We start from the raw sequence: 63,308 nt of genomic DNA, 5'->3' as shown, positions 1-63,308 counted from the left end.
CACAGTTTAGTTCCAACCCTGCTCCAATACATGAAAGCCCCGGTCACATTGCACTTTCCTCCCCATAGACTTCCATTCATTTGCATGCGAATGCGGCAGACCAGAAACGCAAGCTCATGTGACAAGTTTCACAGTTCGCTGCGTTGGAAAGCTCACACTTGGTGAACTCTGACCTGCGAAATCGCATCACTTGACTGAGTGAGACCAATGAAGGATCAAAACATGACCTCTCTAGAGAGATATTTAAAACATGGAGCAGTCGCTTGCTTTTTTAATGTCTAATCATCTTGTTTAATCCCGCCCCTTTTCACAGCACCGTACGACATAACTTCACATGCTCAAACGTTAGTGTGACGGCAGCTTCAAGCCGCGGTCACACTGGACTTTTCTCCCCATAAGACTTCCATTCATACGCATGTGAATGCGTCAGACCAGAAGCGCACGCTCTTGAGACAAGTTTTGCAGTTCACTGCATTGAAAAGTTCAAGCTTGGTGAACTCTGACCTGCGAAATCACATCACATGATTGCGTGAGACCAATCAAAGATCAAAACAGGACCTCTCTGGACAGGAATTTAAAATATGGACCAATCGCTCGCTTTTTAAATGTCTAATCATCTTGTCAGCACCGTACCACAGAATTTCACATGCTCAAACTCTAGAGTGAGTTTAGCGGCTTTACCTGTTTCAAACAAGCCTAAATGACTCAATTAGTTTGATCAGGCTTGTTTAATTAGAGTTGGAACTAAACTGTAGAGAGCTGCAGATCTCCAGGAACTAAGTTTGACACCCCTGCTTTAAACTAATAATTGACTATTTTGTTTATGGTTAGTGTTTTCAGTCATTTATTATTATTGTTTAACTTTAGGCGAGGCAGTGGCGCAGTAGGTAGTGCTGTCGCCTCACAGCAAGAAGGTCGCTGGTTCGAGCCTCGGCTTGGTCAGTTGGCGTTTCTGTGTGGAGTTTCCATGTTCTCCCTGCCTTCGCGTGGGTTTCCTCCGGGTGCTCCGGTTTCCCCCACAGTCCAAAGACATGCGGTACAGGTGAATTGGGAAGGCTAAATTGTCCATAGTGTATGAGTGTGAGTGAGTGTGTATGGATGTTTCCCAGAGATGGGTTGCGGCTGGAAGGGCATCCGCTGCGTAAAACAGATGCTGGATATGTTGGTGGTTCATTCTGCTGTGGCGACCCCGGATTAATAAAGGGACTAAGCTGAAAAGAAAATGAATGAATGAATGTTTATCTTAATGCATCATTTCTAGACATTACTATTTTTTATTTATTATAGCATCAGTAGCCATATTCTCATATCTGTATTGTTAATTAAAAGGATTTTAAGCTTGATAATCAGAAACAGGAACAAGGAACAAACTTAAACTATTTTACACAACTGGACAGAACTGGAACTCATTCTGTCATTCATGTCACAATGTAAACTCCATTTTTGCTAAATTTTTAAAGTCCTAATTATAGTTATACAATAGCGCACCAACGACTGCACTTTCTGAGAAGGTTAAAAAGGGCACACCTCAGCCCATCAATTCTTACAACTTTTTACAGAGGGGCTGTTGAGAGCGTTCTCACTAATGGCATCTCCCTTTGGTATGAGAATAGTAGTGTATCTGACAAGAACACCATCAAGAGGATCATAAAGTCAGCTGAAGGTCTGTTGGAGTCAAGTTGACATCTATCGAGGAACTTTATCAACGACGTTGTCTGTCTAGGGCAAATAGCATTTTAAGGGATCCAACTCACCCTGGCTATAGCCTGCTCACGCTTATGCCATCAGGCAGGCGTTACAGAAGCCTGAGGAGCAAATCAGTGCGGTTTCGTGATCGTTTTATCCTGTCATTATAAGACTTTTGAATAAGACCAATTCTTAAACACTAGTGATAGCTAGTGTAAAAATAAATCAATAAATAGTTAAACTAGCATAAATTATTATTATAACTATTATAACAAATGGTGAAATAGGTATTTTGATTATATGATACAATTTCACCAGTATAAAGTTAGGAGTCTTTATCATACCAATATCATATTCTTTAAACTTTTATTAAACATCATTGTCTTAAGATTCCCTTCTGAATACAAACTGTACTAATGACAATATGCATTCACGTATGAAAGGATAATAAAGATCTTCTGAGAACTGAATTTTTTTAATTAATTAACAATGGCATATGTCCAAGTATAATGGTTTGCACATATTTTGCACTGCATCAAGTCTTTCTGTTTGGGGCTCACATTTTATTTTTAGCTTTTTAGTTGATTTGGATATATGCCATTGCTACCAATATTATTAATTTTAGACTTTGTTTTGATTTATTTAATTAAAAATTCAGTCCACAGGACATATTTATAATCATTTCATGTGTGTGTGCATATTGGCATTAGTATAGTATGTGTTCAGCCATTTTGCCTGCTCAAAAAATACACATACTAACCTATATATAATTTATATCATATACATATTTTATCTAAATATAAATATATATTTTGTCAAATTTTTGCATGCCTGTGTGTATTTATATGTACATAATAAATATAAACAGTACACACACTTAAATTATGTCAAAACAAACTTTTATTTTGGATGCGATTAATCACAGTGAATTTTTGCCCAAACTAATATATATACTCCACAATAGTGTTCTGGTCACTATGCGATGCTGGTGGAGGAAAACCTTTCGTGACTCGTTCCTCAAAAACACCTGAAAGTGGCTCAATAATATTTAGATCTGGTGACTGTGCAGGCCATGGAAGATGTTCAACTTCACTTTCATATTCATCAAACCACTCTGTCCCCAGTCTTGCTGTGATTATTGGCGAATTATCATCCTGATACATGGCACTACTTTCAGGATACAATGTTTGACCCATTGGCTCACATGTCTCTCCAGAATGGTTGGGTAGACCTTGGCAGTGACATTCCATCTAGCACAAGTAATGGGCCAAGGGAAAGCCATTAAATTGCAGTCCAAAACATCACTGATCCACCCCCATTCTTCATTCCGGGCATCAGCAGTATGGGTGGGATGCTTCTTTGGGGCTTCTCCACACCATAACTCTCCCGGATGTGGGAAAGACAGTGAAGGTGGACTCATTAGAGAACAATACATGTTTCACATTGTCCACGGCCCAAGATTGTCACTGCTGGCACCATTGAAACCAGCGTTAGCATTGGCACTAGTGACCAAAGGTTTGACTTTAGCAGCCGGCCCTGTGGAGCTCCTGACCAACAGTTTTGGTGGAAACAGAAGAGTAGAGCTGCACATTTAATTCTGCAGTGAGTTGGGCAGCTGTGGTTTTATGTTTTAGCACCCGGACATCCTTTCAGATGGCTTTAAATGTTTAAATGTCTTCCTGGTGAATGTTTTTTGAATGAATGATTTTTAGCATAAAATAAAAGTACTTTTGAGACAATGCATTGCAAAAACTATACCCATGACCCATCAAGACTGCTTTTGAGATCTAGTTTTATTTTCTTTCTTGTATTTATTTAGAGTCACTGCCCTATATTCCCTATATTATAACTTCACTTTTGCTGCTGCTGCTTCGCCTAACGCTACTGCTCCTCCAGCTAGTGCTGATCCTGCAGCAGCTGCAGCTTTTTCTGCTGCTCCTCCTCCTGCTGCTTTTACTACTACTGCTACTGCTCCTATTGCTAATCCTCCCACTCCTATCACTGTTAACGCTGTTTTTCCATAGTCTTTAGCTTTCTCTATAAAAGCCAGCCATTCCTTTTTTTTCTGGACCTTCCTGTACATCTCATTAGTGTAGTGCTTTCCTCCATTTCTCTCCACCATCTTCTCAATCATCTCCATCAGTTCAGTGACCTGCGAGCGGTTCTCCTCATCTTTATTGTTGAATGAGTGATATCTCCGACCACACTGAGAAAGAAGAGCCCAGAGATCTTCACTTTCACATATGTATTGATGTAGCGTCCGTCTCTCTAGTGCATCATCATGAGTGAACAGAATGATGGTGTAGCGAGCAGCTTCTTCTCCAAAATCCTCCTGAATCCATTTGACAGCATTTTTCTCTTCTTCTGTGAATTTCACGTCCAGTCGGATGACCAGCAGAAACACGTGAGGACCAGGAACAGACAGCTTTACACACTCTATAAATTCCTTCTTCATTTGTTCTTCTGTCAGCCTTGTATCAAACCGTCCTGGCGTGTCGATGACGGAGATCTTCTTTCCATCGATCTCTGCTTCTCCTCTTTTACAAGTATTAGTAACTGACTCTAGAGAAGCTTTATTTGTAAACAACTGCTGGCCCAGGATGGTGTTTCCAGCTGAACTTTTTCCTGATCCAGTTTTACCCAGCAGAACAATCCTGAGGTCTGCGAAGACGAGAGGAGATTATTAGTTCAAGACTTCACACTTATGTCGAGTTCAGACTGCATGATTTCAGCCCTGATTTTGACTCGTCAACAGGTTTTGAGAAATCGCCAACAACTGCCTGAAATCACAGGCAAATCGTTCATGTAAGTGACAATCACACAGTATGAACTATCAAGGTCGTGATATGAGAGAATCGCCGATGATTCCCCGAAACCGGTGAGATATTTGGCTTGCTAAATATCTGGAGCTGTCGGCGATTCAAATCATGCCGTGTGAAATGTGTTCTCACTGAAAATTACATCAGCGATCACCTACAGCCAATGAGAGAGCAGCATACACTAATACGGGAACCTGCAGGCCAGCGGGAGGGTGGGGGAGAAGTTTAAAGTGCTCATTTTCAGTTTATTTGGACACAATAAAGGTGGAAAAACTAGTGTAAATTTGGCAGGAGCACCGCGTCTGTTTGATGTGTCATCTGAGCAATACCACAATCAGGTCTAAAAGTAAAAAAGTTGAGGAGAGATTGTTAATTCTCTTCAAAAGCCAGGTGAGCAACACAAGTTTCTAAAGCTAAAGCCTTCTTTTTCCATTATGTAGTAACGAAGATCTATTTAAGATCTATCTAAGATACATTACGTTACCTCGCATTGTTTCCATGTCACTTCTCACGTTTGTTTGGTTGTGAGACGTAGTTTGGACAAAGTTGTCTGTGATTCTTCCTATTTTAAAGTCATGCAGTGTGAACTCTCATGTCGTCGATCCATCCAACACAATGGCATAGCACAAAATGCGGGGGGTGGGGTGGTTGGGCTTTGGCTGTGGTGAAGTCGGTCGCGAAATTTATGCTCAGCGTGCTGGGTGGGGAGGTTGATGGGGTTGCGGTGCCTGGCGACGTTCGCGGATATCACGCTAAGTGGGGTGGGGTGACGGTCTGGGTGCCACCCTACTCTGGCCATAGGAAGACCACATACTCAAGACCGGAGGGAAGGGTGATGAGCGATCACATACTCGGCGGGGGGACATCCGTACGCCGCTACTCTCCTACTTTATAAATACATTACAGACAGAACGCTAACCCAGATAGTTATGCAGCGTGATAACATCTGTGACACGACTACATTGAAAATCATGCTGTCTGAAGCATTAGCTGATGCTTGATTATAAAGCTTGTTTGGCATGCTGTCCAGGGAGAGAGCCCTGAGCTCATAAGATCCTCGTGCTCGGGGCTCCCTCTCATTTGCATGGCAAGAGGGGAGTTTGAGCTCAGGTAGATCTCGAGAACTCCCCTGCTGTTTGAAGCTAATGACCAATTAGGGATTGCTATGAAGAGATAACTACTGTATGTCTATGGTGCTGGTTTGGATTAGTCAATTAACTTTTTGGATGGTGGGAGAACACCTGGGGAAACCAACGTGAGCTCGGGGTGAACGTGTAAACTCCACACAGAAACATCAGCTGGCTTGGTAAGGACTAGAACCAGTGATGTTCTTGCTTTGAGGCAACAGTGCTAACCACTGGGCCACCGTGCTGCGCAACTAGGAAAGAGGAGGTGTAGAGGTGGAAGGGGGGGGGGGGGGGGTTTCTTCAAAACAAAGATGGCTGTTATATGGAGCTTAGGGTATTTATAGTGGCTTCGGAATTGTCTGATTGGAGAATCATGAATTGGATAATGCGGGACCGGCCGTGATCAATCACAAGCAAGTGATCCTCTCGAAATTGGTTTATAAATAAACTCCACTTAATCTTAGTGCAAAAAATATAAAAATATTGCAAATCTGAACAACTATTTTTACACTTTTCACAAATTTATGCATATATTAAATTATAATTCCTTATGTTAATTCATGAACAAGACATGCAAATGAATGGATTTATAGATCAATAACCTTTAGAGTCAATATGAGTCAATACTCACCTGGTGGTTGGTCAATACTGTTCCTCCGCATCTTGTCTCGAGTTTAATTTGATCTACGATAACATATGTAGGTAATCAAAGAACAGAAACACTGTTTTTTATGCAGTTGAATTCAAAATATTTGGTAACACTTTATTTTGATGGTCCATTTGAGTATTAGTAGACAGTCTGCTTAATATTTGCTGATCCTGCTCCTTTAACAGACATTTAACTGACTATAAGACACTTTGCAAGTACATGTCAACTTACGCTCACCCTAGTGTTGGGCAGTAGCGTCGCTACAAGTAGTGACGCTACTAGCTTAACTACATTTCTTAGTAGCGTAGCGGTAGCGTCGCTACTTTCTAAATCAAATAGCTTTTCAGTAGCGAAGCTATTTTATAAGTCAAGTAGCGCAGTAGCGTCCGCACAAGCTGCATTTACCAATCACGGATCAATAAGTGACAGCACCGACATTCACAGGGCTGTGAGGCCGGTGTCTAGCCGATGAAAGTAAATCCATGATGGCGAGAATCATCATTTCTTCTTCTTCCTGTTTCACTGTGGTTGACAACAAACTTTTTGGTGCGTTACTGCCACCTCTGGTTGGTGACGTCGCCAACCAAAATAGGCCAACACGAAAAACTTGCTTGATGGAAAGAAGTTATCTCTGAAGCAGGGTTTTTTGTAACCATACCTCGAGAAGTACATGTTAAGATGCAATAACTTCTGCAATAAATTTCTGATGCTGTGCTCAAAAAATACTTTAGTAATTTATAGTACTAGAAAATATTTATTTATAAATATTCATTTATTTATTTATAAAAAATTATAGTACAGAAATAGTACTACTATAAATTACTGCATTATGTAGTATAATTTATTAATGAAGAGTTGTATATATTTACAATATGCATAATGTTTATGTCAAAAATTTCTCTTTACTATAAATTACTATAGTATTTTAAATGTGTAACACCTGCTTTTATTGGATTGTTTTTGGTTTAAGCTGTTATATACTATAATTTGTTTCTGTTTAGAACAGCATGTTATTTACAGTAAATAATTGAACTGAATTATGCCTCATATGTTTCATTGACCGTTTTATTGATCTCTAAGATAGGATTGACTTTGATTTAAGTTGCTTCGATTTAAAAATAAAAATTGCAAAAAATAGCTTAGATGTAGCTAAGCTACTTTTGCCATGTAGCTTTTAGCTTAGCTTGCTACATTTTCCAGGGGGTACCTTTTAGTGTAGTTAAGCTACATTTTAAGTAGAGAAGCTAATAGCTTAGCTCACTACATTTTCAAGTAGCTTGCCCAACACTTGCTAACCCCAACCCCAACCTAACAGTCTACTTATAATCTAAAGAGAATTAGTTGGCATGCAGATGCAATGTAACTTAAATTCAACTAACGGACCATCAAAATCAAGTGTGACCAAATATTTTTCTGATTATATTGTCTATGTTTCTGTTTCACTCTCCTCAAGCCGGCCAGTTTCTTTGTGCTCCATTTTAAACGACCATTTATCTTTTCATTCTTGTTGACTTAAATAATATAATTTATTTTAAAATATGTTGTAACACTTACCGTTTAGCTTAATGTTAAACAATGTTCTTGTTGGTTAAGACAAAACGTCCTGCTTGTAATCTCTGGGGCTGTTTGCACCTAGTCACTTTAAGCGTTTTTTCTGATTATATATAGCTATCCGATTGTGAAACACATTTAAGACGGATATAAATATGATAACCCAAATTTCTCGGAGACGCATTCCAGACGAATCTATACTTGTCTAAATGCACCTGATTGTTGAAACCACGCATGTGAAGCTTACTCCTCCCAAAATGTAAAAAAAATAAAACCCAACAAAGCGAAACAAAAACCATTAGGGTATATGCGGGAGCATGTTAATGCAAAATGCAGCAAGGATGTTTGTTTAGTTTTATTTTTTGTTTCGTTCTATTTTTGACCAGTCATGAATTACTAAATAATAAAATTATAATGTTAGATTAATACCAAATGGAAGCATTAGAGATGCACCATACATCTGTGTGTCTGTGTGAAAGTAGAACAATTACAGAATAATAGGCTATATAGAATTTCAATCATTTACAAAGATTGAATGTTTTGTTTTTTGGGATAGTTGGATAACCACAAAATTACTTTAACCCTTTACAGGTTTGAATGGTGCAAAAAAAACAAAAAAAACAAAAAAACATATATATATATATATATATATATATATATATATATATATATATATATATATATATATATATATATATATATAAATATAAATATATATATCTTACATTTCTGTAGCAAAATTAATTCTTAAATGAAATGTATTGTACACTGAAAAAAATATTGAGCGATGATTCCTTGGGTTTACTCATTTTTTTAAGTTAAGTGGTTGTAAACAATTTATTTGGGCTGAATTTAAATTTAAATTGTTGTTTAAATTGAACACGTATGGATTGTTTGCAACAATTTTTCAGACTTCTTTTTTTGTGTATCTGCTGCTTTAGTATAAAGTATATATAACCTATATAAATTTGTATATAGCACAGGAATTGAAGATTGAAATCAGATCCTTTTAGTGAATACAGGCATGCATGTGACCGAATGCAAATGGAATTGTCACAAATCAGATAGTTTTCCCCTCAGAGAAAATTAATGAAGCGACCATGTGTAAAAAACCCCTATAATCGTCCGATTGATCTTACATGATCATTTTAAAGACAACAGCATAGCTCTAAAGATAATAAAAATAATGCCATTAGGTTGGGTATTTTCATGCACGCTTTGTGTAGTTATAACCTCAGTTCAAAACATAATTTCATTTAAAGTCATATTACTGTACATTAGATGTTATATTACGCAGGGGTTAAAGGGTGCTTTTTTAAGTGTGGAACAATAACATCTTGCCAAGTAGGTTAAAGTAAAAAAACACAATCTTTCTGAATGGAAGGCATTTGATTTTGTGTTAAATAGCGCCCTCATGTGTGCATTACATATTTTGAAGTGCATCACTCTTGTGCCAGCCAGAGCAACAGTGTGAGCGCAGGTTTACCGTTTATAATCCCAAATGGAAAAAATAATATTGTAACAATATTACTATACTTTACTCTCAGAAATAACAGTACGCGAGCTGTCACTGGGGTGGTGTCTTTTCAAAAGGTACACATTTGTACTTAAAAGGTCCATATTGGTACCTCAAAAGTATATATTAGTACGTACAATTTTTAAGAGGAACAGTTTTGTACTTTTAAGGTACTAATATATACCCTTGAGCTATTATTATGGACCTTTTAGGTACAAATTTGTACCTTTTGAAAAAGTACCACCCCAGTGACAGCTCATGTACCTTTATTTCTGAGAGTGTTGAATAAATATGTTGGGGTGTTTCTACATTTGGGGCTAACACAACCACTATAGTAAAACTAGAAATAAACAAATGACCCAACAGAGAACGGGAATGTGTCGTAACAGCAAAATGCATTCTGGGGTAATTAGGCCAAGGGAGCCTGATTCCCATTGATCTCTATTGATTTATTGTGTCAAGTATACACTCATAAGAAATAAACAGTAAGTACTCACACTACAAATATTGAAGAAAATGATATATGGAAACACTTTCTTTGCTTGTTAATACCAGCAGCAACATCTCGCTCTTACTCGTGAAGCTAAGGAAGTAACAGAAACTACAATAGGATATATGCCGAGCTAGTGTTTCTTCTCATACTGATAAACTTCCGGTGAAACGGTTATTGTGAGTTTTTTTTTTCCATTTTATCTGGTTCTTTTTACAGAATCGATGTTGTAATGTAATTAAAATACAATCAGTTAAAAAGATTTTGCCATTCATTTAGTTGCTCAAACGAAAAACGAGATGAAAAGCCGTTTACTTGCAGGTGCCATCAGGATCGGCAGGTTAGAGGAGAAGCTCCATTGAATATACTAGGGTAAAATAAATGCTCATATTATAAAGATATGGTAGAGAAAAATATAATTTAATGCAGTGCTTCTTGTGCAATCTGAGACCCACTTTATATCATAATTTTGCAATGGCATACAGGTCACCGGAAGCGCTTAACCCAGATTACTGGCAACTTAAAAGTCCTTTTAGCATACTTCGGCATATACCCTATTCATGGAAAGGCTGCTAGTACAGGTTCCAAAACAGAAAACCTTTCTGTTGACTGCAATGTTAAACTGGCCAACTTTACAGCAGAAATAAAGGTGTTTACAGCCAGGTACAAAAAAACCCCAAAAAACAAAAACAATATTGGTAATATTACACTTCATGACAACTGTGAGGGGGGTTAAGTTTTTTTATAACTCATCTTTTTCATTTATATTAAGCCTTAAAATTCTGCATAATTGTGGGCGTGGCCACTTGAGTGACAGCTAGGTCTCTGCAGAGAGGAGTTGACCACAATGAAGGGGTTTGAGTCCGGTGAAGAACGGTTCCAGAAAGCATGTAAAAAAACCCCCAAAAAAACAGAATCCAACAAAATAAAATAAATAGGTAAATAACAGTATTAGAATGAGATCAAATCTGAAAATGTGGTAAAAATCAGGTGAGGGCTTTTCTATTTCTGGATTGCTTTTATTTGGGTTTAGGGAAGGAGGAGGGAGGGTAAGTTGATCTGTCAGTCAGTCAGTCGATCGATCAGTCAGTCGACAGCGGCCTCTGGTGGATTTACGTGAGAACAGCAGGCATAAATGGCACTCACGAGAGAAGTTTGAGATCTGAAAAAGCATACACAGCGGCCTCTGGTGGATTCACGAAAACAAAAACTGCAAAAAAAAACAAAAAAAACGTATCTCCTGGTATTTTGCGCTCTCCAGAAATGTATATAGGGGTACGTTTTCAGAATGAGTCTGGGTTGGATTTGCATCTGTTTATATTGTGCACACCTGCGTTTGACCAATAACGTAGCCGACCCCAACTTGCCATGATGTAGATTCCCGAGCTCTATACTATACATTTCCAAACTATACCCCTTCCTCTCGTTTGGCTTTGATTTGATGTGCTTGAGCTCAAACACTCTCACTAGCTGTGAAAAGCTGTGAAAAAACTAAACATTATTGGCTGTTTTTTGTTTTCCAGTTGAAATTACGTCAAACAAGAAATAAAAAAAATATGGACATTTCAAAGCACTTCACTGGACCTTTAAGAAAAAACTCACTTCATTTTGGCTCATTAGTTATAAAAACAAGACAATATTTATTGCTTGTCTAGAAAATGCTTCATGATTTAAAGGGCACATAGTTTACCTCTTTTTTATGATTTAATATTAATATGATGGTTCTTCTGAGTGTGCCAGTTTAGGTTCAGTTTAAAACACAATTCAGATTTTTTTATTATAATGTGTTAAAAAGTGTCATGTTGGGGGCGTGTCCACAGTTGGCTGATTTATGGGTGTGTTGCTTCACATGTAAATTAGTTTCGGCTTCCCACCAACGTAACAAGGGGGCGGGGCCATGAGCTCACCCGCTCTGCGTTTGCAACAGAGTCAGACAGGCAGACAGAGAAAAAGCTGGAGTGAGAGGATCAATATTCAGTCTTACATGTACGACTCTGACACAGACCAAGCAGCAAAATCATTTGTGTCTTTGTACAGTTTTACAGTGCTAGTTTCAAGTGCCGAGCTTGCACACAGAAACTAATAACCACGCACACTGAATTAACTTTGACTGAGGCATCGGATGCGCCGCTCGAAGCCGCGACACGGCACACCAGACACTCTCTGTGGCGCACCAGAAACACGAAGTGTCCCGAATCGTCGCGCCACGCATTTTTGAATTCTAAACATAGGTTTCTGCAGCGGTCCGCGGCGCCCAGCCGTCGACTTGAGTGTACCCTGATAGAAACCGATGTTTAGAATTCTAAAACGCATGCTAGTTAAGATCACAGGGAGCTTCTGGGATCGCAAGAAATGCAAACGGCTGAAGTATAAGGTAGACTCAATGAGAAGTACACATGTTTGCAAACCTACCTAAAGATACAACCAATAATTCCGATTAGAGCGATAATGTGGAGAATATTGATCTTGTGTTGAGCCCAATGAGCCTTGCATCTAAAAATAGAGCTAGCGTGTTCCTTTAGTGATATCGCTTCGACTCACGCTGAAAATGGCGGACGTGAATCAACAAACTGAGGATATGATGACGCGCCTGTCAATCAATATTGGTGGGCGGGGGGACCGCTCTCCTACGTAAAGTTGCGGTCGGTTTGAAAACCGCTCCAATTGGTCCACCGTTTTTTATGTTGTTAAATTGAAAAAAAAGCACTGGGTGTGCTTATATCACCCCAATATGACGGTCTATACACCATACATGCACATATGTCTGTCCAAACAGCTTGAAAAGTAGATTTTTTACCATAGGTGCCCTTTAAGTGTTTTTAGATCTTTGGACTGGAAACAAGACAGAAGATCTAAGTAAAAAAAAGCATTTGTTTTTGCAGAGTTTAGATTTAACAGAACCAGCTTTACTGGCAAATGCGCACGAATATCACATTCAATTAATTTCCCTGCCCTCCAGCTAATGCCTCTCCTCTTCCTCCTCTCTCTGCTACTGTTGAGAGTACTTCTAGTGCTGCCAATGCTGCGCCTCTTCCTCTTTCATCTCCCTCTCTTCCTGCTAATGCTAATGCTAATAATCCCATTACTGTTGTCAATCCTGCTAGTATTCCTGCATTTGCTGCAATTGCTACTCCCAATATTGCTATAGATCCCACTCCTAATACTGTTGTTGCTATTCTCGCGTAGTCCCTAAATTTCTGTCTATCAGCATCCAATTCGATTTTCTCCTGGGCTTCTTCATACATCTCATTGGTGTGGTGCTGTCCTCCATTCTCCTCCAGCATCTTCTCAATCTTCTCCATCAGTTCAGTGACCTGTGAGCGATCATTCATGTCTTTATTGTTGAACGAGTGATATCTACCTCCACACTCATAAAGTAGATCCCAGAGATCACCGCTTTGACTGATGTACCCATATAGTAACTGATCCTCCAGTGCATCATCATGAGTGAACAGAATGATGGTGTAACGAGCAGCTTCTTCTCCAAAGTTCTCCTGAATCCATTTCACCATGTTTTTCTCTTCTTCTGTGAATTTCACGTCCAGTCTGATGACCAGCAGAAACACATGAGGACCAGGAGCAGACATCTCTACACACGTCATTATTTCCTTCTTCATTTCTTCTTCTGTTAGTGTTGAGTCTAAGAGTCCTGGCGTGTCGATGACGGAGATCTTCTTTCCATTAATCTCTGCTTCTCCTTTCTCACAGGTTTTAGTGACTGACACCACTGAAGCCTTATTTGTAAACTTCTTCTGGCCCAGGATGGTGTTTCCGGCTGAACTTTTTCCTGATCCGGTTTTACCCAGCAGAACAACACTCAGATCTGATGAGAGGATTAAGTGATTATTTTAACGTAATGTCAAAAATATGAATATTTCAAATGTATAAAAACAATTGAGAATGCTTACATTTGTCAATAATATATATAGTTGAAGTCCATCCTGTTAATTTCTCTCAAATATTTCCTAAATTATGTTTAACTGATTCAGAAAATTTTCACAGTATTTCCTATAATATTTTTTCTTCTGCAGAAAGTCTTAGTCATTTTTATTTTTTTAAAAGCCATTTTAAAGTAAATATTATTAGCCCCTTATGGCTCATTTCCACTGACTGGTACGGTACGGTACGGTTCTGTTTGGTACGGGTCACCTTTATCAGGCTTGTGTTTCCACTACTAAAGGTACCCTTTTGGTGGGCGTGGTGTATGATAGAAAGTTTCAGACGACGTCATTCTAGCTCGAGGAAATGTCTACAATAAAGCTGTACAGGTCGCTCACATATCATATGAAAAGCACTTCTCACAAAACAGATGCTTCATACACATAAATACTTGTGTAGAAATGTTTATTACTGACTTTTCAATGAACATGAGTTGATTATAACTGCAGATCAATGACAGAGCGAAACAGCCTACTGTAACGTCTGTAATTATATTAAATAACTAAATAAATGAACATATATGAACACATACAGCCCCTTACAGTCTCCGATATGTTACCAACTACAGAAAAACTACATATAGCAGAAATTTCGTCCGTATTTAGGTTAAAAACAACACAAAGTATAGCCTACAGTCAGTGAAAACCTCTTATCTGTGTATGTAATCTTCAGCAGCACATGTAGCCTCTGTTAGACAGTAATTCCGTCATTCCCAGTTCATATTAGCCCCAAAGGTGAAGATAATAAGTTAGTTATACATGGCATTTTGTTCATGTTTGCTGAATAATAATGTGCTCCTTTATTTCCGGCTTCTCCTTTGTTTCTTCGCGCTTCACTCTCGCGTTTGTCAGTGTCTGACAGGATAGAGTTTCAAAAGCACGTCAATAATCAAATACAGGTTATTATCATCAGCTCAAGAAGTTTGTTATTTCAGATGTAGACGAGCGGCGAACGCAAGCAAGAAAGCGAAACCGCTCGCGCCTCAGATTGGCTCATAAAAAACTGCTCTTCTTCTTGGCTTTGTGGCTGTTCGTCAAGACGACGACATGGTTTGTTTGAGCCCAGATCGACCATGGCTCGTTATTATATGTGTTTATAATTCCGCTGTAATCTCTCGCTGTGTTTTTCAAACATGGCGGGTTTTTTGTTTTCTTTCTGGCTTGTTGCGTAAGCGAATGACGTATCTCTGTAAACCAATAGCGTTCAGCTGCACGTGTGGCTCCGCCTTTTGGTACCCTTTCTCATGTTTGGTACCCTTTCGAAAGGGTGCCGAAAAAGTGGTACGGTACGGTTCGGTACGCTTTTTGACAGTGGAAACGGCCATAAAAGCGTACCAAACCGAACCGTACTGTACCGTACCACTCAGTGGAAAGGGGCCATTAATAAATATTTGTTTTGGACTGTCTAAAGAACAAATCACTGTTATAGGTTAGTTTCACGTGACATCATTTATGATGTGCGTAATTCAGATGGAGGGCAGGAAGTAATTCTTCTGCATAGCAAAACGCTGAGAGAAATCAAAATGTGTCTGTTTTACCTTGTTTATAATAGTTTAAATTGGTCAAAATAAGACATGCTGAACAGCTTTTATAGATTTCCAAACATTTTTGCCCAAAAAGGGGAGAAGGTTCAAGAAACTGGCTGAAAAACTACCTGTAATAAACATTCATTCAATATATTCATGTTTGCAAACTTTATTTGTACATGATCATTTGTTTGACAACACTAATCAGAATCAGAATCAGAAAGAGCTTTATTGCCAGGTATGTTCACACATACGAGGAATTTGTTTTGGTGACAGAGCTTCTACAGTGCAACAGGATTACAGAGACAGGACAAAAAACAGATAATAAATATATTTTTAAAAAAATAGAAGTAGTGAATGCAAATATACAGATTGACAAGCGTATGTACATGTTTATTACTATATACAACGTTATATGTGCAGCTGTTATGTGCAAATTGGCATGTATAAAGACAGCATGAACGACTCAATACTCACATGGTTGGTCAAGCCTGCTCCCCTGCATCTTGTCTTAACTTCTACAGGATCAAATCAAAGGACAGAAATAGCAGATTTTCTTTATTTAAATGTCAAAATATTATATTTTAATGCAGATTTCTGTAAATCTGTGCTTCTGTTTCACTCCTGATCGAGGCAAAACAACCAGCGTCTTCCTGTTTCATTAAAGAGAAACACACAACATTTATCTTTTACTTATCATAGACATAAGATAATTAAATATAATGTTGGGTTTGTGGTTTAGAAGACAGAAGTCTTTACATATACTTTACCAAATCAAATAAAAATAGGCTACAAGTTAACACACACTTACCGTTTAGCTTACTGGAACTTACAGAAACACCCAAAACTTCCTGCTTATAATCTAAACTATCTGTTGTCTAACTTGTCTGACTGGATCATCTTAAAGAGAGTAGCATAGCTTTAAAGTCACATGTCACTTGGGTATTTAAAATACATGATAATTCCTCATGTCACTTATTCCCGTGACGCTCCAGGGACAGACGAGTCTTCGCTGAGGCCAGCTTCCAGCCTCCGCCGCTGAGACTGCAGCTCTGCACAAGACATTTGGCCAGCGGAGAAATTAAAATGGTCGTGCCCAACTGAGCCTGGTTTCTCTCAAGGTTTTTTTTCTTCACTTTCGCCAATTGGTGAAGTTTTTTTTCCCTCTCCGCTGTCGCCTCTGGCTTGCATGGTTCGGGATCTGTAGAGCTGCACATCGTTGAATCTGCTGTATATATATATATATATATATATATGTAATTCTGTATGGGTCTATATACTGTATAGGGAATCAACTGAAAACAAAACGTCTGATTTTCATTAAAGTTTTTACTTAGAAAGACACAAACAATGCAGAAGATGGAAGGATCAGAGCAAATACTAACTAAAATACCAATTAAACACAACAAGTAGGAACTAAAACCTAACAAGTATTGAATATAGGAAACTAAATTTATTTAATTCACCACTTTGTAGAAATTATTACAAGCTGTTATCTGATTAAAGACAACACTTATAAACCCATAACCATTTATTGCACCAGATAAATCCATTTATTATGCTGTATGATCAGTGTGCTTAAAACATTTGCCCTTTTACAGTATTTTTTAGTTATTCATGTATTTATTTCATTATTATTATTTAGCTGTTGCTGGATTCATTTTTTAAAGATTCAAAAAGACAGATATCTTTACTAATTTGCAAATCAAAACTACCAAAACATGTAATAAACTTGGAAACTTAACTCACAGTTTTAACCGCTAACAAAAGTTTCATCCAACAAACGCTGACCCAAAAACATCACAAAGACACACAGCACTACATAAGGATGTCTTGCGTAATATGTATTTTAAAAACATCTTTACATTGACATATTGACTTAAAGGTGAATAACTAAGACCAGAGTTTGTGTTCAGCTGTATGTAATTGCATATATGCACAGTTAAAGTCAGAATTATTAGCCCTCCTGAATTATTAGCCTGCCTCGTTTTTTTCCCTGTTTAAAGGTGCAGTATGTAAGTTTGACACCCAGTGGTTAAACTAAGTATTGCATTCCTCAATCAGTACACATTTTCACTCTGCTCCTCCTCTGATGAGTCCACGCAAGTAAAAGTTGGCAGATTAACATGAGTGCTTACAATGTGAGAGTTTGAATGCCATTTTACATGATATTTATTGCCATACTACTGAAAGCAGCAGCAGATAAATCAAATAAAATAAACTGTTTGAAACTGAACTTTAGAACTGAGACTCAGTGCCAACAAATATCAGTTATTTAGTAGGTACATACAATAATGTTAAATTCATTAGATTACAAACCCTACCGTGTTGCTGGAGTGCAGTGAGTGCACTATTCTCTTCTCCTGAATGGCTGTATTTAAATTTCTGTCGTGTTTTTTCTGGTGCAAACATCCAAATTGCTGATCACTGCAAATCTCGTCACATGTTGCGTGTTGTTAGCACACAAGGTTACATTGTAACCTGCCCACCTAATGTTTACGTTCCTAATATTTATATTATTTGCAAATTAATAACCACCTCATGTGGAACTTGTTTCAGAACTGAAGGAATCTAACATGCTGTTTTCCATGAAGGCACCCCGGGGTGCTGAAATATTATTGGCTAAACTGGCTTTGGGGCGGTTAAAAGAACCAAAACAAAGATTGCGTTCCAGCACGTAACGCACATTATCAAAGCAGAATATCTGACTTCAGCATTGTATTTTTACACAGTATTTTTCAAGACACTAGTATTCAGCTTAAAGTGACATTTAAAGGCTTAACTAGGTTAATTAGGCAAGTTAGGGTTATTAGGCAAGTCAATGTCTAACATTGGTTTATAACATTTGAGAAAAGAAAAACAATTCACAGGAAGGCCAATCATTTTGACTTTAACTACATGTGGATTTATATATGGTGTTAAAATGATCTACAGTTTTGCTTATGCAGAGTGATGTTACATTGGTACATCCAACACAATCTCATGACATTTCCTAACTTGATTTAGTGGCTAATTCGTATGAATTTGTACAAGTTAGTACGATTTGCTTATCCCAAATGACGGTGGGGTTTAGGTGCCATTTCGTATGACTGAACTTGTACGAATTAGCCACTAAACTCACAAAAGGTAAAATAGTTGCGTATCCTCGTGTGATCAGGCAGGCTAAACCACAAGTACTGAATGTGCTGAAGAAGTGACCAATGTATTTTCAGGTCTGATTACTAATAATAATGATAACAATAACATAAATAATAAAAATGAAACTGTTGAGCTAAATATTTAATGAATTGCTGCAGCGGCTTTTTTCTTCGTTTGTTTCTTCTGGACTTTAGGCATCGTTGTATTTGTACCAGCTACAGCGGCTTTTATCTTCGTTTTCTTCTTCTGGGTTTTAGGTGTTGTAGCATTTGTACTGGCTGCAGTGGCTTTTATCTTCGTTTGATTCCTCTGGGTTTTAGGTGTCGTAGCATTTGCACCAGCTACAGTGGCTTTTATCTTCGTTTGATTCCTCTGGGTTTTAGGCGTTGTAGCATTTGTACCAGCCGCAACAGCTTTTATCTTCGTTTGTTTCTTCTGGGTGTTAGGCGTCGTAGTCCTTGTACCAGTTGAACCTGCGATTTTTCTTTGCCTTTTCTTCTCGATTTTACGCACCATAGCCTTTGTACCAGCGATAATAACAGCTTTTTCGACCCCCGACTCCTTCATTTTCTGGATCTCCTTTCGCATTTTCTTACACACCAGCTCATCTTCACACATGGGTGGGAAAAGTTTATGTTAATTAGATGTTAATGTAGTTATCTTGGTAGAAAGTGCATGTATGAGACACTATCCAGTGAGCCTCATTTATATATAAAATATTACTACTTATTTAGTAACCTAAAGTGAAAAAATAATGATCATCTATGGCTTTAGAAGGATTTCTTTCAATTCAGAAATTGCTCACCTGGCATTTTGGAGACAGAGAATTCGCTCAAGCCCTTCGTGATGATATCTGTATTCACACAAGAGTAAACCAAAAGTACTGTAAACATCATCAACAGTCATGGGCGGGGCAAGTTCAGTGTGACTGGGCGGGTTTATGCTAATAATGTTAATATGCTAATGGGCGTGGCCTCTGTAAAGCGACTTACTGTAGGGCAGATCTATGCTAATACTGCAGTACAATAAACTGTCATGGGCGGGGCTTGTTCAATGTGACTCACTCAGGGTGGGTTTATGCTAATATGGCACAGTCAAGGGCAGGGCCTGTTCAATATGACTCACTCTGGGTGGGTCTATGCTAATTATTGCTCAATCATGGGCAAGGCCAGTTGTGACTTACTCAGGGCAGGTCTATGCTAATAAGGTAAACAATACGGGACGTAAACCTCTGTAAAGTGACTCACTCAGGGCAGATCTATGCTAATACTGCAGTACAATAAAGAGTCATCGGCAGGGCTTGTTCAATATGACTCGCTCGGGGTGCATCTATGCTAATAATGTAGGGTCTTTCAATAATTCTGGGTGTGGCGTCTGTAAGGTGAGTCACTCAGGGGAGATCTGTGAGTAATACACATTTGTGGGCGGGATGTGGCTCATTCAAGGCGGGTCTATTCTAATTATAGTACAATCATAGGCAGAGCCAGTTCAGAGTGTCTGACTCAAGGCAAGTCTATAGGTGCGTTCGACTTCATGCAGCGCTGCGCAGATCGATCGAAATCTGTTTTAAAGTGATGCACCAGGGGGATTGCTAGACATAAAGCTCTACTGGGGCACCAAAAAAAAAGTAATTATATATATATATATATATATATATATTTTTTTTTAAGAAATATTTATTATAAATAAAATACAATTATTATTCTAAATAATCTTAAATGTAACTGGAAAACAATGTTTAGACACAACTGGAGTGATGCTAAGATCATTTAAGAAATCTTTTGCATAAATACATTTGAATGAAATTCTATAGACAATTAATAAAATACAAAAAAAAAGATGTTTTATAGAATTATCTGTTGTCTTAGTCTTGACACATGGCAGAGAATTAGGTTTGTAAGTCTTTACCTCCCTGACTCCTCATTCCTCCATTTTGCTTCATACAAAAAAATCTGGAGCCATGCTTAGTAAGATCACCATCATCTTGTTTAAACTTTAGTTTTTTCGACTAGCTAAACAAAAAAGGCTGTTACATCGGTTTTACAACGCATGAACTACGCGTGACAAGTAAGTAGCCTGCTTTTTTGGCGCGCATGTTAACTACCAGGACTCGCACCGGCAGAAGAGCAGTGCGTGAAAGAGGCGCACATGCGGAGATGCATCAGTTTGCTTTTTTATTAAACACTGCTTTCACCAGTGTTGGTTCGGTAGCACATAGAGAATAACATCTTTACTTCGGAATTACCACTCTTAATAAATACACTTGCATATGAAGTAAATCATATCTCAATGCATTTACTGGGGCACTGGGGATTTTTACTGGGGCACGTGCCCCAGTAAATTGGGTCTAGCGACTTGTTCAACATGACTCACTCAGGGCAAGTCTAATAATGTAGGGGTTGTCATTAATCCTGGGTGTGGCCTCTGTGAAGTGAGTCACTCAGGGGAGATCTATGCTAATAAAGCAGAGTAATACACATTTGTAGGCGGGGCCCTGTGGGCTCTGTTCAATGTGACTCACTCAGGGCAATCTATGCTAATAAACTATAAATTCCAAGAGTTCAGTCAAAGCAGGGTGAATCGGCTTTCAGCTACTACGCCCCTCGCTGCTGGAATCAGCTTCCAGACATGATCAGATGTGCTCCAACATTAAGTACACTCAAATCCAGACTGAAAACACATCTGTTTAGCTGTGCCTTTACTGAATGAGCACTGTGCTACGTCCAACAGATCGCACTATTATGTCTTTCTTTTCTTTTTTTTTATTCTTTTATAACCTGCTTTAACACATTTTAATAAGTTTTTATTTGTTTTTAATCATTTTAGTGTTTGTTTTTTATTTTCTTATACTTTTTAATTCTTGTTTATGTAAAGCAGTTTGAATTGCCACTGTGTATGAAATGTGCTATATAAATAAACTTGCCTTGCCTTGCCTAATATGGCAGTCATGGGCAGGGCCAAAAATAATTTTGCATCAAATAAATGTATGCTATCTTATATCTTAAACTGCAGTCAGAACATACTGAATATACTAGATATAGAGGCACATTCAGGTGTTAAATCACTGTGTTATGTACATATCCACATACCAGAGATCTTGTCACCATCTTCATCTTCTTCATCATCGTCTTCCTCATCATCATCATCTTCTTCCTCCTCACTATCATCATCATCATCATCATCATCATCATCATCTTCTTCTTCTTCTTCCTCATCTTCATCTTCCTCCTCCTCCTCATCTTCCTCCTCATCTTCCTCATCTTCTTCTACCTCCTCGTCATCTTCCTCATCTTCATCTTCTTCTTCCTCATCCTCATCTTCCTCCTCATCATCATTTACATCATCATCATCATCGTAATTGTCTTCATAATATTGATCTTTCATAATGACCATAATGAGAAACACAGAGTCAGAATAAATGCCAAACATTTGAAAACATTTGCTTTACATCACATCAACAAACTCTCCAAATGAGATGAGTGCATATTTATGGAAATACTGTGGAAAAAGGTTAATAAAAGGCATATGGAAAATATCTACAAAACCATTAACCATAAATTTGACCGAAGGGCCAATAATGTAGTCTATATACAGTATTTGATGTGGTCAACAGCCGATGTGGTCAACAGAACTAGACTGTTACAGTCTGTGAGTGTGTGTTAGATTAGTGTATGTTAGATTAGTTTAGACTGACCTTCTTCTCTTGATGCCATTTTGCCTCCTGCAGTCACTCAGAGCCACGGTTCATCTGAATATGAACTGAAAAAGAGGAACTTATATAGTCTTCACTGCATCCCGCCTTTAATATGAGGAAACACCCACAACACACTCTCTGAAGAAAAATACTGCATTTCAAATGAGCATGACGAGTAGATTCATGGATGTTAAAAAAATAGGATTTAATGTGTTTTAAGAATATTATTACGCTCAAAGAAAATATGGGTTATTGTCATTTACATTTAGTCATTTAGCAGACGCTTTTATCCAAAGTGACTTACAAATGAGGACAAGGAAGCAATTTACACAACTATAAGAGCAACAGTGAATAAGTGCTATAGGCAAGTTTCAGGTGTGTAAAGTCTGACCCAACTTGGGTCATATGTGGATAAGCCCAACCTTTGAGTTATTAAGTATAATTTCAATTTATTTGAAAAAATTAAACAAACAATAACCCATTATTTTTTGAAGAATGTAATAATATGGATAGCATGTGGTGTCCTATATAGATTTGAAATTGTAAAAAATCTTACACTTAAAAATATCTTGGTTGTCATAAGCCAACATTGGGTCTAATATAGGCAAACCCAACCATTGGGTTATAATCATATAATCATTCAAATATAATTGAAAAAATTAACTGAACTTTGTGTGTGTCCATATTTCATCCAATGTTGAGTTATGACAACTTTCAGAGTAATGATGTGTACACACCATACGCAGCAAGCGTGGATAAATTGTGCAGTTCAGGCGTAAATAGATGCGTGAACATTCTGAGTTTACTCGCTTCATTCGTGCGTCAAATCCACTTCGTTCTCGCATCAAATACTTAACAACAGATGCAGATTCGCATGATGGGCACTCTCTAGGGCAGGCATGTCCAAGCTCGGTCCTGGAGGGCCGGTGTCCTGCAAAGTTTAGTTCCAACCCCAATCAGACACACCTGGGCTAGCTAATCAAGCACTTACTAGGCTTTCTAGAAACATCCATGCAGGTGTGTTGAGGCAAGTTGGAGCTAAAATCTGCAGGACACCGGCCCTCCAGGACCGAGTTTGGACACCCCTGCTCTAGGGTGACTCTAGCTTCATTGCTAAATGGCTAACATGGATTTTATTGAGAAAATAGCTGTGTTTATATGCTTTGTGAAGGCTGAAAAACAGTGTCTATTGTTTTGGAGCAGTGTCTGAGTCCACTATATCCTTTCAGAGGTGCACGCAGCTCTGTGAGCTCATAAACTCCTCCAGAAACTATACCTAGATGGCGGAGGCTTTCAGCGGTGCTTCTGACTGAGCTGAGCCCAGTTTGATGAACTGTTGTCGGAGTCAACAGGAGGATTTCCCCCCGGGAAACCAACAACAGGTGCTACATCATAATCATGCCCCCACAAGAGCACGCTCCTGATTGGTTAATGCAGTGCGAATGCCTGCTGAAGTTCAGATTTTCGAACTCGAGTGATTCCTGTGTCAATCGCGCAAAACGCTCAACCCGCACCGCTTCATTTGCGCAAATCGCATCATTCACGCCGCCTCATTCGCGTGTATCGTGTAGTGTCTATTCACGTCTTTGCATTGACATGTGAATCACTCGCGCTTGACGCTTCTCCTGCATCTGGTGTAGACACAGCATAAGTCTTTTTACAATTGCAAATCTACAGTGGACACCACATGCTAGTATTGCTGTGGTCACACTAGAGTGAACATGCAAAATTCCGTCGTACGTCGCTGCGAAAAGGGGTGGGATTAAACAAGATGATTAGCACGATTGCTTCATATTTTAAATTTCTGTCCAGAGGTCATGTTTTGATCTGCTATTGTCTCACACAGTCACGTGATGCGATTTCGTAGGTCAGACTTCACCAAGCTTAAGCTTTCCAATGCAGCAAACTGCGAAACTTGTCACACGCGCTTTCCACATGCATATGAATGGAAGTTTATGGGGTGAAAAATGCAGTGTGACCGCAGCTTAACACTTTTGAATAAATCAATGCAATGACAGGAAAACACAAGCCAAATGCAGCAGTCGAATGTGAAAAATAACAAACAGTAAAAATACTGTACACTCTAAAATAGTGATGGGCTATTTCAACCCAATTTTTGGTGTAATACAGAAAAAAACAACTCCTTATTGGTTGGACCCAATTTAACCCAATGTTTGGGTTACACCATATTTGACCCAATTTGGGTTTAAATAACCCTGCATTTCTTAAAGTGTAAAAACAGAATTTACTGTCTTCACATATCGTTTTTCCTATGTAATTGTGTCTTTTGATAGGTAAAAATGTTTTCCAAAATGTAAATTTGTCTCAAGCTTCCTAAAGTTTCACACTTTGTAATGTTGTTTTGCACTTCCCGGCCACCGTATATATGCACACACTAACCTGCAAAAAATACCTCAAACAAAGATTTGTATTCAAAAATGTCACCATCTTTTGAATAAATGACTTGTTTTGCCTTTTGTAACTCATTCCTGAACTCTCCGCTGATCTGTATCTGGTTTTTCAGTCAGAACTCATTTAACACAGCATCATTTTAAACTGGATAAACAGGTCTAACAAGTCCAGATATATAGCATGCCAAATAGTTCCCAGATAGCAGCAACATGTCTGAATTTCTCTTTGTTAATTCACACTGCACTGAAAAAAAAAAGATTCTTTGGATTTACTCATTTTGGTGACAAACAATTGATATAAGCTGAATTTAAATAAACAAATGTAATCTAATGTTCAACTTAACCCTCTACTGCACATATTTTAATGGGACATGACAAAAATGATTCCACATGATTTTTTGGTTCTTTTGGGACCCTTTTATTGTTAAAAAGTGTTTTTGGTTTGACCCCCCCCCCCCCCCCTTTAGGGCAACGTTATGCAACAATGGTACAAAATCACAGAGAAAATTCTTCACATATTATATATCAAATATCATGAGACGATGATCAGAGAGCATTAATAATTAACAAATCTTATTCAAATTGTAACAGAATCATGAAGGAAATAAGGAAGAACACATTAAACAGACACAGTGCTCGGCATAACTGAGAACACCCCATTTTGAAAATGAATATTTTTATCTGTTTATCAGTGAATATAGGTCATATATTTTGGTGCATTTGTACAAAACAGATTTATTAAACTCGATCATTCATTTTCTTTTCGGCTTAGTCCCTTAATTAATCTGGGGTTGCCACAGCGGAATGAACCGCCAACTTATCCAGCATATGTTTGAACGTGCTACCCACTGCGCCATCGTGCAGCCGATTTATTAAACTGATATATTTATTAAAACAATACTTTATTCACCGAACATCTTTAGAAATAGAAGTTAATACATTAAAATTAATGCGAAATATTGAAAAAAAACAATTACAAACTACAAAATTTCAACACATTTTTATAATTTTTTTTGTTTCTCTTGAATTTTTCTCTTGTACATTTTTTTGTTCAAAGTTTTTCTCTAACATATCCATTTAGGTGAACTAATTTTAGACCATTATCAGCAATTATCTTGTTAGATTAGCCCTAGATCTAATACTAATTTAAATGAGAGATTTGTAAGGGGTGTACTCATATATGCTGCGCACTGTATATAGTGATTTGTTACTGGCTTTATATTTGACCCCTATTGTGTGTGCTGCCTGCTGTATAAACCGATCACCTATAAATAACAGTCAGAGCTACTTTTTGCACTTCTGAAGATATTTTTTACACTTCTGCTCAAACCTTGTTCTCCTCACTGTCACTGCCGTCTCTCTCATTATCCTCAGATGGGATTTGCCTAACTCTGGGATCCTGCTCTTTACTTCCATAAAACAAGCTTACATCCATTTTTTTCTGTCAAAATATGTTAATAAAGTAAAATTAAATGAAAAATAAGACAATCTGTAACAATGATAATATGTGAAAATGCCCACATGTAATGTGAGTAAACACTTCTTGAAAAGTATCGCACAACATTTCCCTGAGGAAATGAAAAGAACATTTGAACTTCTGAACATGTAAAATAAAACACTTTATAAAACCTGACAGAAGGCTTCTCTACAACTTCACAAACACATATTTTACAGTTTATGTTACTTTAAATGAGGTTAATTAAGCAAATAATCTTAAGTTCTTCTCATACCATGTGCTCCTGTCACCATTAGTCAGAAAATGAAGTTCCACCTTCAAACGGTGCTAGATAGTGACTCCTACACCATATTGGATGTTTCATTGATACTTTTTCTAACATTTTAATTGGTTGCAAATTAAAAAAATCTGTGCTCAGCACGAGCCTTAAGAAAACTTCCTGTTGCCTGAGGGCAACGCCATGCTGTAGAGGGTTCAGTTGTTTGTTTAAATTCAGCCCATATCAATTGTTTGCATTTACTTACCTTAAAAAGACTTGGTATATCCACTGAATCATTTTATCAGTGTGTGTGATTGTCGCTGGTATAACCAAGCACAGATTTGCCTCTGATTCTGAGCATTTGTCTGCGATTTCACAAACGACTTGTGAAAATGAGGGCTAAAATCCTGCAATGTGAACTCTGCATTAAACATTCGGTTTTCAGTCTCATTCTTCCAAAAAACTTCATTACAAAATATAGTTGGCTTGTTAATATTAACATGTTAATGCATGCAAATAATCTGAAAAGGGTAACGCTTTAATATCTCTTCTTTTTTTCACTCATCACAGCACACGCGCTGCTGATGATGTGACAATAAAAGTGATAAAAAAAGGTGATTTGAACACAAATGAACTGTTTAAGGTTTGACCCCAGCTTCTTGCCGTCATTGCAGCCGTGTCATTGTGTGATGGATAATAGGATAATATACGATGGATCAAGATATGAAGTGTGTCTTGCTACAGGGTTTCCCATTGAACATATCCAGTCTAGAGGAAAATGACATGAATAATGGCTGTGTGTTATGAAAAGATTCAAGTGTGGTCAATGAATTAATTAGTCAATGCGACTTGACATTGTGTGTCTGTTTGCATGTGCGTGCGTGTGTGTGTGTGTGTAAATAGATGTACTGTATGTGTGGCGCATGTGTGCGTAAGCAGCCTGATCTCACGAGAAAACGCAAGTATTTTACGTTTTGACAGTTTAGTGGCTAATTCGTACGAATTCGTACGAGTTCAGTCGTACGAAATGGTACGATTTTAAAAAGGAGGCGTGGCACCTAACCCCGCCCCTAAACCCAACCGTCATTGGAGGATGAGCAAATCGTACTAAATTGTACGAATTAGATCGTACGAATTTGTACGAATTAGCCACTAAATTAAAAGTTACGAACTGCCGTGAGATTGTGTTGCAGCCATGTAAGCCTGGGTGTTCTGTACATGAGGTGCACTTGTGTGTAAGCGTGGGTGAGACAGATATCACTAAAAAGTGGTGAATTGTGAGGACATTGCTGATGTCTTTATTTCTCCTAAAGCTTATTAATCACACAGAATGAGTTTAATTTCAGAAAGTCAAACTGTACACACTTCACTGTGAAGATTGGGTTTAGGAATATGGAGATAGAAATACAGTTTGTATGATGTAAAAACAATGTAAACCTATGAGATGATCCTACAATTCACAAAAACAAATACGTGTGCGAATATTGTGCATGCATGCATGTGCGGTCCATGTATCTGGTTGTGTGTGCATGGTGATGGGGGGGGGGGGGTGTCTCAACATTATTTGAATTTCAGTCATACCTGTTTTTCAGAAAAGTGATTTCTCAGTTCAAAAGAAAAGAAAAGGTCTTTAAGCAGGAATGCATGCAGGAAATGAACTCTGATAATCTGCCCTATAGCCGTCACTGTAGATGTTTATGACTGTAAAGTATGAGACAGCTGCACAAATGGCCAGCTAGTTGTGTGAAAGACTTCACTTAAGAAATGAGGACGCTCAACATGTTTTGGGATTGTTGTGTTTGTGCTTACTAATAAAAGCAGAATATGTTTTCATTTTTAAAATATGGATGTGAAAATGCGCCTTAACGCACCAACACACCTAAAACACACAATTGGCAAAACGTTTAAACAATTTTCATGCTCAAAATCACACATTGTAAACTAAACCCCAAAACTAGTTTTCAAAATACAGTAATAAGCTAACACAATACACAATGTCTAACAAAACACTGCAGACATGTTTCAAAATCAAATACTTCTTCAAAACACTAACACATGTTCTCATCCTACAGGAACATTTGTCAATCATAACACATTGACAAAAGAACACTATCATCAGCTGACATGACAGAAACTGCATTACTGTATGTGTCAGGCCTGCCCTTATATTTGGGCATGCCTTATCCAATAAGCTGACCCTCACTGACAATGGAATAAAATACAGGGAATATATTTGTGTTTCAATTCACAATATGAACAGCAGATCACTTTGACTTTAGCCAATATAAGTTCTGTTTAGATTTCCAGATTTTAGAGTTTAGATCTGTTTCTGTTTATCCACTTAACACCAATTTAAACTGGATGCATTTTGTATCAAAGCAACAAGAAATGTGTTACAGTTCTTTTACAATGGCTATGACATTTTTTCAATATTTAACAAGTTTTCTAAACTCTTAACACGGTTAGCACAACATCCGTCTTTGTAGGCTATACAATTAACACATTTCTTGTTGCTTTGATGCAAAATGCATCCAGTTAACACCAATTTCAAATGCTTGAACTTCTTTTACACACAAACTCAACCAAGAGCAAAACAATGTAATGTTACAGTCAAATTTACAAATGCTTTAACACGGTATATCAGAACAGTGAACATCATGGTCTAAACAGAACTTACATAGGCTAAAGTTTATAATAGCTGTTCATATTGTGAATTGAAACACAAATATATTCCCTGTATTTTATTCCATTGCCAATGAGAGACAGCTTATTGCAGTTATGTATGTATATATATATATATATATATATATATATATATATATATATATATATATATATATATATATATATATATATATATATATATATAAAATCACAGTTGATTCCCATCTAGAAACCACACTCATGTGTTGAGGTTTTTCCAATCACATGAAAGGAAAAGTGAGCGCATCAAAGAACTCCGTCACCAACACGTCCAAGTAAGGTTATGCAATACAGTCATTATTGTACTATACATAGTGTGTTTTGCAGTAAACTACTCTATAAACCTGGAGTTCATTAGTACATCCAGTAGATATACAGTACAGCATTTACATGTGTCTAATTACTTTCAGACAGTCATGGAGTTGGAGACCAATCAAGTCCCACATGAAATTATCTATGTTGACAAGGCTGGCTTCAACTTGGCGAAAAGGTGTTAACATAGGAGAAATATATTAGGCCAAAGGGCCACAGCTACCGGGCCGGGCCAGAGAAGAAGAAGCCGGACAAATGCAGAAGACTGGGCAGAATAGAGGATTACTCTTTTTTTTTCTTTTTTTTTATTATAATTGTGGTGCTTTTTCTGTTTGTATATATCGTGCAGTGATGTCCTTTTGCAAATAAAGTCTGTACTGCAGCAATTCTGTGTCTGTATTTTATTACATACACCGTACATTTTATAAAGCTATTTTTTTCTTCATTTTTTGTATTGAATTTCTGCAGTATAAGACCCAATAACTAAACCCAACAAAACAAAACTGCAGAGAGGCTTCAAATATAAGGGCAGGCCTGACACATACAGTAATGCAGTTTCTGTCATGTCAGCTGATGATAGTGTTCTTTCATCAGTGTGTTATGATTGACAAATGTTCCTGTAGGATGAGAACATGTGTCAGTGTTTTGAAGAAGTATTTGATTTTGAAACATGTCTGCAGTGTTTTATTAGACATGGTGTATTGTGTGAGTTTATTACTGTATTTTCAACAGTAGTTTTGGGGTTTAGTTTACAATGTGTGATTTTGAGCATTAAATTAACCATTTTGCCAATTGTGTGTTTTAGGTGTGTTGGTGTGTTAAGAGTTTAGGAAACTTGTTAAATGTATTGAAAAAACTGTAATAGCCATTGTAAAACTGTAATTGTATAGCCTACAAAGACAGATGTTGTGATAACTGTGTTAAGAGTTTAGGAAACTTAAATGTAAACTGAAAAAAACTGTCATAGCGATTGTAAAAACTGTAAAGCAACATTTCAATATCTAGTGATTATGGCTTTATATGCGGCACAATTCAGTGCTGGTATTATTTTCACACTGTTCTATGTCTTTTGTATATTTGTTGTCTGTGATTATAGTGAAGAGTTCATTTTGCATTGAAATCGTCTTAAAGATATGTTTCTTAAAGATCAGGAATGGCTGAATTTAGGCAAAAGTCACTCCAATACTGTTTCTTAAACGACCTCAAAAGCAGCACGGCTATATTGATTTACTGATTTATTTTGTATCTCTAAATGAAAATGCTGTCTGACCTGTTTTTTTTTTTTTATCAAAATCACAAAACTGAAAGTGACGATTCACTTTTAAAACTGACATGAACTGTTTTTGTCCAGTGAAATCTCTAAATTGTGTCTGGTATTTTGTGTCTTAAACGGCCGATAATAACTATCTATGAAAATCAATGTGTAGCAGAATTCTGAGAAGAAAAAAGAAACTTCTTGTTGTGTTCAAAATGACTATTACTACTATTTTAGGTCAACCATTGTCATCATATCTGCATAATTAAGGTGTATGTTCTATAGTTAGACAATGAAAAATAAGTGAATGAAGACAGCAGTCTTTGAAGAATTGCAAAATGCAAACAGATCTGACTTTACCCCCTCATGAAAATTATCAGTTGATTAGATGTAGAGGAGAGACATTTCAGCAGAAGATCACATGACAGGTTTAGCAGAGAAGTAACTTACTCAAAAACAAAGTCACATGGACAACACTCGTTTACAGGTCTCATAACTGTCCCATAGTTGAGGTGAAAAAACACAAATATTTATGCCCTGCAGAATGTCTTGTTCAATGATTGGAATTCCAAGGTAAAGGTAAGAGATGTAGTTTCCTCATCTGTTGATGTTGTTGGCAAGTTTGACATTTATTGTCTTTGAAGTGCGGTATTTATGTGTACAGTACTATGTACAAAATTATTCACCTTATTCATTCATATTCTTCAGCTCAGTCCCTTATTTATCAGGGGTCACCCCAGCAGAATGAACCACCAACTATTCTGGCATATGTTTTATGCAGCGGATGCCCTTCCAACTGCAACCCAGCACTGGAAAACACCCACACACTCTCACATTCTCTTACACACACACTACAGCCAATTTAGTTAATCCAATTCACCTACTGACCTAATTCTTCAATGCGGAAGCGCTCTTGTTTTTAAGATTGTTTTAGAACTTCCGATTCAGCTGTCTATGGGAGAAATGACTAGGAGTAATTTACGGCAGAAAACTCTCTACAAATGTTTGTATGATTATACAGACAAAGTAGAATAATATAATAAGAAAATATCAGTTTCCAACAACAAGGAGCATAATGAGCTGTTTTTACTGTCTAAATATGAATGGAAGTGAATGAGACTGGAAGTCACAAAAAGATTCAAATAGCAGCGCCCACTCAAACGTGAAGAATGAGGAGAATAGCGCATGTGTTTGGACTGTGGAGTAAACCTGAGCACCCCAAGTAAACCCGGGAAGAACATGCAAACTTCTCACAGAAGTGTCAACTAGCTCAGCCGGCATTCGAACCAGTGACCTTCTTGATGTGAGATGACAGTACTAACCACTGAGCCACAGTAAGGTCATTATTATTCACCCTCCTTTGATTTTTTTTCTTTTTTAAATATTTCCCAAAATATGTTGAACAGATTCAAGAATTTGTCACAGTATTTGCTATAATATTTTTTCTTCTAGAGAAAGTCTTATTTGTTTTATTTTGGCTAGGAAAAATCAGTTTTTAATTGTTTTAAAGCCATGTTAAGGTCAATATTATTAGCCCCCTTAAGCAATATTTGTTTTGGATTGTCTCCAGAACAAACCACTGTTATACAATGACTTGCCTAATTACCCTTACTTACATAATTACCTAGATATTCCAATCTACCCCCACGCCATCTACAACTGATGATCTTCTTTACAGAATTAATGGAACCCTCTTCAACCAAGATAGGAGGAGAGGGTTCTTCTGCAGGACCAGGTTCTGTGGAGAGAGGAGGATAGAAGGGTTTTAATAGGGACATGTGAAAGGATGTTGATCCTCTCGATGATGGGGAAAAGACCAATGAACCTGGGACTCATATGCTCACATATGCTGAGTAGATAACCAGACCCTCAGGCCATCCTCAAAGTTGAGAGTGTTGGAACGACGTTGATCTGTGTAATTCTTCTGTCTCCGTACAGCCCTCTAGTGATGGTGATGAGCCCCAAAACTCCTTGCTCTCTCAGAACCAGGATGTCAGGTGATTCCCATGAACATGGATACAGGGGTGGCTGTAAACCAAGTATGCACTGAAGGGGCGTGAGTCTAGTGGCAGGATGGCACAGGGAATTTTGCACACACTTGTCTCAGCCCAGGAACTGGCTCCAGGAGTTCTGGTGACCGTGGCAGAAAGTTTGTTAGAATTGTCTAACCTCCTGGATCTTACGCTCAGTCTGTCCATTCGTCTGGGGATGATAGCTTGAGCACAGACTGACGGTCACATCTAGGAGTCTGAATGTGGTGGTAAGAGCGTGGCCGAACACCCGAAAGGGTGAGAGAGAGAGTGGAGACACCGGCGGCTGGTCAATAGCCCAATCAGAAACAATTAATAACACCTGCTTTCTCTAGTGATTGGGCCGGAGAGACGCCTTCTTAAGGGAGCAAGAGAGACCAGTCGGGAGAGAGAGAACCCAGCAACAGCCACCACATTGGGGAGCTTGTGCTGAACCCTTTAAAAAATAAAAATAAAACGTGTTACGTACCTTAACGCCGACCCTGTCTTCTTCTTCCCTCACAAAGAACCTTGCTACACTGAAAAATGCTCTTCAGACTCTGAAAATAAGCTAGGGACCTCGATCTGAAACAATATCTTCTGAAGGTCCATAATTGCAGAAAACATGGTTAAACATGAGCCCTGCGGTTACCATAGCAGATGATAACCCAGGTAAAGGAATCAAATTACAAAACTTGGAAAATCTATCTACTATGACCAAAATACAGGTACCTTGGGAAGCTGGGAGGTCAGTCATATAATCTAGATGTGACCAGGGGCAATTTGAGACTGGCAGGAGTTTTGTCTATAGTGCATTCTTTGCACCCCTGCACGAACTTTATCACGGCCTGTGCCATTCCCAGCCACCAGAAATCAGAAATCAGCAGAGACTGAGGGATGAACTGGAGACCTGGAGGACAACCTGCCGGGATGGATTGTGGATCCTCTTCTGTGGCTGGAGGGGTCTCACACTCAATGGGACTTACAATTAGACGAGGTTCAGACAAGGTTTCTTCTGGGCTATGCAGCGTGGAAAGGGCATCTGCTTTGGTATTCTTATGATCTGAAAGATATGAGATGGAGAAACTGAATCTTGTAAAGAACGTAGCCCACCTCGCTTGATGTGGATTTAAACGCTGAGCCTCTCGTAGTTACTGGAGATTTTTATGATCAGTGAAAACCGTTAAAGATGTTTGGACCATCCAACCAATGCCTCCACTCTTCAAGGGCAAGCTTGATAGCTAGGAGCTCATGGTTTCCCATATCATAACTAGATGCCGCTGGGCTGAACTTTCGGCAAAAGAAGGCACATGGATGGAGTCAGGATGGGCCTTACATTCGTGAATGGACAGGGGGTAAACATGTCCGTGGGGCACTGGCTAACCCTCAATCAGGTCAATGGCACAGTCCCATGGCCTGTGATGGGGAAGCTGGGTGACTCCCTTTGGGCAAAAAAATGTCTCTGAACTCCTGATAACATCAGGGAATCTTCTCAGAGCACAGATCAACAGGACTTTCTATAGAAGTAGTAAACATAGACATGGAGTTATTAATTTTCTTTACAGGACAGAAAGGAATGCACTCGGAAAAAACATTTGTTTTCACATTTAAAAAGTTCTACCAAAACTTCAAAAGTTTTACCAGCCACGGGCACCCTAAGATCATGTCTACGATGGACCCCTCCAGAACCAATAAGTCAATCTCTTCTGCATGAAATAGCCCAACCCGTAGAGGAATGAAATCCACTACTCTGTTGATATGATGACAGTTTAAAGGGCTTTACGATGATGGACTGGACATTATAGTTTTTCTCAGAGCTGATGGCAGAGGGCGCCGGAGATGAAATTGCTAGCTAAACCTGGAATCAAGGAGTGTGACCACTGGAAGAGACACATTAGGTGCAGTAAGTGTCACAACAATGGTGAGAGGTAGCATGTTTTCTTGCATTGCATGAATTTCATTCATCGTGGGTCTGATGGGGTCGAGGAAACAGGCTGACGGAGGAGTGGGTTACTGGGAAAATTTTGAATCTTTCCAGTCTCATGAGACTGGCATTGACCTGCTGTGAAGATGTTGTGGGGAATGCGGAAGAGCTGGCTGTCAATAGTGGAGGTGTTTGAAGCACCTGTTTAAGTGAGTCCACAAGGGTTTGAAATAGGTCCCTACTGCTAATTTTTTTTGATTATGGTTCGGCCTTCTGTCACTTCTGTGGGGGTGTGACCGTGGATGTACCGTACATGTGTGTGTTTGTGTGCTGCATGTACTGTTTATGTGCTCCATGTCTGTATGTGTACGTGTGGTGGGGGATGGGGGGGGTCTCAACATTATTTGAATTTCAGCCATACCTGTTTATCAGAAAAGTGAATTCTCTGTTAAAAAGAAAAGAAAATTCTTTAAGCAAGAATGCATGGAGGAAATGAACTTTAATGAACCCTATAGCCGTCACAGAGAAGGTTCAGTTTATGATTGTAAACTATTATACAGCTGCAAAAATGCACAGCTATACCATTGCAGTGCTGCTGGCTGATTTTCATCAGTAAACTCTGCTGAAAAAAACAGCTCAAACCAGCCTAAGCTGGTTGGCTGATTTTAGCTGGTTGACCAGCCTGGTTTTAGAGGGGTATTGGCCATTTCCAGCCTAGTCTTAGCTGGTCAGGCTGGAAAATGACCAGCTAATACCAGCTAAAACCACCTTGACCAGCCTGGTTTAAGCTGGACATAGCTGATTTTGGCTGTTCATCTTTCAGCCTGACCATCTAAGACCAGGCTGGAAATAGCTGGAAACCAGCCTGGAAATGGCCAAAACTCCTCTAAAACCAGGCTGGTCAACCAGCTAAAACCAGCTAACCAGCCTAGGCTGGTTTAAGCTGTTTTTTTTTCAGCAGGGAACTGATGAATACAAACAAGTTGTGTAAAAGACTTCACTTAAGAAATGAGGACGCTGAAAATGTTTTGTGATTGTTGTGTGTTTGTGCTTAATAATGAAAGCAGGATAACATGAGGTGCTGTTGTTTTAATTTTTAAGATATGGATGTGAAAATGCCCCTAAATTACTTATTTACTTTTACATTTAACCTTTGAAGGCCTTAAAAATGGTCTTATACAATAATGAATAATTAATTTAAAAAAACATTTAAATATCTAGTGATTATGGCTTTATATGTGGCACAATTCAGTGCAGGTATTAATTTTCACACTGTTCTATGTTTTGTACTATGGTTTCAAGTGTAACGCTTTTTGGCTTTTATGATTTTCCGTATCGGGTGCTCTCAGAGATCCTGCGCCTGCGCAGTATGATATGGTAGTATGTCTCCTGTATACCAGTAATATACAGTAAAGAGTTCTGTTGCATGAGGCTTGTGTCTGTGTCATTGCTTAAGTATAACACACTCGCATCTATGGAAGATGTAACATTCAATGTCTTTTGCATATTTATTTGCTGTAGCAGACTTGTGTAGCAATTCTGAGAAGACGAAAACAATCTGGCTGTCAGTGTGCAAAATTAATATTAAGGTCAACCATTGCCATCATACCTGCATAATTAAGGTGTATGTTCTATAGTTATACAATGAAAAATAATTGAATGAAGACAGCAGTCCTTGAAGAATTGCAAAATACAAACAGATATGACTTTACCCCCTCTTGAAAAATATCAGTTGATTAGATGTAGAGGAGAGACATTTCAGCAGAAGATCACATGACAGGTTTAGCAGAGAAACAGCTTATTCAAAAACAAAGTCACATGGACAACACTCATTTACAGGTCTCATAACTGTCTCATAGTTGAGGTGAAAAAACACAAATAATTATGCCCTGCAGAATGTCTTGTACAAAGATTGGAATTCCAAGATGAAGATAAGAGATGTACTTTTCTTGACTGCTGATGTGCTTGACAGGTTTGACATTTATTGTCTTTGATGTGCAGTTATTGTATATAAAGTTGAAGTCAAAATTATTCTCCCTTCTGTGAATTTTTTATTTTTTTATTTCTTTTTTAAATATTTCCCAAATGATGTTTAACAAATCCAGGAATCTTTCACAGTATTTCCTATAATACTTATTCTTCTGGAGAAAGTCTTATTTGTTTTATTTTGGCTAAAATAAAAGCAGTTTTTAATTGTTGTAAACCCATGTTAAGGTCAATATTATTAGCCCCCTAAGCAATATTTGTTATGGATTGTCTCTTGAACAAACCACTGTTATACAATGACCTGCTTTATTACTAGGGCCATACAAAATTTGCAGACATTTTTTGCTATTTCTGCACAGAATTTTGCGTCACACTTTTATTTTTAAGGTCCGTTTGTTGAAGTAAGTTACATTGCATCTACATGCCAACTAATTCTCATTAGATTATAAGTAGACTGTTAGGTTGGGGTTAGGGTTAGTGTAAATTGTACTTGCAAAGTTTCATATCAACAGATATTAAGCAGACAGTCTACTAATACTCAAATGGACCATCAAAATAAAGTGTTACCAATTTTGTTAAAAATCTGCAGATTTATGTGGAATTATTTTGGGAGTATCGTAACTAAAAACTTGATATATAAAATAAAAAATAATATATTTTTTATCTTTTATTTAATGTTTACAATGCAAATCCAATTAGATCCACTTTATTTGGTAAACAAAGCAAGTCTCTCATATAATATCTCTACTAAAAGATGGAAAATATGACTTTACAAACTGTATTGTAAATAAATCATATGGACATTTTCATAATAGTCAATAATAGTACTGTAATTAATTTAAAAACTGAATAAATACAAATTTACACACATTTACACAAGTAAATAAACAGAATCAGTGATGGGGCTCAAAATCTGCGGACATCTGCAAAATTCTGTGTGCGCAGATTCCATCTGGGCCTACTAATTACCCAAACTTACCTTGTTAACGTAGTTAAGACTAAATGTCACTGTAAGCTGAATACTAGTGTCTTGAAGAATATCTAGTCAAATATTATGTGCTGGCCAAACGTCTTGTGCAGAGCTGCAGTCTCAGCGGCGGAGGCTGGAAGCTGGTCTCAGCGAAGACTCGTCTGTCCCTGGAGTGTCACAGGAATCAGTCTCATGTTCTCCACTCCTCCATGACCACCACAGTAGCTGCTCTGGATACGGCCTGGTCCAGGATATGGAAACCTTGGGATCATCTCGTCGTTGGTCTTGGATCGAATCAGTGAGCAATGTTGTCATTCAGCTTGGGTTTGGTTAGTAATGATTCAGCAGCAAAAACTACAGTAGTCAACATTTGAAGTGGATCACAAGCTTTCATCAAAGTTGTCCTAAATCTATTGAACAACTTCCATTCTTGTCTTAAGACAATTTTGAAAGGAATTTAGATCCACTTCAAATGTTGAGTACTGTATACACTCAAAAATGCGTTTCTTTCTTAGAGTTTTTGTCTCATTTCTAGTCTAAATATCTACAATCTTTTAATCAGGGAGCATTTTCTAAACAAGTGAAAATATTGTTTTGTTTTCAGAAATAATGAGTCAAAATTAAGCGAGCTTCTCCTTAAAACAAGCAAATATTTTGTCAATGTGCTGAGTAAAATAATCTTATTTTAATCAAAACAAGTTTATTCGGCTAACTCACTTTTCAATCATTGTTTCTCAAAACAAGATACTCTATTTTACTTCTCTACACAAAAAGTTTCTTGATTTAAGAATGTTTCGATATTTGGACTAAAACACAAGACAAAAACTCTCAGCAAGAATAGCATTGTTATAGTGCTGCTGCAGAAATCAAATACAGAACCAGAGAGATTCTGCACAATCTGTCAGAAGTGTCTCAAGGCAGCTCATCTGACGCTTGTCCTCCTCAATTAACCAACTGAAACCAATTTGAGTGAGCAAATGCTCACATTTGATGATGTCTGGCACTATGGAGAGGTAATGTCAGCATTGTGAATCGAATAGTCATGTTAGGGGGTGGGACCATGATATGGGTAGGTATATAATATTGACAACGAACACATCAGCATGTTATTGATGGTATTGAATGCATGGAGATCCTGTGAGGTTCATTGTTGAGCCATTTATCCACAAACATGTTGCAGCATGATCATACACGGCCATATCTGAAAGTTGAAAACATTCCTGTCCTTTCTTAGCCTGCTTATTCACTAGATAATGGCAACCATCGAGTATGTTTGGGATGCTCTTGATTTGCGTATACGACAGTGTGTTCTAGTTTCAGCCAATATTCACAATTCACAACCTGATTGACTATGTGAAGGAGATGTGTTGCACTGCGTGACTGATAAACACCCCCCCCCCCCCCCCTCCATTCCACCTCATATTTAAGGTGTGATGCACTTGCAGATGCTTTCAGTTTTTTTCTATTCACTTCAAACGCTGAGAGCCTCAGAGTCAATGCAGGAGACACAATGAGATCAGGTCAGTATCCAATAATTTAATTTGACAGTTAAAAACTACAGATTAATACTATATCCTTTAATTCTATACTAGTCCTGTTGAAAGGCAGCATCAAAACACATGCAATAATTCATTCAAACATTTAATTTCAAATAAATTCTAAACAGAGGCTAGATGTTTTATTTCCAAAAACTGCTTTTGTTTTGGTCACCATTATTTATAGTGGTCTGTGTTTGTTTTATTTGAGCTCTTGACACTTGACTTCACAACATTAGTTTTCCTCTTGTTGTGTGATTATAAAGCTTGTTTGTTATTTGCCATAGAAATGAGATTGAATTATGTTCTGGCTGAGATCTTGTGTGATTTCAGGTTATACTGCAAGAGACCTGGACGACATCTCTATTTACAGCTATTATCCTTCAGGTGAGAGAGATCCTCAAACAAATGTGCTTTTGCTAGACTTTTGATTTGACTAGAAAGAACTGAGAGAATTCAGACAAATATGAGAGAACACACACTCATGACTGAATTAAAATCCACAATAAAAGGAATATCCACTATAAAGTTGTAAGAACTAATGAATTTTAAAACCTGTAATTATCTTCTGCTTTAATAACTCTTGTTTGTGCACATGGGTGCTTTCGTGGGTCACTTTGTGTAAGTTACATGGCAACTACATGCCAATGTATTATCATTTAAGTATTAGCAGGTTGTCTGCTTAATATCTGCTGACACTGCCCAAACAACATTCTCCTGACTTTAAGAAACTGAGCAAGTTCATGTCTACTTACACTAATACTAACATACTTACAGTATACTAATACTCTAATGAGGAGTAGCTGACATGTACATGTAGTTGCCATGTAACATACAGCTGAAGTCAGAATTATTAGCCCTTCTGTTACATTTGAATTCTTTTATATCTTTTTACCCAATTTCTGTTTAACAGAGATTTTTCAGCGCATAGTTTTACTATCTGATTTCTTTTATCTTTGCCATGATGACAGCACAAATTATTTTACTAAATATTTTTTCACGAGACTAATATTCAGCTTAAAGTGACATTTAAAGCAACAGACCTGTAATGGATTTACAGTCAGTATATCAGCATGTTGTAGGCCAGATTAACTTGAACATTTTTGTGTCTGAAAATAAACCGCCTATCAAGCCTTTTATTCATTTGCCAATACAAAAATCTGAATATTAATAAAAAACGTATAGTAATAAATAATTATTCACTGTATTTTGAGGTGCCCAGAATAACAATAGCATGCATGTTTACTATCACAATATAGTGTATTGTTGAATATCAGCACATGACAAATATGCATTTGAATTTGAATGTTTGATTTAATAAAGCAGATTTTATTTCTCTGTATGAATTGTACTGTAAAATTACAGATTATGAAGATGGCAATTACTATTACGAAGAAGATGAAGACAATTATAAGAACTCTGGTACATGTATATGCATACATACATAATCAAAACTTTTTGCATAAACTAACTAAATTAGGGAGAAATTGCTATTTCAGCTTTACTTAAAGCAGGGGTCACCAATCTTGGTCCTGGAGGGCCGGTGTCAACAGGGTTTAGCTCCAACTTGCCTCAACACACCTGGCTGGGTGTGTAAAGTACACCTAGTAAGACCTTGATTAGCTTGTTCAGGTGTGTTTGATTAGGGTTGGAGCTAAAATCTGCAGGACACCGGCCCTCCAGGAACAAGTTTGGTGATGCCTGACTTAAAGAAAAACATTCTTAATTAGGATTTTACAAATTCTCAACCGAGGCTCATTTGTTAATATGTGCCCAGGGATACTTTTTTGAGAATCTGAGAATATGTGTCTGGGGTACATACGGTTACATTTTGTGTGTGAAACGAACCCTACGGGGTGGTATTATGCCCATACCTGCCAACACTCCTGTTTTTCCTGGGAGTCTCCCGTATTTCAGACCCATCTCCCACCCTCCCGGAATTCCACCCTCCCCTCGCTCCTCAACTTTTTGGTACAGTTCGGCTAGCTTTTTGGTTCAGTCCCCATGCGTGCCGAGTCAAACATGCAACCATCTTCATACCTGCTCCCCGCTCTTCAGTTCGCGCGAACCTACCCCTGCCCCCACCTCCCCTGCTCTTCACTTCGTGCGCAACCAACAAAGTTGAAAACATTGAGGCTTAGCTGTAGGTAATGGGGTGTGTGGGTCAGTCAATAGCAAGATGATATACACTGAAAAAAATTATTCAAAGACGATTCCTTGGATTTACTAAATTTTTTACATTAAGTGGTTGTAAACAATTTATTTGGGCTGAATTTAAACAAACAAATTAAGTTGAACATTTTTAAATTTAATTTGTTTGTTTAAACTCAACACAAATAAATAGTTTGCAACAGTTTTGCATGCAACACTTTTTTCAGCGTACAGTATACACTACAAAAACCACATTCTCTCACAGGGAAAGACATTAGTGTAAAGTAACACATTACAAATTCTCAAATTACTATAATTGGGCAGTTTTTGTCTCAGGAGTTTTACTTACTAAGTAGTTTTAAAAATGTGTATCGGTTCTCCACAACAGTCACTACTTTATTTTAAAATTATTCATTCATTCATTAATTTTCCTTCTTCCTCTTGTGCACTTTTCACAAAACAGATGCTTCATACACATAAATACTTGTGTAGAAATGTTTATTACTGACTTTTCAATGAACATGAGTTGATTATAACTGCAGATCAATGACAGAGCGAAACAGCCTACTGTAACGTCTGTAATTATATTAAATAACTAAATAAATGAACATATATAAACACATACAGCCCCTTACAGTCTCTGATATGTTACCAACTACAGAAGAACTACACATAGCAGACATTTCGCCCGTATTCAGGTTTAAAATCAACACAAATTACAGCCTACAGTCAGTGAAAACCTCTCATCTGTGTCTGTAATCTTCAGCAGCACATGTAACCTCTGTTAGACAGTAATTCTGTCATTCCCAGTTCATATTAACCCCAAAGGGGAAGATAGTAAGTTAGTTAATCATGGCATTTTGTTCATGTTTGCTGATAAATAATGTGCTCCTTTTTTCCGGCTTCTCCTTTGTTTCTTCACGCTTCACTCTCGCGTTTGTCAGTGTCTGACAGGATCGGGTTTCAAAAGCACGTCAATAATCAAGCACAGGTTATTATCATCAGCTCAAGAAGTTTGTTATTTCAGATATAATGTTAGACACGCGCGAGCGCAAGCAAGAAAGCGAAACCGCTCACGCCTCAGACTGGCTCGTAAAAAACTACGGGGCACAGGGTAAATCTGCTCTTCTTCTTGGCTTTGTGGCTGTTCATCAAGACAACGACAAGGTTTGTTTGAGCCCAGATCGACCATGGCTCATTATTATATGTATTTATAATTCCGCTGTAATCTCTCGCTGTGTATTTCAAACATGGCGGTTTCTTTGTTTTCATTCTGGCTTGTTGTGTAAGCGAATGACGTATCTCTGTAAACCAATAGCGTTCAGCTGCCCGTGTGGCTCCGCCTTTTGGTACCCTTTCTCGTGTTTGGTACCCTTTCGAAAGGGTGCCGAAAAAGTGGTACGGTACGGTTCGGTACGCTTTTTGACAGTGGAAACGGCCATAAAAGCGTACCAAACCGTACCGTACTGTACCACTCAGTGGAAACGGGCCATTAGTGCCTTATTTATCAAGAGGAATGAACTGCCAACTACTCCAACATGTTTTACATAGCGGATGCCCTTCCAGCCACAACCCAGTACTGGGAAACACCTATACACACTCATTCACACACACTACGGCCAATTTAGTTCATCAATTCTCCTATAGCACATGTCTTTGGACTGTGGGGGAAACCGGAGCACCTGGAGGAAACCCACGCCAACACGGAGAGAACATGCAAACTCCACGCAGAAATGCCAACTCACCTAGCCAAGATTACAACCTTTTTGCTGTGAGGTGGCAGTGCTAACCACTGAGCCACTACTATGTTTTACTTATATATTTTTTTATATTTGTTTGGCTAAGTAAAATAATCAGTCCTGTGATTTCCATCCAATCAAATCACATATTGCATAAATACAGAGTATTAAATAAATAGTGTCCAAGAATACACAAAATCATCACACTGTTTATATATTGATGAAGATGAAGATATTGACTGTATGAGGATTGAAATCCCTAAATGGCATTCTGGCATCTGGGGGGTTAGGGGTTTGGGGGAATTGGCGCGGGTCCTTGATAATGTCACTGGGGCCCCCCAAAAATGTATGGGCCCTTAGAATCTTCCTAACTTTACCCCCATTAGCGGCGCCCATTGGGTAGGGGTGTCCCAATTGTCTTTAGCTTGAAGGCGTAGGGCTAAGGGGAAGGGCTAGATACCCCTTTTAAACTTACATTTTTTCTGGACCACACTTGAAACCAAGGGGTAGGAAAATTTCCAGAATACACCAGCCACAATGGCAGATAGTTACAACCGGAAGTAAGAAGAGCCACAAATTAGTATTTTTTGTCATTATTATGAATTTTTATAACAAACAAGCACATGTTTTAATATATTCATATCCGCGTTCCTGTTCTACCATCATGCTTTAAATAAAAAAAAAAAAAAAACGCTAAAATAAAAAACGCTAAAATTCGCGATCTATAATTCATAATAATAACTCCAGTACAGCAGTCCCACAACATACTTTCACACCTGACACTCGAAAACCCTCTCAGAAAAGTCTAGCGGCTGGGAATGAGCTTTTTACAGTGTCTGCTATAATGTCAATGTCGTTTTGTGTGTTTACATAGATGAATATGACAACTATGTAAATGAGCAGTATTACAATCTTAAGGAGGATTCGGAACGAAGAAAGAATGAAAGACGGAAGCAGATTGCGAAGAATGTGGTGGTGGGAGCTGGTGTGGTGGCAGCGACTGTGGCTATTGTGGGTTTAGCGGTGGTTACAGGAGGAGTGTCCGTACTCGTCAAGGCTGCAGTTATTGCAGGTGTAGGTGCAGTACGCATATACAGAAAGGAAAAAAAAAAGCAGAACAGGTTACTAAAAATAGCAAAATCAGAAACAATGTAGTACTGTAAACATTTACTGCCGTGAGTTTTGAACAACTGGGCAATAAGACATAATCGTTATGTATGAAATGGTTATGAAATAGTTTTACCACATACATCATGTTAAATACACTTATATGAATGTTCCTTGTGCACAAAGACAATAAGCTTTTAGTTTAGATAATATTGTGGTGAATAGTGTTTCCTGAATAGACACTAGATTGTGTCTGCTTTTAAGACAGTATATATGTGTATTGTATGTGTTTTTATTCAGCAGTCTCATAACAGATCAAACCATATGGCTGATTTTAATTTTTCACATTCAGCACTGGTTAGGTTGTGTGTTTAAGTCTGCTTTATGTACAGTAACATGAGGTGGTAGTTCTGAGTCTTCTCTGTCTCCACAACAATGTTGATCTATATTATTTGTTTCAATTAAATATATATATATTAAACAGCAACAAGTGTGTTGTCATTTTACTGAAAAAATGAATTGAAATTGAAACAAGCAAGCTAAATTTAGTAATGCTCAACTTAATTCGTTTGTTTAAATTCAGCCCATATAAAATGTTTACATCCATGTACCTTCAGAAATTTTAGTAAATCCAATGAATCATTTTATCCAGTGTATGTATTAAGAACTATGACAATATACACTCACTGGCCACTTTATTAGGTACACCTTACTAGTACCTGGGTTTGCCTCTAGAGCTGCCTTAATCCTTCATGGCATAGAGTCAACAAGGCACTGGAAATATTCCTTAGAGATTTTACTCTATATTGACATGATAGCATCACGCAGTTGCTGCAGATTTGTCGGTACACCCATGATGCCAATCCACCACATCCCAAAGTTGCTCTATTGAAATGAGATCTGGTGACAGTGGAGGAAATTTGAGTACAGTGAACTCATTGTCATGTTCAGGAAACCAGTCTGAGATGATTAAATTAATAATAATAATAAATTTTATCTATAACGCGCTTTTCTAAAACCAAAAGCGATTACAAGAAAGTAAAAACAACAAAGCACAGTAAACAATAAAAAATACAATAAAAAACACAGTAAGAATAAAAGATATCACAAATTAAAAACAGTCTTAAAAAGATTGAGTAGCTTTTTAAAAGCGTCCAATGAACCGGCATCCCTAATGTTAGTGGGAAGAGCATTCCACAGTTTGGGAGCACAGAAAGAGAATGCCCTACCTCCCATGGTGCTGAGTTTGCAGCGAGGCTGAAACAGTGTAGGACTTGAAGCAGAGCATAGACAGCGAGAGGTAGAGGAAATGGATATCAGGTCACAAATGTAACCTGGAGCAGAACCATGAACCGCTTTATATGTTAAAATCAATGTCTTAAAATCAATACGAGACTTGACGGGCAGCCGGTGAAGCTGTTGGAGTATGGGAGTGATGTGCGACCGAGACGATGTATGTTTCAACACACGTGCAGGAGAATTTTGAATGGATTGTAAAATCTTGAGAGAATTTGCTGGTAACCCTCCGAACAGAGAATTGCAAAAATCCAAGCGAGACGTGATAAAAGCTTTGGCGCTTTATGACAAGGTGCGTTTTCCTGCTGGAAGTAGCCATCAGAAGATGGGTACACTGTGGTCATAAGGTATAGACATGGTCAGCAACAATACTCAGGTAGGCTGTGGCTTTGACACGATGCTCAATTGGTACTAATGAGCCAAGAAAATATCTCCCACACCATTGAACCACCACCACCACCAACCTGAACCATTGACACAAGGCAGGATGGATCCATGCTTTCATGTTGCTGACACCAAATTTTGACCCGACCATCCGAATGTGGCAGCAGAAATGGAGACTCATCAGACCAGGCAACGTTTCTCCAATCTTCTATTGTCCAGTTTTGGTGAGCCTGTGTGAATTGTAGCTTGAGTTTCCTGTCTGGGACCAACAACCACGTTCAAATACTTAAATCCCCTTTCTTCCCCATTCTGATGCTCGCTTTGAACTACAGCAGATCATCTTGACCATGTCTACATGCATTGAATATTTCTACAAAGTATATCTTATAAAGTCATGCACTTTAATTCTCATAATATATACAAAGCTGAAGTGTAATTATTATTTTCACAGACATGTGCACAAATGTCAAAAACACTATCTTTACTTTAACCTTTGTTAAGTGTAGCCAACTGAATATTACCTGTCACACCACTTAGACAGAGAGGACCCAAATGCAAGTATTTAATGAACTGGACTCACGAATGAACAAAATAAAAGAGAGTCACAGACCATGACCAAGACATAAAAGGACAGCGAAAAAGACTGGGGAACAACAGACAGGAACAAGAACAAACAACGGACTGATAACCAGAACAAACCACAGGGGAAATATATAGTCAGCCAAATAAGGTTCAGCTGGAGGATGATTAAGTCAGCTGATGACATCAGCTGATTCTATAGCACGCTGTCAACACAGGAAGGTAAACAAACACACACCATCGCACACGACAACACACATGGCATGACACATAACATACAGGAGGAACACACAGATCCATAAACCGTGACAATTACTATTCCACTAAAGGTAATCTGAACTCATGAAATCACATTTTTAATGGTTTAACCAGCCCATTGACATAAAACATCTAATATATTACTAATAACTGTTTATCTAATAAACAGTGGACACTTAACCCTGTTGACAAATGATTCGAGAACAGAAAGTAACAAGAAAAAGTGAAAAAAAGCTCTATCTACTTCAAATATTTACTGTACCATGTGAAGATGTTTAGAAAGCTGTTGTATTCCAGGTTGAGTAGATACAATTATAAGTTGGTGGTTCATTCCGCTGTGGCGACCCCAGATTAAAAAAGGGACTAAGCCGAAAAGAAAATGAATGAATGAATAATGTGTCCCTTTACCAACCCAACCTTTTAAATTATGAAAAATTGTATTTATTTTAATGAAATAATGGACAAAATATTATTTCCCAATCAAATATGCTATTGCTATACTAACTGGCCCTTATTGGTTAATTAAGGAATCACACAAGATGTCTTGCTGAGGTTATAAATAATCATGAGGTTATTATTTTCATAAAAAACAAGATGACAGGGTGGACAAAGGCTTCATTTGGTGAACTAAATATTGAGGAACATTTGAAAAACAACAGAAAATTTTGTTTGAGAAAATCATTGTGAAAATAAAATCTTTATATATTTTCTTAAGCAACATTGTGTGTGTAGTCTTCCCTTTCATGTTGCGTCCTTACCCTTAGACAGGGCGTAACAATGACCCATATGATAAAAGCCTGCATGAACCTAGTTTAAGATTCCTCACCTGTCTTGAACCAAATGAAGGGATTTTGAAAGCAGATTTGCTGATTGCTGCTATTCTTAGCTTCTTTCAAAAGTACTGACCGCTCCTTGCATATACTGACATCAGTTTAAAACACAGTTTACTTAAATATTCATTAATGTAATCATTCAAAATTATTTAGTTTTGCATGTGATTGCTCTCATTTGATTTTGATTTCATTATTGTAATATAACTTATAGCCCAAAACATGCAGCATGAGAATTCATACTTCTCTCACACACACTTGTCTATTGTCAACGAGAGTATATACATTTCCTTAATGCTGCTGGCTCATGGTGTAAAGTGTGATCTGGATAATAAACATTAATCTACTATAATGCACCAATCAACAAGGTGAACAGGAGATTTGTGAGGTTTTTTTTAACCACTTGTTGTCAGTTTATACATTATTGTTACTGTTTTAGTGAATTAAATATCCTATTTGGACTGTGTTTTCTGACTGTGACCTGCTGTTCATCTTGTACACAGAGCATAACAGATATATTTCTTGTTCAGTGTTTAAGCACATATATAAACAAATATCATATAAAATTCAGGTGTAATTTGCAACCCAGGCTCATTCTGAAAATGTACCCCTATATACATTTCTGGAGAGCGCCCAATACACCATATATAAGGCTACATTTTCAAACTGAGCCTGTGTTGGTATTTGCTTAAGTTATGCAAATATAACACTACTGATTATTTTTCATTTATACTTTGACGTTCAGTGTGCAATACTTTGTTTCAAGTACATTGAACTTGAAAAAACAAACACATTGAACATTTTTCAGGGCCTTTTGGAAATACTAAGTATGGGGAAAAAATCAAACATGCTGAATGAATTGTGTTTAAATGCAGTAGTTTCACAGATGTTTGTGTTTCTTAGAAAATAGAGTCTGTGAAGGAAGAAAATCTATTTTTTGATTATTTAATAAAAATACATCAGATATATCATCTGCATTTTAGAATCAACAGAAATAATTAGATGTTTAACCCTTTATTAGTGAATAATCAAATGAAGAGTTCAGATGCAAAGCCCTCTAAATCCATCAGACCTCTTTTCTAGTAAATGAGCATTTTCTATCAGGCTTCTAACATTAGCTTCAGAAGTTTCATTTAATATGTGATGAAAAGGATATTAGCTAGTAAATAAAATACTCCCCCCCACTTCAATTTAGACAAGTCTTTGGTTATTAAGAAGTAAAATTTTCTTTTGCGTCAAAAACCTCTAAATCTGGACAAGACAGTGCAATTAGTTGAAAAATCACTAAAGATGCAATTAGAAATTACTTAACCAAACATAAAACAGTTACCCAACCCCCCTAAAATTAAAAATATATAAATCTGTCAAGTAAGTGGTGGTTCATTCCACTGTGGTGACCTCTGATAAACCAAGAAAAAAAGCAGAAGGAAAATGAATGAATGAAATCTGTCAAGTAAGTGCATTAAAGGTGCAGTAGGTGACAGAACAGCTTAGCATAAATCTCGGAATCACAGTCCCTCCCCTGCCGTCCAGAGCCCTGCCTCCTGAAACACGAGCACAAGCACCTTAAAGACCCCATAACCCTCGCTCGTGTTAAAAGCAACTAGTGCTTGTCTGGCGTGCAGGAATTACACTCAATACTAAGCTAAACTGACATGCTATTTCAGAGCGAATATTCAGAGTAGCATGGTAAACAATATAAGGAGAGCGTCACAGGTCGTCGTTGTTCAAAAATGAACCAATGTGATGTGAATATAAAACCATCTTCACCTCAGTAAAGCTGGCTAAGTGGAATAGCGCTATTTACCTGTGTTTTGTTGTTAAACTAAATAAAATTGACATTATCGACGCTGTAAAAGGACCTTCTGAAACTGAAAATAGTCACATCAATCTTTTATCGAAAGATTTGGTGGCTGAATAACACTTCTGTGCATATATATCCCATTTGTAACCACAACATCTAACGTTAACGTGCATCAACTTTGCGTGAAGCTAAAATAGTTTTAAGAACATTACTTGTCTAAAAGAAATCCTTCAGCCGTGGTGTCATCCTTTCTCCAGCGTGCAAAGCTAACTCCAATATTGATTCAGGTTTTTAAAAAGTTTTGACTTAGCATGTTTTTACTGATCACTGATGATTCGAGAACAGAAAAAACTCACAAGACAAAGTGAAAAGAGGAAATTCAAGCATACTAAGCTCCATCTACTTCAAATGTTTACTGTACCATGTGAAGATGTTTAGAAAGCCGTTGTATTCCAGGTTGAGTAGATACAATAATAGGTTGGCGGTTCATTCCGCTGTGGCAACCCCAGATTAAAAAAGGGACTAAGCCGAAAAGAAAATGAATGAATGTATTCACACTCTCTCTCTCTCTCTCGATCTCTCATGAACGCACAATGAACAAACGGCAGAGCTGAGTACAAACGGCTGCGCAGTTGTTCAAATCTACATTTGCTGACAGACAGTTGGCCTACTTATCGGAATTATGAGAGATGTCGGCCTGACTCTATTTAATTGGATGAAAATTTTTTAGTTTTATGCCTTACCCAGAATATAAAAATACATATAAATACATTTAGATCACTTAACTTTAATCAATACTATTGAAACGTGAAGAGACTTTCAACCAGCACAACAACACATGTTTCTGAAGACAATCACCGACTGCACCTTTAATCGATAACATTAAAACTGACATTACCTAAATCTTAACAATCTGTTGTCATTTCGGATATTTGGGATTTAACGCAAGTAGAGCAATGTAAACTAAATGTAAATGTAAACTATTGTAATGTAAACATTGTAAACTGAGCTTGGTAGATTGTGAAACATCAATATCTGTGCATTGTCCATTAATATAAAAAGCTTATCAGGCGTATAGGGAATATGAAGTAATATAAATAATGTAGAGTTTTAAATATTATATTTATCTTTTAAAAATAAGTTAATAATCAAAAAGGAGATGCTTCTCAGACAATTTTAGAAGCTGTCATTAATTCATTCTCACCATACTCAAGGTTGTGGTCTCTTGTTTATCCTAATAGCATTCGCATGGGATAAAAGAACGGCATCTTAACTTTGTCTTTCGTGAAATGGAGTTGCTGTTTAATGTATAGTAAATTGTACTCATTCAAAGTAGCGTCGCTGCGCAAAAAGTCATTATAAATGCATGCTACACTTCTGACTGCACAGTGTATTTTCTTTTTCTTATAATACACGGAGTTTTGAGGTAAGGGACGTTTTCATTTGCCATTCACTGACAGTCGACCAGGCTCATCCAGTTTATCAAACTCCGTCTTTAAAATCGAAAACGAAAGCGGAATAAAACCGTCTCTTCATAAAAGCCAGCGTATCAATGAAAACAAATGAATCGATTCGTGCCTTCTGATTGGTTCTCGGGATATAGCGGCTTTTGCTGTCAAAGGCAAGTGGCGTTTAGCGGCTTTTGCCAACAAACTGTTATTTCTGACGCTGAGATTTGGATGATTACAAGCAAATGTATTTGTTGATGGTGTAGTACATGCCTAAAGCATTCACTCAATTCCATTAGCTCATTTTTGGAGGAAGCTCATTAGCTCATTTTTGGAGGAAGACTATATATTTGAACACAGTAGGTTTAGCTAGCAGGAGAAGCACTTTAGCATCGAGAGCAACACCGTGTAAGTACATTTAGACCTGTTTTCAGTTGCTGTGTTTGGTTAGAGAACACTTAGACTTGTTTTCAGCTGGTTGTGTATGGTTGTTGGACATTTAAAATTGTTTTCAGCTATCTGTGTTTAGTACTAGAAAGTTTTAGCCACTGTTTCCTTTGTTACTGTAAGAGCTTGTGTGCCGAGCCGGACGCTTTTTTGTGCCCCGCCGCTGCAGTTTCGGGTGTTTTTTTACTTTGGAGGCGTTTCCAAACGCCAGGTAAAGACTATTCTCTCTCTCTCTCTCTCTCTCTCCAAAAAAAATAAAAAATTACTAATGCTTTGCTTCTTAGACTTTACACACCTGACACTTGTCTATAGCACTTGTTCACTGCTGCTCTTATAGTTGTGTAAATTGCTTCCTTGTCCTCATTTGTAAGTCGCTTTGGATAAAAGCGTCTGCTAAATGACTAAATGTAAATGTAAGTGGCGTTTAGCAGCTTTTGCATCTGAACTCTTCATATATAGTTACTTCATTGACATTGATAACAATGTGATACAAGTTCAGAAGTCCTGAAATAACCCACAGTCACACGTTAGAGTTGTTGCACCACCAGCATAGCATGTAAGCTACGAAGAAGTGTTTGTACAACAAAATACAGGCAGTATAAAACAGAAATAGAGCTTTGGTAAAAGCGTTACTGCCCTATATTCCTAACCTAATTTTTATTACTGTTGCTGCTGTTTCTGCTCCTGCTGCTACTGCTGCTAATGCTCCTGCTGTTCCTCCAGTTACTGCTGCTGCTGCTCCTACTGCTAATGTTCCTGCTCCTACTACTGTTAACACATTTAGCCCATAGCCTATAGCATCCTGTTTAAGAGCCTCCCATTCAATCTTTTTCTGGGCCTCTCTATACATCTCATTAGTATAATGCTGTCCTCCATTTCCTTCCACCATTTTGTCAATCTTCTCCATCAGTTCAGTGACCTGCAAGCGGTTCCCCATCTCTTCATTGTTGAATGAGTGATATCTGCGATCACACTCAGAAAGAAGAGCACAGAGATCTGCACTCTCACTAATATACCCATACAGTGATAAATCCTCCAAATGATCATCATGAGTGAACAGAATGATGGTGTAGCGAGCAGCTTCTTCTCCAAAGTTCTTCTGAATCCATTTCACAGCATTTTTCTCTTCTTCTGTGAATCTCCCGTCCAGTCTGATGACCAGCAGAAACACGTGAGGACCAGGAACAGACATCTCAACACACTTCATTATTTCTTCCTTCATTTCTGGTTCTGTCAGCCTTGTATCAAACAGTCCTGGCGTGTCGATGACGGATATCTTCTTTCCATTAATCTGTATGTCTCCTTTCTCACAGGTTTTAGTGACTGACACCAGTGAAGACTTACTCACAAACTTATTCTGGCCCAGGATGGTGTTTCCGGCAGAACTTTTTCCTGATCCAGTTTTACCCAGCAGAACAATCCTGAGGTCTGATAAAAAAGAGGATATTATTTAACTTTTAAAGGGCACCAATGATGAAAATCAACTTTTGTAACCTGCTGTGTGCAGGTATAGTGTGTCCACAGTCATACTGGAGTTACAGAAACACAATAAATCAACCCAGGCTCATTCTGAAAACGTACCTCTATATACATTCCCGGAGAGCGCCAAACACTTCCCAGGAGCTACGTTTTTTGCAGTTTTTGTTTTCATGAATCCACCAAAGACCGCTGTGTACGCCTTTTCAGATCTCAAATTTCTGTTGCGAGTGCCATTCACGCCTGCTGTTCTCACATAAATTTACCAGAGGCCACTGTTGACTGACTGTTTGATTGACTGAATGACTGACTAATCGACTGACCCACCCTCCTTCTTACCTAAATCCAACCATTAGTGCTTTCAAAGGCACCAATTGACAAGCACCTACCCACTTCCCTAAACCCAACCGACAGTTTTAAAAAGCAATCCAAGCAAAGAAAAGCCCTCATGTAATTTTTACCACATTTTCAGATTTGACCATATTTTCACCCTGTTATTTACTTGTTTATTTCTTTTTTTTTGGCTACTGTTTTTGTCTTATCCGCTTTCTGGAAAATCCATAATTTTACTGTTTATTTGTGGCAGCTGGGGTGCCAGAAAAAAAAAACATTAAAATAATGGCCATTAAATTACAGAAATTTACTGTAAAATAACAGGTTGAATTACTGAAAATTACCAGAAATTTAAAATTAAGGAAATTTCTGTAATTTAATGTTATTTTACGTTTTTTTACCTAGCACCCCAGCTGCCGGGAATAAACCGTAAAATTATGGATTCTTTTTACAGTGCAGACTTGTACCCGGCTGTCGTGATCAACTCCGTTCTGCATCTCAAGTCCACCGACGTATATGTCGAGCTAACTGGACAAACTGGTAACAGCAGGAAAGCCATCTATATGGAGGTAAGCAGTCAGCTGCTAAGTGCGAAGAGGAACGGCATCATATCGCTGCCTAGCGTTCATTTTAAAAACGAAATGCAGCCATATGTACCTCTAGCTACATAATTCACTATCTACAGAAGTGTAAATAGGGCTACGTTTTCAGAATGAGCCTGTTTTTTTTTACACATCCTGACGTAAAATAAAATAGGATCCAAAATAGGTTCCAAATCCCTGCAATTATGAGGCTGACAGCTATGTGAAGTAGGAGTGCGGTTTCCCTGCCCATCAAATTGAGTGACAGTCACCAATTAACATATCTAAGGCATGTAAACATTTTGACAGGACTTGCGCAAAGCAACTGGCATTAGAAGATCTCTTCACCTCTCTGTGATCATCTGCAGCTCAAGAATGAGTTTTACAAGTTTTAACACGTTTTTAAAACAGATCATGTTTGTAATAAAGTAAGTTAAAAAGGTAAAATTGCTGTAATTCATCACCACAGACGCAAGTCAGTACAATTATAAAAGAAGACGCTTCAATCCTGGTTTGTGGACATTAAATCAGGATTATTTTGTACATTAACATAACAGATATTCAGTGGATATTCACGTTTGTCCTGTCACATTGCAGTGAAAACAGTCCCAAGTTAAACGTGTGTGTGTGTGCGCGTGTTTGTGAGAACTTTGTAACGACTGTGTGAGACTCATCATTGCAGAAAAGCTTTAATCAACTCCACAACAAACACATTAAGTAACCCCAAGTTCTTACTGTAGCATTTCCCATTCTTATCTGTCACCGTGCTGTTTATTTGACGAGACGGAGCAGGGAATGGACACATATATGCCAATATTTGTCTCTGAAAATTTTGGAGAGAGGGGGGGGGGGTCTAGGTGTCGTGGGTGAGGTGTCGGAATCACTGTACTATGCACCAGGTTTCGGGCAGCCGATGCGATTGGATACTATACCAAGGTCGGTGATCCGGGGGTGTTAAAGACCAAAAAGCACGAGAAAATTCCGGGAGTTTCCTGGGAGAAATAACAATACGGGAGGGTGGTGGGAGATGGGTCTGAAATACGGGAGAATCCCGGGAAAAACGGGAGTGTTGGCAGGTATGACACATATCAGAGCGATCTCTGTGGCTCTGCCAAGCACGTAGGAAGAGTGGGCAGGGAAAACTAGCTCATTTGCATTAAAGGCACAAGCAACAAAGACAACAGTGTGTTCAAAGTTAAAAAACCCCACGTTGAGAAAGGTATAACAAATAAACTGATCGCTTTTTTTGAGCTGAAACCTTACATATTCTGGAGACACAAAATACTTCTCTTAAAATTTTTAAAATCTTGTTTGTTTTTGTGAATTGTGGGGACATTACATAGGTTTTCATTGTCTTTATACTGTACTGCAGTAGAGCCATTCAGGTTCCTGGGCACCACCATCTCAGGAAATGGGACATTCACATAGACTCTATTATGAAGAAAGCCCAGCAGAGACTGTACTTCCTTCGTCAGCTGAGGAAGTTCAACCTGCCACAGGAGCTGCTCGTACAGTTCTACTCAGCTGTCATCCAATCCATCCTCTGCACTTCAATCACCGTCTGGATTAGCTCAGCTGCCAAAACCGACCTCCGTAGACTACAGCGGATAGTCCGGACTGCTGAATGAATCACTGGCACTACTTTTCCTACATTTCAAGAACTGTACTCTTCCAGAGTGAGTATAAGGGCTCGCAAAATCACTCTGGACCCCTCGCACCCAGCACACTACCTGTTCGAACTGTTACCGTCTGGTCAGCATTTCAGAGCACCAAGCACAAAAACAGTCAGACACAGGAAAAGTTTCTTTCTTCAGGCTGTCTACCTCATGAACAGTTAAATACTCCCCAACTGTGCAATAAACGTGCAATACTTTCTCATACGCACGTGCACACAGCACCTTACATCAATAGGCAAGGTCCTCATTCTTGTAATACCAGTGTCATACTTATGCCATTATACAGATTTGTGTCCTGCTGTGTCATAAACATTCACACACACTCACACATATTGAGGTAAAGTTGGTTTAATATTCACCCATTCACAAACTTGTTCAACTGTGACAACTTACATGCGCCCTATATTATTTATCACACTACTTTGAATATTTCTGTCTAAAATCACATACAAGTATGACTTCAAAACAACATCAGCACTATTTAATTAACAGAACAATGTTGTACTTAGATAGTCATTCATTTTCTTTTCGGCTTTGTCCCTTTATTAATCTGGGGTCGATACAGGGGAATGAACCGCCAACTTATCCAGCATATGTTTTACACAACACATGCCCTTCCAGCTGCAAACCCATCACTGTGAAACATCCATATACTCTCATTCCACACACACACACATACACTATGGACAGTTTATCTTACCTAATTCACCTATAGCGCATGTGTTTGGACTTGTGGGGGAAACCGGAGCACCCGGAGCACACTCAGCCGAGGCTCGAACCAGTGACCTTCTTGCTGTGAGGCGATCGTTCTACCCACTGCGTCACTGTGACACCCTACTTTAATAGTGATTGGCTGCTAATATGAGTTCCTTTTTAGAATTTGCAATATTGAAAATTATAATATTGAATATATCTGATATATATTATATATATATATATATATATATATATATATATATATATATATATATATATATATATATATATATATATATATCAGAATATATCAGATATATTATATATATCTGAAATTATAATATTGACATCAAAGTCTGAAAGTGTGAATATAAATCCAAATTTACTACAATAATAAACGATAGCATAAACGAGTCAAAACTCACCTGCTGGGTCATTATTGTTCCTCCTCCGCATCTTGTCTTCAGTTTAATATGATCTATGGAAATATATGCGGTTTAATCAGAGAACAGATATAGACTACTGCTACAGTTATTAAAAAAAAAAAAAACTATACCCCCATTATATATTGTCTAATAATGTATGTCCTCTGTTTTACTTCTGATCAAGCCAACACAATTAGCTTCTTCCTGCTTAATTTAAAACACACATTTATCTTTTAATTATTGTAGACATATATAGTTAAACACAAAGTTTTGTGGTTTGTGACACAGATGTCTTTCACCTGTAGCAAAATAAAATAAAAAATAAAACACAACACTTACCGTTTAGCTTAAAGTTGTGTTCAGTACTGTTCAATTCTGGTAAAATGAAGCTTCCTTATAATCTAAACTAGTATGTGTTGTTTAACGGGTCTAACTGGATCATTTTAAAGAGAGAGCAGCATAGAGCTAAAGATAACTATTGCCAGAAGTTTGTGCATTTAAAATACACACAATCTTTTTAGTTATAAATAAATGAATGAATGAATGAATGAATGAATGAATGTATGTATGAATTAATTAATTAATTAATTAATTAATGAATGAAAGAACCTAAGTTTATACGTTTCTTCATCTGGTTTAAAAAATAAAGTCTTTTGCCTGCATCATAACATAAATTTGGATTTGCTCTTCAGTGTTTGGACTCTCAGCAGTGAATAATAAGCCAAACTGAACTAAACTAAACTGAACTTCTACTCTGAAAACTGAACTGACACTCTTTCAATTCACTATGATCTTCTATGTGAAGCTGCGTTTGTTTCATTCTATCCTCTATTCCAAATAGAATGAACAGTTAACGCTGTTATAATTGCATAAGTTTTGTTTATTAACACAACACATTAGATCAGTACTCTCCGGCTGCACCCTCTGGTTAACATCAACAACTCGTGTTACACACAATACAGTCCGTACTGCAACAACCATCCTAACTGCGTTGACACAATCTGCACTGTAAAAGCGATATCTAAATAAAGATTAAATGAACTGAATTTTTTCTTTGCTCTAAAATACTGACATCAGTTTAATACATAATTTTAACGATGGCTACATTCATGAAAGTTCACATTTTTAGATTTTAATATTTGGAGTGGTTATGTTTATCTCTCAATTTTAATATCTCCTTGTTTGATTTAACATTTACGGCTAGGATTATGTTAATAATCAACAGTTGTTATTGAAGACAGAACTGTGATAAAGACGAGCCCAATTATACATTATAGGCTTTATAATACAAAGGTGTCAAAGTGTCATTTTGTAAGAGGGAAAGCATAACATCTTGGCTACTTTGCAAGCAAGTAGAGCATAAAATAATCTCCATCTTTCTGAATGGAAGGCAGTGGGGTTTGGTATAAACAGCGCCCTCGTGTGTGCATTATCTTTAGGTGCAAAGATCAAATGGTCCAAATCTTGTGAAGTAACGGTGCTTTCACACCTGCCTTATTTAGTTGGGTTGAATCGCATTAGAGTTCGTTTTCCCTCTTGTTGCGGTTCGTTTGGGCAGGTGTGAATGCAGCAATCGTACTCGAGTACGCACCAAATGCGGACCAGAAAAGCGGACCGAGACCTACTTGAAGATGTGGTCTCGGTACGCTTTCAAACGAACCCTGGTGAGGTTCGTTTGTGGTGAGAATATGATCCGAACTAAAACAGACCCAACCGCAAAAAGTACTGCGCCTCTTGGACTAATCCAGCTGCCGTAGGCCAATGCGCTGTGCATTATGGGGCATGTAGGAAAATATCTGTTGACAGCGCTTTACCAACAAAGAGAGAAAGAGGGAAAAACATTACCTGATGGAAATTACCTGTTGGTAATATTCTGCAAGATGACCATGTCGCAGTTTAGCTAAATTAATTCACGCCTCCTTCCCTACTGAAAAAAAACAGCTTAAAACCAGCCTAGGCTGGTTGCTGGTTTTAGCTGGTTGACCAGCCTGGTTTTAGAGGGGTTTGGCCATTTACGGGCTGGTTTCCAGCAATTTCCAGCCTGGTCTTAGGTGGTCAGGCTGGGTGATGACCACCTAAAACCAGCTTGACCAGCCTAGCCAGTCTGGGAGCCCAGCCAAAACCAGCTATGTCTAGCTTATACCAGGCTGGTTTTAGCTGGTCATTTTCCTTGCCTGACTAGCTAAGACCAGGCTGGAAATGGCCAAAACCCCTCTAAAACCAGGCTGGTCGACCAGCTAAAACCAGCCAACCAGCCTAGGCTGGTTTAAGCTGAATTTCAGGGTCCTGAAGTGATGTGCGATGCATTAAAACATGGTTTTCCACCAGCAGCCACGCTTCATTCTCGAAATGTATAGTTTGTCTAAAGTGATGTATACAAACTATATAGTATACTATGAGCAGGGGTACAATCAGTCAGCGCCGTCGTAGCTCCATGGTAAAATGTGCCATTTTGTGTCTGCCGGTTTGTTTACTTGCGGGAGTTCCATTGGCATTTTCCCGCACGTGAATGCTGACCAATCGATAAGCAGTTTAGGAAATATGTTCAATAACATCTGGCCAATGAGAGATGTCGATTTTGTCAGATGACTGCATATTGGTTCTTTTCATCTGGTTCGGACCAAAGCCAGCAGTGTGGTGTGAAAACAACCCAAAGACGGCAGAAAATGCTACAATGTATCATTTATTGCCCTTGATCCGGACCAAATGAAGCGAACTACAGATGTGAAAGCACCCTTAAGCTGCGGTCACATTGGGCTTTTCCTCCCATAGACTTCCATTCATACGCATGCGAATGCGTCAGACCGGAAACGCGGGGTCATGCGTCAAGTTTCAAATGTTGCTGCAGTGCAAAGTTCAAGCTTGGTGAACTCTGACCTGCGAAATCACATCACTTGACTGCGTGAGACCAATCGAGGATCAAAACAGGACCTCTCTGGACAGAAATGTAAAACATGGAGCGATCGCTCGCTTTTTTAAATGTCTAATCATCATGTTTAATCCCGCCCCTTTTCGCAGCGCCGCATTTCGTGCACACAAACTCTGGTGTGACCGCAGCTTTAGTTTACGTCAATGCCAAAGCAAACATGTGACTTCAGGCTTTATTGGTTATAATCAATCAGAAGGCGGTTAAAAGGGCCAGACAAAATCTGTGGACATTCTTTTTTGCTAATTCTGCATATAATTATTTTAAAAAAAGTGAATTTATGCAGAATGATTTCAGGATTATGATACCTAAAAACTTAACCATGAAATTAAAAACAAAACAAAAACTTTAAAAAAAATTTCTGTAAGGTTTACCATGCAAATCCAGTTAGAACTGTCAGATTAACGTATAAGGTTTGTTGTGACTTAATAGATAGATTTACAGAATTGTTATGATGATCGGAGATGGCAAAAGTACACAAATCTTTTACTCACGTAGAAGTACGTATACTCATGTTTAAAACGACTGATTACAGTTTTGTACTCAAGTAAAAGTAAAGAATTATGGCCTCAAAAAATGTGCTGAAGTAAAAAGTACCCATGACTACATGTTTTAGTTTCACTAGGTAGGTAGATATCCAGTTTACCCCCATGTATCATCATCCTGACACAAACTCACTGCGTTCATCTTCTAGTTTTGCGGCTGTTGGATCAAAAACAACAGCTGCCATTTATGTTCATACACTCTATAAAATAATTCTATAGGCCTGTATATCTTTATAAATAATGTCTTGCATTTTACACTGAATTCTGTCTAAATAAGAATTAAAAAACATATATTTTTTTACATTTTTTATTAGATTTTATATTGAATATTTTGAAAATATATTGTCTTTTGTAAAAATAAATACTTATCGTATTTAACTGCAAACTTTTTTTTTTTTGCATTAGCAGCTCTTATACATAACCCGTTATTTTAATGTTCTTTCGAGGCTATTGTGGGTATTTTATTTATTGGATAAACATTAATTTTATGCTAAAAGCTACATACACCTTAAGCATTTGTTTACCTTAAGCATTTGTATGGCATACTTTTAACTTGAATGTCTCTCTCGTTTACCTGTGATCTAATCGAGCTAAATGAGTAAATTCACCGACTCCCTCTTTCACATCTGCATAGTCATCCTAGCCTTTCTCATAGTAATCTTCATAAACTAGCCTATACGGTGCATGATAGCCTTGGTTGAAAAAATGATGAACATAGACTGACTGCATTAAAAAGGAACTCAAATTGCGCAATGACAAGAAATAATATAGACACACACATGAAAACGAAAGTGACAAGCTTGGTTTAAAAATGTAAGGTGTAGAAAGTACAGATAACTGTGTAAAATTGTAAGAAGTCAAAGGAAAATTTGTCAAAAAATAAATAGTGGAGGAAAGTACTGATACCAGAAAAATCTACGTAAGTACAGTAACTTCGTTACGTCCCATCTCTGATGATGATTATAAACAATGCTATAATTCATCATAAGAATGTGGATGACCAAAGCAACAACAACACAGTAACAACAAATAACAACAGAGTAAATAGACTGCACCCAAATAGCTCAAATTTGCATAAAAATGTCTCTGTCCCAAACTATGTAGATAAATGGTATGAAACATCCTCTTCCTCATTGTGCTAATTATTATAATGAAAAAATATTTTAATCTTATGTTTCACTTTCGGTGTTGTTGTTTGCATTCTGTGTCGAATAGATGTGCTTAAGAATGAGGTAACGACAATGTGCCCCTTCAAGTAAAGTCATGTCGAAATGATACATGAATATACATGCTAATATAGTCACATTTAGCTTAAACTAATACATTAATAAACTTCTAATAGCAAGTAATTAAAGTTAATAATATCTATTTTGCCAACACACACACACACAAGCACACATCCACTAACTGCCACTTATAATATATTTGTATTTATCTAATTTTTCCCTTTTTGTGTTTTCGTTTCAGTGTTCTAAGTTGAATAAATGTGATTAAGAGTCAGTTAATAATAATGTGCCCCTCCAAGTAAAGTCATGACAAAATGATCCATTAACAACTCATGAGTTCATGCTGGTCAAGTTGCACTTTTAATTAATATTCTTTCTCATAAAGAGATTTAGATTTAGCCTAAACTAAAGTGTAAACTAATACATACACAATAATAAACATACAAGCAATTAACATTAATAACATGCACACACATTTGCCACTGAATAATTACCATTGTAGGTACATCGTACACAAAGAAAATCTTTGAACTTAAATACAGAGACAAAAGAAATCAGCATATGATTCTAAACAATAGTGATGTTCGACAAAATGAATAGATCGACTCACAAACGTTACAAAACACCACATATTACAATACTATAGTAAATTATAGTAATGTTTATAGTAACTGATCTGTTGTGGTGATTCTATAGTTGCTAGTCACACAACTACTATAGTAACTGATCTGTTGTGGTGATTCTAATAGTTGCTATGGTAACACAACTTACAATAGTAACTGATCTGTTGTGTTGATTCTATAGTTGCTATGGTAAACACAACTACTATAGTAACTGATCTGTTGTGGTGATTCTATACTTGCTAAGGTAACACAACTACCATAGTAACTGATCTGTTGTGGTGATTCTATAGTTGCCATAGTAACACAACTACTATAGTAACTGATCTGTTGTGGTGATTCTATAGTTGCTATAGTAACACAACTACTACAGTAACTGATCTGTTGTGGTGATTCTATAGACGCCATAGTAACACAACTACTATAGTAACTGATCTGTTGTGGTGATTCTATAGTTGCTATGGTAACACAACTACTATAGTAACTGATCTGTTGTGGTGATTCTATAGACGCCATAGTAACACAACTACTATAGTAACTGATCTGTTGTGGTGATTCTATAGTTGCTATAGTAACACAACTACTACAGTAACTGATCTGTTGTGGTGATTCTATAGACGCCATAGTAACACAACTACTATAGTAACTGATCTGTTGGTGGTGATTCTATAGTTGCTATAGTCACACAACTACTATAGTAACTGATCTGTTGTGGTGATTCTATAGTTGTTATAGTAACAACTATAGTAACTGATCTGTTGTGGTGATTCTATAGTTGCTATGGTAACACAACTACTATAGTAACTGATCTGTTGTGGTGATTCTATAGTTGCTTTTGTAACACAACTACGATAGTAACTGATCTGTTGTGGTGATTCTATAGTTGCTATGGTAACACAACTACTATAGTAACTGATCTGTTGTGGTGATTCTATAGTTGCTTTTGTAACACAACTACGATAGTAACTGATCTGTTGTGGTGATTCTATAGTTGTTATAGTAACAACTATAGTAACTGATCTGTTGTGGTGATTCTATAGTTTGCTATGGTAACAACAACTACTATAGTAACTGATCTGTTTGTGGTGATTCTATAGTTGCTTTTGTAACACAACTACGATAGTAACTGATCTGTTGTGGTGATTCTATAGTTGCTAGGTAACACAACTACCATAGTAACTGATCTTGGGTGCATTCCAAGACTATCGTTAGATAACTAAGGTTGTAAGTTGCGTCGTTACAAACATAGTTTGTTGATTCGATGTTTCCCAAATCAATCATTCCAACTAACATTCGCAAACTGCGTCGCAATTTGGTGCACTTGCACTACACACCTCTGGAGCTGTTAGAAACATAGTTCCAGGTTCAAATGATGGATCTGCGACGGAGAAATTACCGGTTTTGGGAACACTCTTCACTACATGGTTCTTTTCCCCAAACCATGCATCGTACTATGATAATTCAGCCGCGAGTTACGTCGTAATTTGGGAAACGCACCCCTGTTGTGGTGATTCTATAGTTGCTAAGGTAACACAGTAACTATAGTAATATGAACAAACGATACAATACTGTACTTTTCTACAACTATAGGCCACAATATTCATTAACAGAGATATAAACAGAGATGTAAATACTATAATATTAACACCATAACTGCAGCTTGTTTAAATCACTAGTCCTCTCACTAGACTTCTGCAGGTAAGGAAGCTCAAAACAATAGAAGAGAGCTTTAGGTGTAAATCTGGTTATCAAGAAAGCATGAATGGGGGGGGGGGGGGGGGGGTAATATTTTCTCTTTGAAAATGAT

General features: G+C 37.7%; 2 protein-coding genes across 3 annotated transcripts; both read right to left on the bottom strand.

Annotated features, from left to right (window-relative positions):
- Positions 1 to 2,603: 2,603 nt before the first annotated feature.
- LOC130222341 (uncharacterized) lies at positions 2,604 to 15,863 on the bottom strand. Its single transcript, XM_056454962.1, has 5 exons — positions 15,780 to 15,863; positions 12,791 to 13,661; positions 9,924 to 9,931; positions 6,264 to 6,299; positions 2,604 to 4,347 (listed from the first exon to the last, which is right to left on the bottom strand). The coding sequence occupies exons 1-5, from the start codon at positions 15,805 to 15,807 to the stop codon at positions 3,530 to 3,532; spliced, it is 1,761 nt and encodes a 586-aa protein (XP_056310937.1). The 5' UTR covers positions 15,808 to 15,863; the 3' UTR covers positions 2,604 to 3,529.
- A 750-nt stretch (positions 15,864 to 16,613) lies between these two features.
- LOC130223018 (GTPase IMAP family member 9-like) lies at positions 16,614 to 56,578 on the bottom strand. 2 transcript variants are annotated; one of them, XM_056455699.1, is made up of 6 exons: positions 56,524 to 56,544; positions 56,185 to 56,237; positions 22,135 to 22,199; positions 21,530 to 21,817; positions 19,246 to 19,293; positions 16,614 to 19,048 (listed from the first exon to the last, which is right to left on the bottom strand). In XM_056455699.1, the coding sequence occupies exons 3-6, from the start codon at positions 22,151 to 22,153 to the stop codon at positions 18,582 to 18,584; spliced, it is 822 nt and encodes a 273-aa protein (XP_056311674.1). In that variant the 5' UTR covers positions 22,154 to 22,199; positions 56,185 to 56,237; positions 56,524 to 56,544; the 3' UTR covers positions 16,614 to 18,581. The 2 variants fall into 2 exon arrangements, with proteins under 2 accessions (XP_056311674.1, XP_056311682.1); XM_056455707.1 differs by lacking the exons at positions 16,614 to 19,048; positions 19,246 to 19,293; positions 21,530 to 21,817; positions 22,135 to 22,199 and adding an exon at positions 47,499 to 52,425 and having other exon boundaries at positions 56,524 to 56,578.
- Between the last annotated feature and the right edge of the window lie 6,730 nt (positions 56,579 to 63,308).

The sequence above is a fragment of the Danio aesculapii genome, chromosome 1, assembly GCF_903798145.1.
Source record: "Danio aesculapii chromosome 1, fDanAes4.1, whole genome shotgun sequence".
Classification (NCBI taxonomy): Eukaryota; Metazoa; Chordata; class Actinopteri; order Cypriniformes; family Danionidae; genus Danio; species Danio aesculapii.
This window is presented reverse-complemented; position numbering and strand designations above follow the sequence as displayed.

Coding starts and splice junctions, on each gene's coding strand:
- LOC130222341 (XM_056454962.1), bottom strand. CDS start 15,807: ATGCAGGGGAGCAGGCTTGACCAACCAT. Junction 13,662..15,779: donor GAGCAGGCTTGACCAACCAT/GTGAGTATTGAG, acceptor TCCTCTCATCAG/ATCTGAGTGTTGTTCTGCTG. Junction 4,348..6,263: donor CAGTATTGACCAACCACCAG/GTGAGTATTGAC, acceptor TCGTCTTCGCAG/ACCTCAGGATTGTTCTGCTG.
- LOC130223018 (XM_056455707.1), bottom strand. CDS start 56,215: ATGCGGAGGAGGAACAATAATGACCCAGCAG. Junction 52,426..56,184: donor GAACAATAATGACCCAGCAG/GTGAGTTTTGAC, acceptor CTTTTTTATCAG/ACCTCAGGATTGTTCTGCTG.